The sequence below is a fragment of the Capsicum annuum genome, chromosome 1 (assembly GCF_002878395.1).
Source record: "Capsicum annuum cultivar UCD-10X-F1 chromosome 1, UCD10Xv1.1, whole genome shotgun sequence".
Classification (NCBI taxonomy): domain Eukaryota; kingdom Viridiplantae; phylum Streptophyta; class Magnoliopsida; order Solanales; family Solanaceae; genus Capsicum; species Capsicum annuum.
The window spans coordinates 39,420,949-39,493,037 of record NC_061111.1 but is presented as its reverse complement, the minus strand read 5'-3'; the positions used below and the strand labels follow the sequence as shown (position 1 = coordinate 39,493,037).

The 72,089-nt window shown below is 34.9% G+C and overlaps 2 protein-coding genes and 1 long non-coding RNA gene across 8 annotated transcripts; 1 reads left to right on the top strand and 2 right to left on the bottom strand.

Moving 5' to 3' along the window:
• Positions 1 to 31,653: 31,653 nt before the first annotated feature.
• Positions 31,654 to 35,078, bottom strand: LOC107872192. Of its 6 annotated transcripts, none has more exons than XM_016718976.2 (7): positions 34,744 to 35,078; positions 34,040 to 34,190; positions 33,139 to 33,492; positions 32,781 to 32,876; positions 32,495 to 32,556; positions 32,273 to 32,344; positions 31,951 to 32,139 (listed from the first exon to the last, which is right to left on the bottom strand). In XM_016718976.2, the coding sequence occupies exons 1-6, from the start codon at positions 34,755 to 34,757 to the stop codon at positions 32,308 to 32,310; spliced, it is 714 nt and encodes a 237-aa protein (XP_016574462.1). In that variant the 5' UTR covers positions 34,758 to 35,078; the 3' UTR covers positions 31,951 to 32,139; positions 32,273 to 32,307. The 6 variants fall into 6 exon arrangements, with proteins under 6 accessions (XP_047270488.1, XP_016574455.1, XP_016574450.1 ...); XM_016718984.2 differs by having other exon boundaries at positions 31,951 to 32,120; XM_016718987.2 differs by having other exon boundaries at positions 31,951 to 32,068.
• Positions 35,079 to 46,150: 11,072 nt separating this feature from the next.
• On the top strand, positions 46,151 to 49,847 carry LOC107872183 (ubiquitin C-terminal hydrolase 22). Its single transcript, XM_016718957.2, has 3 exons — positions 46,151 to 47,597; positions 48,098 to 48,216; positions 48,525 to 49,847. The coding sequence occupies exons 1-3, from the start codon at positions 46,816 to 46,818 to the stop codon at positions 49,286 to 49,288; spliced, it is 1,665 nt and encodes a 554-aa protein (XP_016574443.1). The 5' UTR covers positions 46,151 to 46,815; the 3' UTR covers positions 49,289 to 49,847.
• Positions 49,848 to 56,522: 6,675 nt separating this feature from the next.
• Positions 56,523 to 58,438, bottom strand: LOC107854020. The gene is made up of 4 exons (XR_007056909.1): positions 58,160 to 58,438; positions 57,414 to 57,503; positions 56,896 to 57,309; positions 56,523 to 56,805 (listed from the first exon to the last, which is right to left on the bottom strand). It is a non-coding gene; the product is annotated as an uncharacterized LOC107854020 (long non-coding RNA).
• Positions 58,439 to 72,089: the final 13,651 nt, after the last annotated feature.

Here is a 72,089-nt window from a genome sequence, read left to right as displayed (position 1 = left end):
TCTGTGACGGTCTGTCAGAGGGACTAACGATCCACCAAGTCGTCTGTCACTCAAGTGCCAAAAATGGGATGTTATACCTCGGAGTGACGGTCGAAGTGATGGTCCGTCAGAAATTTGACAGTCCACCAGATCGTTCGTCACTTGGGGTCCAGGAATGGGATATTCTGCCTTGGTCTGACGGGCCCCTTGATGGTCCGTCAACTTTTTGATGGTCCACCACTTTGGCCATCACATGATGACCGAAAAATAAAGACACTGCCTTGGTCTAATGGGACACTTGACGTTCCACCAAGGACTTGGCGGTCCATCAGATCAACCGTCAAACCTGCGATTCCGACAACGCTGGGTAAAACGGCCATAACTTCTTCGTCTGATGTCAGATTTTGATGAAATTGGTGTCGATGGAAAGCTTGTTCAATTATCTACATGACTAAAAGTATAAATTAGGGAAATTACTCATGATTCAAAGTGTTTCATACTTGGGCAGATACTTATGAAACTTTTAGACTCAGATTTTCCGCTTTGCTGGATACACTCTAAGGCTCAGACTAGAAGAGAACTTTGCGGGGCATTACAACTTTATTCTAGAGTGAATTCAGTTTATTATGCTCAAACTACTTGGCCTTAATCTGTTCTTCAAATGCCGACTTCACCTCAACACTAGCCAAAACTCCACCCCTGTTTGATACACCAAACTGCATGCCCTAAGATTCTAGAGTCTGAAACTCTCTAACTAAAGATTTGTTAGACACCCTTAAGAATGACAAACAACCTATACTTACAATGTTTGGCTCAATGTGTCTACCACCACATTGGTCTTACCTGAATGGTACTAAATGGTTACATCATAATCCTTTAATAATTCCATCTACCTTCATTACCTTATATTCAAATCCCTTGGAGTAAATACGTGTTGTAAACTACGGTGGTTTGTGAATAGATCATATTTGACACCATATAGATAGTGTCAATAGTTTTTAATATAAATAGTTCCTTTAATGGGGCTTCAACTACCCCGAAGCATAAGCAATGCCATCCTATCCTGCATCAACATAACACCTAAGCCCAAAAGTGAAGCATCAGAAAACACTATAAAGTCCTTACCTCCAACCAGTAGAGAAAGGATAAGCGTTGTAGTTAAAAGCATCTTGAGCTTCTTGAATCTCTTGGCACATTGATCTGACCAAGAAAATGGCACTTCCTTTATAGTCAACTTCATCAAGTGAATTGGAATGTATGAAAAGTTCTTCACAAACCTGTTGTGATAACTAACAAGACCCATAAAAATCCTTACCTCGGTCACTAAACTAAGTTAAGTATAATTTTTAACTGCCTCAACTTTTGGGGATCCACAATCACCTCTTTTTTAGATATCACATGCCCCAAGAAGACCACTGAAAACTACCAAAAATCATACTTTGAAAAAATAGCAACTAGTCATTTTCCCTTACAATCCCCAAAACTATACAAAAGTGACATGTATATTCCTCCTTACTCTTGGAGTAGTCTAGAATATCATCAATAAATGATTGTAAAAAAATCTATGAATGATTTAAAGATACTACTCATCAAGCTTATAAAGGCTGCAGGTGCATTCGTTAGCCCAAAGTTCATCACCAAAAACTCATAATAGCCATACTGAGTTTTAAAAGTTGTCTTTGGTATGTCCTCTGATCTTATTTTCAATTGATGATCACTTGACCACAAATCAATCTTTGAAAACGCTAATGTACCCTATAACTAGTCAAACAAATAATCTATGTGAGGCAAGGGATATTTATTTTTGTTTGTAACCTTAATCAGTTATCTATTATTAATGCACATCCTCAAACTATCATCCTTTTTCTTAACAAAAAGGACAAGAGCACCCCAAGTTGAAACACTCAGACGAATAAAACCCTTGTCAAGTGGTTCCTATAATTGAGTTTTAAGCTCCCTCAACTCTTTAGAGCCATTGAATAAGAAGGAATTGATATAGGGCAAGTGCTCATCTTTAAGTCAATATAAAATCTATATATCTATTTAGAGGCATCCCTCATAGGTATGAAAGAAAAAGTCATAAAATACAATACTACCAAAACTTACTCTACAGAGGGGGACAACATACTCACATCCCAGAGATGAGCTAAAATGCTAGACACCTCTTCCCCACTAACCATCTAGCCTAGACAAATGATATAACTTTGATAGACTTGGCCTTATAGACTCCCTTCGTGTCGGGTGCTGACAGCGCCCAAGCGCACATGCAAGTGTACGTGGTCTTATCAAGTAATATAGTGGCTTCAAGGAAGCCCAAGTATCGATCTCTCAGAGACTTGCGTTCGCCACATATCTAATTCTAGTCTAACTAATTGAGAAAAACTAAACAAGAAGAAAGTTTGTAATTTTGTAAATTAAAATAAAATAAATAATGCATAAAAATAAAAGTCTTAGGACAATCAATGAAGAAAAGCCCAGGGTTAAAATACTTTGAACAATCATACTATGTTATTGAAATTAATTCGTTAACTTACTTATCTTAGTTGTTGATTCGTAGGGTTAATTGCATGATCATGGTTTTCCAACCTATAATCTTTTACCTAATGTGGATATTACAACTACATCGTTGAGCGGGGATGTAATAATCCAATTAAGTGAATTAAAGCTATCATCCTACGTTTGAGTCAAGTAATGCATCTAAGTACATCCCTGTCCTAGACGCTAAGTGTAATTTTTTATTTTATAAAAGAATAAAAACCCAAACTTTGTTTATTCCCATGTTCTATCTCCCTATTCCCTCTCCCAAGATCAAAAGGTCGACAATATATGTATTTTATGGGTGATCAATCCATAAAATAATTAAAGCAAGAATAAACAAACAACCAAATATGATAAGCAAAATTAACAAATTTAATCCAAAACAATAGTAATTATGTTCTTGGGTTTAACCCCGAAAAGGGATTTTTTAGCTAATAATATTCATAATCACGATCCAAATAATTGAATATATGATATAAAAATTAAATACTAAAAATAAAATTAAAACCTAATAAATCGTGTAGCAGCTCCTCCATTTTTTTCCCCAAAATAGTGCTCGTGCGTCCTTTTTTTTCTCCAATCACATCTCCTTTTAATCTTTAGCTCATTTTTTTGTGGTTGAAGACACCGATGCACCACGTCTCTCAAAGCATTGAGAACATTGATGTGACGCATTGACTTCACGTCCTCTCACTGGAATTTGAGTTAAAAAATTTGGTTAAGTGTGGAACGTCCTATCCTTTGCCCATGCTTTTTGTAGTGTATTTTTCATGAATTTTGAGCCTTTTTATCATCAATAGATCACCGTATTTATTTCACCAAGCCTCCTACAATATCATACACCACATATTAAAGATTATAACAACACAATATTCTTAACAACAAATCAAAACAAGAGCTAGGATAAGGTAAATTCGCAATGATCTTCCACTTATTATTCCGACTCTTGACTTGATCAAATTAAGTTTTGCACATTACAAACAAGTTATTTCACTCATAATTATACCATTAAAATATTTGAAATAAATTAAACATATTAGAATCTATCGAGATAAACTAGACACACACCTAGCTCAAGCTAGTAAAATTAGTTTTTCGGGTTGAACTCTTAATTACTCAATTAAGCACAAACTTCTTTGAAAAATACTTTGGACATTTTAAATACATACTTGGACACTTAAATTCTTATTTATACCAATATGAACATATTAAGCACGTGAATTGCTCTCAAAACAAGACAAAATAAGCTAGAGTAATAATACAAAAGTGTATAAAACCACCTCAGATCATCACCCCACACTTAAACTCTTGTTCGTCCTCAAACAACTCTTTACTCTAAGGATAATAATCTGAGGTGACGCCTACACTTCTACTAAATGCAAGACACTCAAGCTAGTACTCCAATGACTACACGGAACGTAAGTTTCTACACAAAGCATGTTATTTACACAATTAGTAGCCAATGAACACTACTTTAAAATATCCTAGCCTCAAGAATTGACTCACCTAAATGACAAACTCATGCATATTGCTCCATCAAGAACATCATACAAATCACCCACATTCATTAAACATGTGCCCTCACAACAAGAGAGTTACCCATAATTACTCACAATAATGCAATTTAGAACATAATGGGTACAAAAATCAAATTACACTCACTCTCACAAAGAATTCACAAGTTACACACAATGATCCATAGGTTTGCCCTTAGTGTAATACTCCACTAATAGTCGAATGTAAAGCTTAGAATCAAATAGATATTTTTCGGGTTGTAATGTAGGCTAAGGGACGGGTAGGAACTATTTTGTCCAAGAATAGTGACTAACCTCTCTAAGCACTTTAATACACTACATTAAACATTTAAAATCAATCTCTAACAACCAAATTACACTTTTTCATTCACCCATATCTTTTGTTTTTGCCCTATTTCTTTTAAGAATTTTCACAAACACTTGGTGGGCATATAGTTTATTACCACAAGAATCAATTTTTTTTCTTTTTTTCTCAACCATGGGAATATTTCTAGCATCAATTAAATCACACCCAACCACCACAAATCAATTATAAAAACCAATAACCATTACCTTAGGGCATCAAATTCACCTTTTTCTTCTTATTTCTCAAACTCCTTACTAATTCAATTTTTTTTAAAGCACTTAGGAGCTTTTTGGATCAAATTATGATCTATCAAAAAAGGAATTAGGCTACTTATGAAGCTACCAAAGAAAAGGCTAAAGACTCAATAGGATTAACTAGGATAATGCACAAAGGTAGGTAAAAGAAGGTAAAAACAAGGCTATCAAAGAAATGCCTAAATCATCTCCTAAGCCCACATTCTTTATTTCGCTTCACACACATATCGAGCAAGTTCTAGACATCATATGCAACAAGAAATATACAAAAATCTCACACCACACATAGAACATGCTAAACTCAATAGGATCATCATAGACCTCCAACCAAACAATAACATGAATTCAAAATTAAGCCAAAAAGTACAAGAGTCATAAACTTGATTCTAAGAATCCCAAAAATAGTGATTCACTCCATTCAACATGTATTTACAAACAAATCCACTTGCATCATGCAATAAAAAATAGCACCAATAAGAATATCTCACTCATTCCTAACCTAAATTTTTTTAAATTGAGTCAAATTTTGGGAATTTTCCCACCCCACACGTAAAAATCTACTTTGTCCCCAAAGTGAATTTAAAAGTAAAAAGATAGAAATACTCCCTGAGGCCTCTAGGCCTAGCTAATAGCATCTTCACATAACAAGGGGATCCATGGGAACCCCACACTCATTCTTTGCCATACTTCAAGCTTAAGTTTATGGTAGTCAGACTTCCCATTAACCTGTGACTCAACCAAAAACTAAAACTATGTGAAATAAAAACTAAAAACTGAAAATAAAACCTACTTACCTTGGGTTGCCCCCCAAGAAGTTCCTAAATTAGTATTGCGGCATGACCTAATCAATATTTTCCTCTACCTTGAGGATATGAATTTCACCCCTAATATCGCATCCATCTTTTTGCCTAGCTTATAGGGTGGTAGTACAAAGATTAAGGAATCGAGTAATAAAATATGCATTGTAAACCACTCGATCTTAAAGTGAGGTGTGTTTTTATATTGCCTAAACGGTGCAAAATCAAGAATATAGGATTCTTGTTCCTCATCTTCACACTCTTCCACTTTGTTCGTTTGAGTTATTGCCTGCATGTTTAGTTGTTGCTACTGAAACTGCTGCTGGTTGGTCTGTGATTAAATTTGTAACTGAGTCAGGCCCGTTTGATTGTGTAGTTTATATAATTTTACATTTGATCATAGCCTACAAACATTACTGAATCGGGATTTACATCACACATATCTTCAGAATGATCACTTTGACCACAAACCAAACACCAATTTGCATTCTGTTCCTCAGATAGAACAGTATCCACATCATATTGTGAAGGTCCCGTCCACACACTCCCATCAAAATCAGGAAAATAAGCCTCATGATGTGGCCCTCCAGAAAAACAACAAGAATTGTCATCATTTGAAAATCATCTATCCCAGGCTGACATCTCGAGAAGAGTGTGAGAAAAATAGAAATAAAAGAAAATAAAAAGAAACTATACAAAAACTATTTACAATTCAATATAGAAAAATTAAAAATAAGAGAGTTTCGTAATAACAATTCCCCGGCAACGGCGCCAAAAACTTGACAGCGCCCAAGAACACACACAAGTGTACGTGGTCTTATCAAGTAATATAGTGGCTTCAAAGAATCCCAAGTATCGATCTCTCAGGGACTTGTGTTCGCCGCCTATCTATTTCTATTCTAACTAATTGAGAAAAAATAAACTAGAAGAGAGTTTGTAATTTTGTAAAATAAAATAAAATAAATAATGTGTAAAAATAAAATTCTTGGGACAATCAATGGAGAGAAGCCCAGGGTTAAAACACTTCAAACAATCATACTATGTTATTGAAATTAATTCGTTAACTTGCTTATCTTGGTTGTTGATTTGTAGGGTTAATTGTATGATCATGGTTTCCCAACATAGAATCTTTTACCTAATATGGATATTACAACTATATTATTGAGCGGGGATGTAATAATCCAATCAAGTGAATTAAAGCTATCATTCTATGTTTAAATCAAGTAAGACACCTAAGTACATCCCTGTCCTAGACGCTAAGTTTAATTCCCTATTTTATAAAAGAATAAAAATCCAAACTTTGTTTATTTCCATGTTCTATCTCCCTATTCCCTATCCCGAGATCAAAAGGTCGACAATATAAGTATTTTATGGGTGATCAATCCATAAAATAATTAAAACAAGAATAAACAAACAACCAAATATGATAAGCAAAATTAACAAATTTAATCCAAAATAATAGTAATCATGTTCTTGGCTTTAACCACGGAAAGGGGATTTTTAGCTACTAATATTCATAATCATGATCCAAATATTTGAATACATAATATGAAAAATTAAAGACTAAAAATAAAATTAAAACCTAATAAATCGTGTAGCAGCTCCTCCATTTTTTTCTCCGAAACAGTGTTCGTGCGTCCTTTTTTTTCTCCAATCGCGTCTCTTTTTAATCTTTAGCTCATTTTTCCGTGGTTAAAGACATCGAAGCATCATGTCACTCAACACATTGAGAACATTTATGCTACGCGTTGACTTCGCGTCGTCTCACTGGAATTTGCGTTCAAAAATTAGTTAAGTGTGGAACGTCCTATCTTTTATCCATGCCTTTTGTAGTGTATTTTCCATAAATTCCAAGCCTTTTTATGATCAATATATCACCGTATTTAGTTCACCAAGCCTCATACAATATCATACTCCACATATTCAAGATTAAAACAACACAATATTGTTAACAACAAATCAAAACAAGAGCTAGGATAAGGTAAATTCGCAATGATCTTCCACTGATTGTTCCGACTCTTGACTTAATCAAATTAAGTTTTACACATTACAAATAAGTTATTCCACTCATAATTACACCATTAAAATATTTGGAATAAATTAAACACATTAGAATCTACCGAGATCAACTGACACACACCTAGCTCAAGCTAGTAAAATTAGTTTTTTGGGTTGAACTCTTAATTACAATTAAGCACAAACTTCTTTGAAAAATACTTTGGACATTATAAATACACACTTGGATACTTAAATGCTTATTTATATCAATATGAACATATTAAGCACACGAATTGCTCTCAAAACAAGATAAAATAAGCTGGAGTAATGATACAAAAGTGTATAAAACCACCTCAGATCAGGTGCCGCAAGCCCAACTGGGACCAGAGATCACCCTCAGTACCCAACCATAACCGCCCTATACCATATGTTGAATAAATTTCAATTTTATAAAATATCACAAAATGGAACAATCGTAAATCAAATAATGTCAATTGGTGTCAGCCCTAATCCCAATACCAATGCCAAGACTGACATCCATACTGGCACTGTCCATACTAATCCAAAGTAGTCTCATAAAATCTCTAATCGGAATCAAAACTACATCTGGTTGGGACATGTCCCTGACCATAGCTAAAACCAAAGTCTAAGAAATAAAGTAAAATATGTAGAGGAGACCATAACATGAAATGGAGATTACCGGAGTATGGAAGCTCACCACTTTAATCCAACACCAAGCTGTCCCTGAATCCAACACTGAACAGGAGGAGGAGTATGGCCGGTTTCTGCATCGCATGGGGATATAGTGCCCAAAGACGGGTTAGCAGGTGAATGCTAGAATGTACTCAGGAGTAAGGATAAAATAATGTCAATATTAAAAACTGAGTGAATAACCATATGCAATCACATACATATATACATATATAATCCATGATGGAAAAGAAAATTGAGTTTAACATGCATTATAAATCTTTAACCTGGGTTTATGTAGCCTAACCGTCCTAAGATCACCCATGGGCTATATGGGTCCGTTTTACCCCAAGCCGCACGAACCAGAGATATTACTGGGGCTGGGGATTCTCATGTACCCTTCGCCCTCTATGATACATATATACAAGTATAAACTTAGGGGATTCTCATGTACCCCATAAATATATGGTCACTATGACTGCAATGCCCTGAATCTGGTACCCGAAATGCTACACTATGCTTATGACCCTGAAGGACCACAAGCTAATCCATGACTGATATTTGTACTTGTATACTGCATGATATACTATATAAATACGGAAACATGAACTGAAAGGCCATAAGGTTCAAATTTGTAACATAATTGATAAATCATAACATATGGATGGGGTATGAAATACCCAAAACACTGAAATAACTATCTGAATACACTAGTCTGAAAAGCCTTTAACTAACTGAACTGTCTGAATAAGGAGTTGATAGGACAGGTCCCCAACTAACTCCAACTAATAAATTAATTAATGAGATAATAAAGAATTAATCAACTCCTCAAAGGATGAGGACTCACTGCTAACTGACTACTGATATCTGGAATCTACTGATGCTCTGGAGCTCATACTTCGAAACCTATGGTATAAAACACCATAGCGCAAATGCATCAGTACTTTAAATATACTGGTATGCATGTGAGGTAGGCTAAATACATGGGGTTCATATGCATGAACAATACTGGCTAACTGACTAATATGAACGTGAGAATACATGCATGAACACATAGTAACTATATCTGAGATTGTGATAACATGAGTTTACTGATAACTAACATGATTGATAACTGAGCTCTGATGACTGATATAATTGATAACATGAGTGACTATATCTAACAGTCCTAAATCTGATGGAACTAGCTAAGTTCTGTTCTGTTTTGAGTTGACTGTATTTGATAGTCCTGAATTATGTAACTGAAACTGTGGGAAGTAGTAATCTAACCCATATGCCCCTAATATGCCATTATGGCAGAGTTGGGGTCTAATCTGTAACCCCAATTGAAAGGGTGTCAATACCGTGCCACTGGTAAGGACAAGCTATGAGTGACCCTTATCTGACAGTGTCCTCAAAAGAGAATGGTTGGGCCCTTATCTGACAGTGCTTATACACCTTATCAACCCTCATCTGATAGTATTGATATCTCAACCTATGTTGGCTACATAGTTCTGGAACACAAGGATGACTTATAAGAATCACACCCTCATCTGACAGTGTGGGTTTCCGTCCTTGGTTTCACTCGATGCTAATTCCTACTCCCAACTGAATAGACATTGAACATGAATTACTAAACTGAATTAACTGAATTCTGTTAACTGATAGAATAACACTGAGATTTCCTGAGTCACATGACTGACTGAGTTCTATAGATCATGGCTTAACTGAGGATATCATGAAACATGTTACTGACTCTAGGCACACAACTATATTTTTTGGGTACAAGTAGCCCCAGGACTAGATGGAAGGAAACTAACAAGGCATGACATTCTTGAATGCATAACCAATCATCAACAATTCATAATACAATAATTGGAGATATTTCATGGGCATTTGGTCATCTTAGCTTGGTACATGAATAAGATAACATGTATACCTAGCATAATTTCATAAGGCTAACTCATGAACAATCCAACAAACAAATTTCAATACATAAGAATAACATGGAAGTCATTTTGGATCATAATTTAGCTATAGCGCATAATTTCTATCTTCCTAGGCATTTCATCAAACACCTTGCATGCACCCATAGGGCATAGGCTTAATCATCAAATTGACACATTATGAATAACTCAATTTATGGATTTCACTCACTTGCTAATGTAGCTTCAATAAAAACACATAAATATTCCAACTTGGGAATCATATAACTAGATAAATATGGTTACAATTAGCCCACAACATAAATATCATGATTTGCAAATTGAAATAGGGTTCTTGAGCTTTATGGATGAAAGGAATCCATAAATTAACACAACGCATACCTTAGTTCTTCGTTTAGCAAAGATTGATGGAGAGACTTTCTTGAAATTAAATCCCCAATTGAACCCTAGCTTGTTCTTGAGAGAAAATTAAGAGAAACTGGTTTATTTTGGTTTCCAAATAGCTGAATCTCGTGTTAAAGGGCTTAAATAGGGGTGGAAAATTGACCCTTTTAACCCTGGATGCGCCTTTTAAATTGATTAAAAAAATTTGACCTAGACCCCTGGCGCGACGCGGCGCTATCGTACCGTGTCCCTGGAATTTGACAACTGGGAAATTGAGGGACAGCGCGACGCAGATCCATCGTGTTGCCACTTCATTTGCGACCTGGAAGTTTGGAACGGCGCGGAGAAATCAAGCTAGGACACTGGAAAAAGGACAATTGTCATTTTATCTTGTGGCGCGGCGCGCCACTGACCAATATGGCTCTATTTTACGATGGAAACTTGAAATAGTCATAACTTCTTATCCGGTTATCAAATTTAGGCGAATCTTATATCGATGGAAAACTTATTAAATTTCCTACATGACAAAAATTAAAAATCTTAAAAATTCCCCATGGAATGAACATCATTCAATTTAGAAGATAATAGTAGACATTTTTGGAATGAAATTAGTTAGAAAATTTTGGGGTATTACAATATCTTCTCCTTGGGAACATTCGTCCTCGAATGAGACTAACTGGGATGGGAGAAATGATAAGATGAAGTACATACTGACCATAAACAACTGAAGCATGACTGACATGTCTGAGATTTATACTGAGTATGCACATTTGATGCATGATTTCATGACTTAACTGACTCATGAACACCTGACTGAGATTTCTGATAACTGAGTTTTTCACTAGGAGAATGCATGTCTGATGCATTAACACATGACTAATCTGATGCATGAACATATGACTGAATATGCAATGGTACTTAGTACCAAGTTTAAAATAGAATCCTAAACATGAGACTAATACCAAGTCGTAACTAAAATTTGGACATGAAAACCAAAAAGCTTAAGGAGAACTATTACCTTGAGCTAGATCTGAGTTAGCGGAGAAGAGGTGAGGATATTTGGTACACATGTCTGCTTCTGCTTCCAAAGTATCTCCCTCAACGGACTAATTTTACCAAAGAACTTTAACTAGAGGGACTTCTTTGTTCCTCAATCTACGAGTCTAATAGTCTAGAATTTTGAGGAATCTCTTCATAAGAGAGGCTGCTCTGAATGTCGACGCCCTTAACAGGGACTACAACTGATGGATCACCTATGCACTTCTTAAGCAAGGAGACATGAAAAACTGGATGAACTGAGGCTAGATCTGAAGGCAAGTCAAGCTCATAAGCTACCTTGCCAAAGCAACTGAGAATTTTAAAGAGACTGACATATTAGGGACTGAGCTTTCTCTTCTTGCCGAACCTCTTCACTCCTTTCATGGAAGAGATTTTTAGATAGACATAGTCACCAATACCAAACTCGAGATCCTTTCTATGCACATATGCATAAGACTTCTATCGGCTCTGAGCAGCTCAGAGTCTTTCTCTGATCAACTGGACTTTCTCTGAGGCATCGAATACTAAGTCAGGCCCTATAACTGAGGCCTCACTAACTTCAAACCAACCTACTGGAGATCTGCATCTCCTACCATAGAAAGCTTCGAATGGAGCCATTTAAATACTGGAATGATAGCTATTATTGTATCCAAACTCAATCAAAGGCAAGTGGTCATCCCAACTACCCTTGAAATCAATTGCACACGCTCGCAATATATCTTCTATAGTCTGAATATACCTTTCTGCTTTACCATCTATCTGAGGATGGCAAGCTGTACCGAGATAAACTTAGGTACCAAGACCCTTTTGGAATGCTTTCTAAAAATGAGACGTGAACTGGGTACCTCTGTTTAATAAAATAGATAATGGAACACCGTGCAATTTGACCAACTCTCTGATGTAGAGTTTGGTGTAATCCTCGGCTGAATAAAAGGTATGGACTGGAAAAAAATGAGCTGATTTGGTCATTCTATCTATAATGACCCAAACTGAATCATGCTAATGAAGAGTACGAGGCAAACTCATCACGAAGTCCATGTTCACTTCTTACCACTTCCAAGTAGGAATATGGAACTCTTGCATGGACCCACTAGGCTTCTGATGCTCTATCTTAACTTGTTGAAATATAGAGCACTTAGCCATAAACTCTGCAACATCTCTCTTCATTCCACTCCACCAATAGATCTCTCTCAAGTCATGGAACATCTTTATAGCCCCTGGATGAATAGAGTAGCACGCACCATGCACCTTTGCAAGAATTCACTACCTTAAGTCATCTACACCTGGAACATAAAGACGACCCTGACAATGCAAAACACCATCTCCCCCTTGGGAGAAAAGCTCTACTTGCTGTTCGTTGACTGACTCTTTCAACTCGACTAGACTGGGATCTCTATCTTGCTTTTCTTTCAACTTAGAAACTAGAGATGATTCTGAACTACTCCAAACCCGTATATCACCCTTTTCTATATCGACTAAGTAAACGCCTAGTCTGGTAAGATGATGGATTTCCTAAGCTAACTTCTTCTTACTATCCTCAACATGATCAATACCACCCATAGACAGTCTACTGAGAGCATCGGCCACTACGTTGGCCTTGCCCAGATGATAAAGGACACTCATGTCATAATCTTTCAAGAGCTCTAACCACCTTCTCTAACAAAAATTGAGATCTTTCTGAGAAAATACATATTGAAGGCTCTTATGATCAGTGAACATATCTACATGAGCACCGTATAGATAATGCCTCTAAATTTTCAAGGCAAAGACTACGGTTGCTAACTCAAGATCATGAGTAGGATAATTCTTCTCATGGGGTTTAAGCTGTCTAAAGGCGTAGGCTATGACCTTACCATGCTATATGAGGACACAACCTAAATCTACTCTGGATGCATCAAAATACACTATGAAACCACCTGAACCATCTGGAAGAGCCAAAACTAAAGCTGAGGTAATTCGAGTCTTCAACTTTTGAAAACTCTTTTCACAAGGATCTAACCACTAAAACTTGACTTTATTCTGAGTCAATCTGGACATAGGTGATGCAATAGAAGAAAATACCTCAAAAACCCATTTGTAATAGCCATCCAAACCCCAAAAACTCCTGATATCTGATGGAGAGATAGGTCTGGGCCAGTTTCTTACTGCTTTGGTCTTTTGAGGATCTACTCTAATGCCATCACCAAAAATAATATGACCAAGGTATGATACTAAACTTAGCCAAAATTCACACTTACTGAATTTGGCAAACAATTGATGATCTCTGAGGGTCTGAAGTATAATCCTAAGATGGTCTGCATGTCACGCTCACTATGGGAATAGACCAGAATATCATCTATGAAGACTATGACAAACATGTCCAAGTACTACTTGAACAAACGGTCCATCATGTCCATGAAAACTACTGGGGCATTGGTAAGACCAAAGGACATGACTATGAATTTAAAGTGACCATACCGAGTATGAAAGGCTGTCTTCAGAATGTTACATTCTCTAACTCTGAGCTGATGGTAGCCTGATCTGAGGTCTATCTTAGAGAAATAGCTGGCACCTTGAAGTTTGTCAAACAAGTCATCGATTTTGAGAAGAGGATACTTGTTTTTGACTGTGACTTTATTAAGCTGACGATAATCAATACACATTCTAATAGAACCATTTTTCTTGTGCATGAATAAGACTGGTGCACCCCACGGGGACACATTGGGTCTGATGAATTCTTATCTAAGAGATCCTTCAACTGCTTTTTCAATTCTCTGAGTTTCGTTGGTGCCATTATGTCTGCATAAATAGATATAGGCTGAGTATCTAGAAGAAGATCAATGCCAAAGTCTATTTCCCTTTCGGGAGAAATTTCTGAAAGATCTTTGGGAAAGATATTTGAATATTCATTCACGACTGGGAATGAATATAGGCTGGGAGTTTCAGAACTAGTGTCCTTAACTTGAACAAGATTATAGACACATCCCTTAGATATCATTTTCTGTGCTCGAAGGTAGGAAATAAGCTAACCTCTGAAAGCGGATACACTACCCTTCAACTCTAGGACGAGTTCATTTAGAAACTAGAACTGGACTATTTTGTGTCTGCAGTCAACTGTGGCATAGCAAGAATGAAGCCAATCCATGCCGAGAATGACATAAAATCAGTCATTTCTAATTCGACTAAGTCTACTGAGGTGACTTTCTGAAATATCATAACCGGGCAGTTCCTGTATACCCACCGGGCTATGATGGGTTTACCCACTGGGGTAGAGACTGAAAAAGGCTCTACTAGAATTTTGGGACTGACTCCAAAATCAACTGTTATATAAGGAGTAACAAAAGACAAAGAATATTCTAGATCTAGCAAAGCGTAAACATGCACATGAAATATCTGTAATGCACCAGTAACCACATCAAGAGAATTTTCCTGATCTTGCTAGAACTGGAGAGCATAGAGTCTATTTGGGCGTTACCCACTAGTAGCACTGGAAATGGCACCATACTGAGTTAGACGACCAGACTGGGCTGAGAAATGGTTCTGCTGACCCTGATAACCTAACTGGGGACAATCTCTAACTCTGTGGCCTGTCTTACCACATTCGAAATAGACATCGCTACCAGCTGTGCAAGCACCCTTGTGGTTCTTACCATAAATCTGACAAAGGGGATTAGTTCAGGCATTGCTAACACTGCCCTGAGACTTAGAGCCTGGCGCCCTATCTTTATTACTATCCCTGAACTTAGGAGGTGGAGCACTAGCTGACGAATGAGCTAGAACTGACGGCTTAGGATGAAATTGAGAATGGTTTTCTCCTTTTGATTTAGGCTAAGGAAAGTTAAAACTACCTATCTTTGCACTCTTATTCTGTTTCTCTCTCATCTTAACCTTTTGATGTTCTATCTACTGAGCATGAGTCATAAGCCTGGCTAAAGTCATGTCACTATTCAACATCGTAGACCTACACTTATTGACTACACTATCGTTCAAACCCCAAAAACAAACTTACTCATATTGGCTTTGCTATTTGTAACCACATGAGGAGCATATCTGGCTAATTGAGTAAACTTAAAAAAATACTCTTTCACCGTCATGTTACCCAGCCTGAGGTTGATGAATTCTAACACCTTAGACTCTTTTAGCTCTTGGGGAAAGAATCTATCCAAGAATGCAGAGGCAAACTTCTCCCACTCAATAGGCCCTACATCAACTGGCCTCTTTGACTTTCATTGTTTTAACTAAGTGTGAGCAATATCCTGCAACTGGTATGCAGCTAGCTCAGCACTCTCAACAGCAGACACCCCCATAATATCAGTAACCTTCTGAACCTGATCGATGAATTTTTTAGGGTCCTCATATGACTTAGATGCAATAAAGGATAGAGGATTCATTTAGGTAAAGTCTGGAATCCTGGATGCAGTTGAATTGGCCACTGGGTTAGTCGAAACGACAGATGGTCATTCATTCTGAGTAGAAACTGACTGAGCAAGATAAATAAATGCAGCTCTAAACTCTGCATGAGAGACATATTCGCCCAAAGGTTCTTTGGACTAAGGGGCCGACTAATTCCCGTTTCTTCTTTAAGAAGGCATGTTCTGTAGAAGAAAGCGAAAATAAATTAGATTGAGAGATTGACTTGATATTATACTCACTGGCACGACATGAATATTGAAAGAAGGGAAACTGTTCCTAAAACATATCATAGCCTCCTGCACATAAATATGGCGTGCAACACACCCATGCATAAGACTCTACTAGATGTGGCTTTCAGACATCCTAGGACTCTATTGAACCTTATGCTCCGATACCAAGTTTGTAATGTCTCAAATCTGGTACCTAGAATACTACACGGTGCTCATGACCCTGAAGGACACAAGCTAAGCCATGACTGATATCTGTACCTTATACTGCATTATATACTATATAAATGTGGAAACATGAATTGAAAGGCCATAAGGTTCAAATCTGTAACATAACTGATAAATCATAACATATGGATGGGGTGTGAAATACCATATCAGGAGAAACACCAAGAAAGTCATCAGGGAAGACCTTAGAAAATTCATTTACTAAAGGGATGGAATCCAAAGAAGGACCCTCCGAGTTAAAGACTTTAACCCGGACCAAATGATAGATATACCCTTTGGAGATTAATCTTTGAGCTCTAAGATAAGATATGAACTTCCCCTTAGGATATAGGGAACCACCCTCCCATTTAATAACTGGCTCATTAGGGAACTTAAAGACAACCTTATGGGTCCGACAGTCTAGAGAACCATAGCTGAGTGCAACCAATCCATCCCCAATATGACATCAAAATCCACCATATCTAATTCAAACAAATCCACCAATGTTTCCTTACTACAAATGATACCACACACTTCCTATAGACTCTTCTAGCAACCACAGAGTCACCTACTAGGATAGAAATAAAAAAAGGTTCGAAATACACTTCAGACCAAAATAAAATGCATTGCCACAAATGAGGTCACATAAGAGAAAGCAGACCCCAGATCAAGTAAATAGTACACATCATAAGAAAAGAGTTTCAACATACCAGTCATGATATCAGGAGATGCCTCAGACTCCTGTCAGGTAGTGAGAGCATAAAAATAGTTTCAAACAGTGCCGGACTAGATGGATAACCCTTTGGTGCCAGAGCTGATGATGAAGCAATTGGAACTTTATTTTCCCTCAAAGAAACCTTACCAATAGGATAGTTTCTAAACATATGTCCTGGCTGACCACAGTTAAAGTACTTGTCCCTCCCTTCATAATAGAAACCCCTATGCAAATGACCATAGAATCTATATGGAGGGTATAATAGAGCTGACTGAGCCCTACTAGCTTGAGATTGGGCATCCTGTGCCCTGAAGTTGTCTCCACCTTAGAAATTCCTATCACCCAACGGCTTTGGGTAAGGAGCACTAGCCGTCGAGTAAGACCGAATTTCCCTACTTTTTCTTGGTCTATTTACCACTATCCCTGCCACTTGATATGAGAGATAATGCTAAAATTTGACTCTTTTAACTAGAACTAATTGTAAAGTGTTAAGGAACTTTTGTCATTTCTGATTACTTTCTCTTTGATAATATAGGAAAGTCAAGATGTAAGAAAACCAAAGACAATAAGAGAAAAGAGGTGAATTTGGAACAAGTGGCCATGAAAGTATAGTTGACGACTTGTCTGACAAGTTTTCAAATTTGTGATAAGTTATCAGACTCATCGTCAGCTGTAAACAGTGTGAGGAAGTTGGAGCAGAAGTGTGATGACATCCCCTGATAAGTCGTCAGATGTCTGATAAACCGTCAAGAATGCCGTCACTCAGAAGTAGAAGATTTTTTGATGACATGTCTTGATAAGATATTAGATCTTTGATAATCCATCAAGAATGTCGTCACTCAGAAGAAGAAGCAAAAAATATGAAGCATGCCTGATGACATATTCTGATAAGCTATCAAAACTCTGATAAGCCATCAGGCATGTTGTCACACATAAGCAGGAGGTAAGAAAGGGGAATCATGTCTGACAACATGGTCTGATAAGCTATCGAATCTGTGATAAGCCATCAGACATGTCATCAGCTAAGGAGAAAAATCTGAATTTTTAATTTTGATTTTTTCTTAAGTTACGGATATAAATAGCAGCTTTTAGGATTTCATTGAGGAAGGCTTAACATCATGAACTTTTTCCAAAAACTACTTTACTTCTCTTTGGTCTATAAACTTGGATTTCAATTTTCAATTCTATGATTTAGTTGTGGGATATTCTTCTTGAATTTGAGAAGAGAATCAATTTTTGACTTCATCTTTTGTAAGTTTAATCACTTTGAACTATGAATTTAGTTATTATTATCGCTTTCTCTTTCATGAGTAACTAAAACCCACAACTAGGGTTGTGGGATCTATGATTACTCCTGTATTGTCTTAATAGTTGGTTAGGGTTCGAGTGATTGTGGAAACATCTTGATAATTCTTTTGTATTAATTATTCTTTTGTTGGTTGAAAATAATAAATCTAGCCTTATGTTTGTTTGCTCGAACTAAGAAATAAACTACAGGTAGTAAATTATCAATGATGATTTAGGAAGGTTAAGTTCTCATCTAATGATTAATGTTGTAACAAGATTGATCAACTCGAGATAAAATCAGTATGAATAGAATGTTTTCCTAAGTTCTAGAGAATTAGGGAGTTCAACATATAGGTAGGTTGAGAAACACTTATATGGACTGTCGAAACTGATAATTTGGTGTTTCCCACAAGTCATGAGAACCCAGTACTACAACTATCATTCAATGAGGGGTTAATAATCATAGTGATCACAACTCTAGTTTCTCTATATCATGGACTTGAAATATTGCAGTTTAAGCTTTGAGTTCTAAAGCGAATTGAAGTGTTAACAACTTTTGTTCAATCATTAAAAAACCCCATTGTATCTTTTTGTATCATTTGTTTGAATTTAACTTGTAGCTATAGTTTTAAATTAGTTTAATCGCCACTCACATTGTTCCTCATAGATTCGACCCCGACTCCAAAGTTGGATAAATATATTGACGATGACCGTCTTGCACTAAATTAACGTGTAAGTTGAGCGTTATTAAAAATGGTGTCGTTGCTAGGGATTTAGTGCAAGACAGTCGTTATCAAGATCATTGTTTGGTAATGCTCAACTTACATATCAATTTAGTGCAACGCAATCATTATAAAAAATGGCGTCGTTGTCGGGGAACAATTTGGCATATTGAGTTGGTTTGAAATTTTAGCCTACTTGCTTGAATTCAAACTTGTAAATATTTGTTTTTAGTTCTCTTTTATTTCTTGTGTTAGGTAGATTTTTATTTTAGTTTAATTATTACTATGGCATCGTGGAATGAACATGAGCTTGGTGATTGGAAATCTTATCTTGATGATCCATGTCCATATTGTGATGTACCTCACTTTTGGCAAGATTGTTGATATGCTCCCCGAAGATAGATGTGTGGACCATCTCTATCCTACCGGGGGTATGATTGTTCATTATGTGGTGGTCAAGATGGACATTGGAGTGATTGCCCAAATGCCTCCTCCCCTTATTGCGCTAACCCAAATTTTAGTTCTTCTTATGAGTTTGATAGGTCTTATGGTCAAGAAAAGGAAGAATGAAACACCAAAAAGAGTGCCATTAAAGCTATGTTTCAACGAATGTTGGATCTCCAGAAAGAAACATATGATATCATATGTGATATGCGTCAAAACATGAAGCCAATTATTCATGAATAGATGGATATAAAGGTCAATCATTCAAAGCATTTTTCTAAATTATGTTTAAATGATATCTTGTCTGTGGAATCATTTAAAATAATAGAAGAGTGTAAAGATGAGGATCAAGAATCTTATATTGATGTTGAGCTTGATGATGAGCAACCAACAAACCAAACCAACCATGAGAGATGATGCCAAGATTGAGGAAATAGTGCTAGAGGCAAAAGAAGAAACTGAGCCAATCTCTTATAAAGACTCTAGCCCAATTCAGGGTAAAGAGGTCGAGAAGGATGCAACTCCAAAATTAGGGAGAATACCTCACTCAAATCACTTTTCAACATTATGCTTGGTAGATGTGATGAAAGTCAAATCACCCAAGCAAATAATGAATTTTGGAAATGAGGAGAAAAATTCCTACATTTTGGAGTTTGTCTTTCCAAAAGGGTATAATACAACCCCAATCTTGAAGTCCAAGAAGCTTAAATATCAATGTCCATTTAGTAGCTTTTTAAGATTCTCACCATTGCCAAATGAGCCCACGCGAAAGTTTGATGCAAAATTGGGCAAGCGGTTCATGTCTTCAAAGTGGCGTGATAGAACTTTACTTATCATGCTCTCACATTTACCCAACGCACCTCAAAGATGTAAAGATCAAAAGATGGGCCAACTATTCAAATCATCTAAGTGGAGGGATACATGATGAATTACTTTCAAGGTATCTTGATGAATTTTGAGTAGTCAAGATAACCTAGTCATGCCGCGATATTAAATCAAGCGCAGCTTGGGATGCAACCCAAGTTATTTTGTTGTTTGTATTTGTATTATATGATTGACATCAGATCTCTGCACCTATGGTGCCACAGGTATATTTCTAACTCTCTTGTTTTAGTTTGACTTATTGGGGACATTGCATGATTTTAAGTTGAGGGTGGGGCGACTTGTGGGTGCCGATGTCCTCTTGGGGTTTTTGTTGTCGTGCCTCTTTTCCTCGGAGTCTTGTTCCTAGTAGAGCCGTTATGTTTATGTGTATTATATTTGTTCTGTGATGTGTTGTGGTTAACTGGGGGGGAAATAAGTATCTAGGACAGTTGACATATTTTTGTTGATTTATCTTGGAATGATAAATACCTCTTCAATTGTCTATCTGGTAACTGTGTGATGTTCATCTATATGTGACTACTGTGAATCTTTTTATGGCATTAGTACTAGGGACATGATAATCACTGCAAACAATTGCATGAACCCAATGGGTAGTAGCATGTGATGTACCTTTGTGCCATGTGTGTGTGAGATACTACCTAGTTCCCGTTGTGTGTTAAATCCAGAACTTGCCTGGTTGGTATTGCTTTGGTTGTAGGTTAGCGTTTAGGAAAGGATCATAGGCCGTTATTGATATTAGTCTACTTTTAACCTAAATGACCTTCCATGTGTGAATAATATCCCTTGATCCTGATTTTGAGCCTGAATGCCTATTTTTTTATTATACCTTTCACCTTCCTATTTGTATCACAATGAACCTGTTTTGGCCCTGGTCCTCCTTGGACATTTTGCACTTCGACTTAGGCAAATAGCCTAAGTTGAGGGTGGCTATCATAAGGGTGCGTGATTTAAAGTGAGTATGAAGAAGGGTAAAAAAAAATGCAAGGCTGGGTGTGGTAGAAAAAGTGAGAAAAGAAAAGTTGTAAAAAATAGAAAATGAATGAATAAAAACCACACCCAGCTTGAATGTGCTTTAATAAAGAAAAGGGAGAAATAAGGTAAAGGTTGATAAATGAGATCCCAAAAATAGTGTAGTGCCAAGGAGGCTTAGTTACTTTAAATATCCTTGTGTATCATACCAGCCTCAAGCCTACATTACAAGCTAAAGAAAAGTCCTATAGTGATCCTAACTTAACAGTCTGAAAGCTTCGTTAATGAAAATAAGGGCAAGCTTATGGTATTTGGCATACATTGACTGGAACTTCTTTCTGAGAGTAAATGTCTCTTGACCGTCCCCGCATTGACATGCTTGAGTTCATATATGAGTGAGGAGGGACTTCTTTATTTTAAGGGCGCATCGGTTGCATTGCTAGTTGTCTACTTGTTTGGGAAGTGTAATTTATATATAGGCATGGTTATTGTTGCTAATTTGATGCCATATCTTGATTCCCTTGTGTCGCGTTGTTGATATTTATTGATATACACAGTTGGGTTTAGAGTGATTGAACTTGGAGAGTGTAATGTGTTTTGAGCTAAAATAGATGATTGACTGCCGAATGTGCTTTGTATCCTCTTAGTTATGTTTAGGTTGCTTGAGGACAAGCAATTGTTTTAAATTGAGGGTGTTGATGTGTGAGCTAATGCTAACACATTTAAGGCTTTTAACTAGAAATAATTGTAAAGTCTTAAGAAACTTTTGTCATTTTTGATTGCTTTCTCTTTGATAATACAGGAAAGTCAAGATGCAAGAAAACCAAAGACAATAAGAGCAAAATAGGTGAATTTGGAACAAGTGGCCGTGAAAGTGTAGTTGACGACTTGTCTGATAAGTCATCAAATTTGTTATAAGTTATCACAGTCATTGTCAGCTGTAGACGGTATGAGGAAGTTGGAGCAGAAGTGTGACGACATCCCCTGATAAGCCATCAGGTGTCTGATTAGACGTCAAGAATGCCCTCACTCAAAAGCAGAAGATTTTCTGATGACATGTCCTGATAAGCTATCAGATCTCTAATAAGCCATCAGGCATGTCGTCACTCAGAAGTAGAAGGCAAAAATTTAAGGCATTCCTGACAACATGATCTGATAAGCTATCAAAACTCTGATAAGCCGTTAGGCATGTCGTCACACATAAGCAGAAGGTAAGAAATGGGAATCATGTCTGACGACATGGTCTGATAATCTATCAGATCTTTGATAAGCCATCAGACATGTCGTCAGCTACGGAGAAAAATCTGAATTTTTAATTTTGATTTTTTTTCTTAAGTTACGGATATAAATAGCAGCTTTTAGGGTTTCATTGAGGAAAGCTTAACATCTTGAACTTATTCCAAAGACTACTTTACTTCTCTTTGGTCTGTAAACTTGGATTTCAATTTTCAATTCTATGATTTAGTTGTGGGATATTCTTCTTGAATTTGGGAAGAGAATCAATTTTTGACTTCATCTTTTGTAAGTTTAATCACTTTGAATTATGAATTCAGTTATTATTATCGCTTTCTCTTTCATGTGGAACTAAAACCCACAACTAGGGTTGTGGGATCTATGATTACTCCTGTATTTTCTTAATAGGTGGTTAAGGTTTGAGTGATTGTGGGAACATCTTAATAATTCTTTTGTATTAATTATTCTTTTGTTGGTTGCAAATAATAAATCTAGCCTTATGTTTGTTTGCTCGAACTGAGAAATAAACTAAAGGTAGCGAATTATCAACGAGTATTTGGGAAGGTTAAGTTCTCGTCTAATGATTAATGCTATAACAAGATTGATCAACTCGAGATAAAATTAGTATGAATAGAATGTTTTCCTAAGTTCTAGAGAATAAGGGAGTTAACATCTAGGTAGGTTGAGAAACACTTAGATGGGCTGTCGAAACTGATAATTTGGTGTTTTCCACAAGTCATGAGAATCCAATACTACAACTATCATTCAATGAGGGGTTAATAATCATAGTGATCACAAATCTAGTTTCTCTATATCATTGACTTGAAATATTGCAGTTTAAGCTTTGAGTTCTAAAGCGAATTAAAGTGTTAATAACTTTTGTTCAATCATTCAAAAAAACTCATTTTATCTGTTCGTATCATTTGTTTGAATTTAACTTGTAGCTATAGTTTCAAATTAGTTTAATCGCCACTCACATTATTCCTCGCGGATTCGACCCCGACTCTAAAGTTGGGTAAATATATTGACGACGACCGCCTTGCACTAAATTGACATGTAAGTTGAGCGTTATCACCACTCTGTGGTTGGCCACCACCCTGCTCAGAGAACCTAAACTTCTTGCCCTGTTTCTCCCTTATTTCAGCCTGCTTCTTCTTTTCCTCCACTACCTGCTGCATGTACACAACCAACCTACAGATATCCATGTCCTTGATCAACAAAGCAGCCTTACTCTCCAATATCAACTCTCTGGATAACCCACTTCCTCATTCTATCCCTTATGCTAGAAACCATCTCCGGAGCATACTGAGATAACTGGTGAAACTTCAAGGCATACTCCTTGACAAACATCTTACCTCAATTAAAATTAACAAACCCTTTTGCCTTAGCTTCCCTCAACTCTTGAGGAAAGAAGTGGTCCAAAAATGCATTGAAAAATCCTCCTATAGTGATGACTCATCAGTTTCACCCCTTGCATGATCCCATTACTCTTACCACTGGTACGTCACATCTTTCAATTGATAAGTAGTAAACTCCACTCCCTCCATATTCGTGGCATGCATAACACGTAAGATCCTTTTCATCTCATCCAGAAAACCTTGAGGGTCCTCCTCCACCTTAACACCAGTAAAGGTCGGAGGGTTTAACCTTATAAACTGACAAACTCTTATGGCCTCAGAAGATGGGGTAGCAAGAACACCACGCTTAGACTAAGTAGCTACCAACTTTACCAGCATATGAATAGATTGACAAAACTCAGCGTTCATCACTTCAACCTGAAAAGTCTGAGAAGGACTAGAGGGAATCGGTGGAACTCCAAAATAATCCAAAACTGGATCCCTAAATCGGGTATGGATCCCATGAGCAGAGCATGTCCCATCAACATTGTTCCTAGTTGGGATGGGGGAGTTTTCTTGAACTTTAGATCGTCGAAGCATGATGTGAAAAGAGAACAAATTGGAAATAAAGAGAAATTCAAGACTTAGACTCCACAGCTTGAAAAAAGAACACAAGAAACAGAAACATTCCTAAATGCCTTGTAGCCTCTTCCTTAGGAGTGTGGCGTGCTACAAATCCTTTAAAAGATACTTTACTTGACACAACTTTTTGGACTCCCAAGTGACCATGAACCTAGGGCTCTGATACCAATTTGACACAACCCAAACCAGGGCCTAGTTGTGTCAGGTGCCTCAAGCCCAACCGAGATCGAAGACCACCCCCAATAACCAACCATAACCGCCACACATACACCATATGTTAAATAAATTCCATTTTTATATAACATAACAAACTGCAACAATCATAAATCAAATACCATCAATCGATGTCATCCCGAATACCAATACCAATACCAAGGCTGACACCAATACCGACACCACCCATACCAACCCAAATTAGTCACACAAAGCCTCTACAGAATCAAAACAGCATCCATTCAAGACATGCCCCCAACCATAGCCAAAACCAAAGTCTAAGAAATAACAAAAATATGTTGAGGAGACCAAAACATGAAATGGAGACTTCCAGAGTATGGAAGCTAACCACTTCAATCTAACACCAAGTTGTCCCCGAATCAAATCACTATACAGGAGGAGTAGTATGGTCGGTTCCTTCATCGCGTGGGGATACAACACCCAAAGATGGGTTAGCGGGTGAACGCTAGCATGCACTCAGGAGTAAGGATAAAATAATGCCAACATTTAAAACCGAGTGAATAACCATATATAATCACATACATATATACATTTATAATCCATGCCGAGAAAGAGAATTGGGTTTAGCATGCATTTAAAATATTTAACCGGGGTTTGAGTAGCTTAACTTTCCTAAGACCATCCACAGGCTATATGGGTCTAGTATTGCCCCTAAAAGGGCCCCAGTGCGCGTAGCCACACGAACCAGAAAAAATAGTGAGAACTTAGCGAAAAAAATATCAAGGAAAAAATATGGTCTTCAGACCTCTCTAACATGCCATTTTTATTCTCACTCAAAGTGAGATTTAGACTAACGAACAACAAGAAAAATACAAATATCCTAGGTTTCTATAGCACATAATCCCGACATTCTCAAAAATCAATACTAGCACAGAGAAGAAGAAAAGAAATACCGAATAAACTAAAGAGAAAAATATGTTCACCTTTTACGGAGCATCCAATGGGGACTTAGAGCTTCTCAGGTTCTCTTTGCACTACCGAAAAACTTCAAACAAAGTTCCAAAGCCAGAATCTTAACCCTAACGATCTAATAAGGATTCAACATATGAATTTTAATTTAGCGAAATCTCTTTCTCAATCGGGATTCTCAACTAATTGATGTCTCTCTTCCAACCCCTATTCAATAAAAACAATAAAGGTATATATGAATTTGAGGTCCAATTCTGGTTTCAAGTGTCGTGGGAGTGGAGGAAATCGGGGGTTAATTTCAGAAATTTCTATGGGAAAATTTGAATTTTAGAATAGGATAAGCTTGGGATGAGCTGGATTCAAATGATTCTAGTACAAATTTTGAAATTCAAATTTTCAAAAAAATGAATTGGAAATGGAACGAACTTGAGGAATTCTTTTTAGAAGTTTCAAAGCGTACTAATGTCATGACCCGAACCGGGCCTAACCGTGTCGGGCAATCTGAGGCCTACCATAGGGCGGATATAACCCCCTTAGCTTACCTCAAGAGTATATAAATGTAAAAAGTGAAAGACAACCAAAATAGTAAGAAAAGGGATAGATAAGTCAAATGAAATTTCTAAGTATCAAAACAAACAAACAACTCAATACTTGTCCACAAAAACCTCTAAATCAAGAATACCAAACTAAGTTGGGACATGCCCCCGACTATGACAAAAACAATCCAAAAAGAAATACTAAGACAATGATGAAACCAATAAAATGACCAGGCATTCCAAAAGATGGAGGCTCACCACTTCATAGCATATCAACACGCATACTAAACCACCTAACGCTGCACAGAAGCAAAAGCAAAGTCCTTCGAACCTACATCATGAAATGGTGAAGCGTCTGAAGACGATTAGTGGGGCGACCACTAGCATGTAACTTGAGGAAAGGGGATAAAATAGTACATTTATCAAAAATCAATCAAAACCACATGCACAATATTTATTATACATATATAGGATGTCGGGATAGGGACAAGGGTCCATTAACATGATATTTTAAACCATTAGTCTAACTATGTAGCTCGGTCCACGAGCTATATAGGTTCGGCTCTTTCTACCAAAAAGGCCCCAGTCCATGCTAGCTACATGTATTGAGAAAAGGCTAAAGACACCAAGGAGATAGCTATCCAAAATATAATGTGTATTCAAACACATGGTCATATAGACCCCCAAAGTCGACAAATATTGTTTCCAGTGTTGGTCCCCCTGGGACTACACCTTCACGGTGAGCTACACAATTTCCTTTAAGGCTAAATTAGAATAGTTTGAACATAAACCCAATAATTAATCAAGGAGTCTTTGTTAAGGCATTTCCAACATGGTATCGTCATACCATTATGCTTCCAAGCTAATTCAATTATGCCAAACCAGTTCATTTAACCATTAGACTCCCAAGTTCCATTTAAAAGTCAAAACCATAGCCACCAAGGGCATTCTAAAACCATTGTTAACCATTTATCCTTTAATGTAATGCAATATTTTCGAAAGAAAAGTTAAACTATATGAATATTCATATTTAAAACCAAAATTGTAAAGTGGGTTGAGGTTAATGCCATTATCAAATGAAAATTTCATCAATTTGGGGAAACCCAAGTCCTTCATTTCAATCATTATAACAATGCATCATTAATAACACATGAATATTGGATCAATTTTATGCAAAAATGCAAAATACAAGTTAAGAAATGAGTAGCATGCCTTATTTGATGGAAATCATTGAAAAAGATAAGAGGATTTAAGTCTACGAGCCTTGAAATTGAGAAATCCTTCTTGATGTACTTGGGAGGAAGAGAATGATGAATTTTTGGGATTCTTCTACTAGTTTTGGACGACTTTAGGATTACCAAAAATATCGGGGGAGTTATGAGGGGTGAAAGGACCATTTTCCCTTGATTTAATGTGGGAAGAACATTTTTTAATGTATGAAAAAGTAGGGTCACGTTGCGGGCCAATCGCATGGCTCCAGCTTTTCCCCATGACCCGAATCGCGCAGCAAGAGCCTTGCCCTATATGGCCCGTCGCGCACCCTGGACAGTGCCTCACTAAAACTCCCATAAATTTTTACTCCAAACTCGGATTGACAAATGGTTAGTTGCTTTGGAAAGAAGACTCAAAGGTATTTAATTTGATAGATAGAAGGTCGTATAACTCGTTATATTCTAGGAGTAATAGTCATTGGAAGCTAACCCAAGTAAAAACGTCAACTAAAATTCAATCGGTAGGAAAGTCCTCAACTTAACTTTGAGCTAGGAGATTTTTATGATTTATAATCACCTCTAAAGATATTCCCAGAACAAATAATTGATCATCCCACTTATATTTAGATGGAAATATTTGGGTTTGGGTCTATACGCATATGAAGGATGGGTTCAAATTCTATCCCAAAACATGGGGTGTTACATTATCTCTCCCTTGGAATCATTCATCCTTGAATGATGGATAGGAGCCTTTTAAAGCTCTAGAAATATGGAATAAGGGATGTAAATTCACATTAGGAATCCCCCCTCAATAAAACATACATAGACATCAAAAGAGCTTCACGACGAATTTAAGTAAATCGTGTAAGCACGAATTATGAGTAACAAGATTTCGCATAAACATGATACAGGACACGAGCTTATGGAATATGATCATTTCAATGTAAGGTATGAATTTTTTTTTTAAAATCATTAGCTTGATTGAGATTTGACACAAGACATGATATAAGATTTTTGGCGGGGCATAAGAATAGAAGCATTCTCCGCCTCTACTGATACGTCTAACAACCCTTAAATATAGAAATACTTTACAACTATGAATTCAGTTACGAGTACCATACTTCACCATTTCAATCTTATCAAAACACATAACTACAAGAGCTTGCATCTAACTACATATTTCTTTATGTTAAAGCCTATCTCGGAGTTACAAGGTTCCAACTTATGCTATGGGACCCTATACTCTACATCCCTCTAGGGTCACCGCCCCATCCCATCTCTATAATCAAACAACATCATGTCTTAATCAAGGAATACTATCCATATAACCTAATGGTTTTTGTATCCATCAATCACAATATTCCAGCCTATCTTTACTACACCCATTTTATGGATCTCCCTATCAAAACCAGCTACCTCAATTACTTTCACAAAGATCTTTACCATATATCACCTTCCTAACTATTTCATATACAAAAGTTCATCAAACTCCTCCCGCTTCATCTATATCCTTAACTCAAGTAGTCACACTAAAATTTTCACAATAAAGAACATCCTCTCTCTTATCTAAACATTACTATTTTTCCATCATCACTATCATCCTAACATAAGAAGGGTAACTGAGGGACTAGAGTAAAAGCAACAGAAAAGGAGAGTGACATCATTTAATCATAACTTATATTCGTTGCACTACCCAAGGCGTGGCCTATTATGTATGATACGATAAAATAGACACAAAGTGGTTCATATATCAAATGCCTAGATCATAAATAGAGTTTCATTCAAACTAAACATAACACAACATGATTTGTATAACATAAAACTGGTATTCATGCATTCAAGGATTAAGACAGGGATTGTTGCTTGAAACTATTGCTTTTCATTTTAAGAACTGAGAATGATCATAGTTTGCTAAAACCTTATCACCCTGGGATAGACCCGACATAAAATGAATCAGAAACATTTAGAAAGTTTAGTTTCTTAGAACTAAGCATGATGTAAGGCATGAGTTTATGGATCATAAGCGTTGGGACATAGAGCTTGAATACTTAAAACCTTGGATTGCTAAAGGCTATTATTGTGGCTAGTTCAGGGGTCAGAGCATGGATATAAGTTAGATAGAGAACTCAGACCTTAGGCATAGACACAATTTGAGTACATAAGTTATTGGTAGAATGTCCTCTTAAATTGAAAGGGGAGGAATTTTCTAGAATAAGAAAGGATTTATCATGACTCTTCCCTGAAACTCACCACCATGAGGAAATTCAAGATCAACCTTAATCGGCCATCTCCTTTTTGGCTCAAAGGTTACTATCCTAAACTCTCAAACATATCTCCTCATTAAATCTGTAAACACAACACTCAGCACCATGGGGATATCACTATACATATGAATGCTAGACTCATCCTAATAAACAATTATAGGAAAAGTACTAACTTCTTGCTATGACATTCTTTTCAGGGGCACTACTCCTAACTTTTTTAGCTTCCAAGCTTGAACCCAACCTTAAAGCTCTCAAGTTGAGTTAAAGAGAATAATAATCCCTTTCAACTGATTACAAATATTCTAAGGATTGGAAATGGGTTAAATGAAGATATGAAGGTTTATAGGACATTAAAGGATCAAAATAACCTTAATGTACTTTTAAAATAAAGTACCATCGATGAAAGAAAAGAGGGTTGCAGCTTGAATCCCAAGGCAAACCCCCAGCTTTGTGGTGCGATGCCCAACGCAAAACAGAAGCTTCGTAGCATGAGGCTCAGCGTGAGGGCGAGAAAGTGAGCCATCATGGACCCTCTCACAGTGCACGACCTTATTTCAGGTCCCAAACCTCCCCCAATGTACCCAAGCTCTTCCCAAAGTACTTTACGCTTAAGTTAGGGGTCACGTAGGCTTATTTTAGATTTTTTTAGACACCGTAACACTCGGGAGTTACAAATTCATTGCTCCAACACTAGTCGTCATATGTATATCACAATTTTCCACTCAAACTTCTCATAAGTTATCAACGTAGGCTCTTTCACACATTATATAAAGCCTACTAATTCACTCCCACACATCTTGTATCACTATCCTTGACTAACATCCTTATCACTACAATCAACATCTAAAGTTCAAACTTAGTTTCTAGCATCAATCATATACCACCGATGAAACATCCCACATATTGTACTAATCTATCGAATTGGGAAATCAATCTAAATTCCTTATTTCACTTAACTACGGCCTACAACCACATATTCTACGCAACATTACTACTACTCCTTTAAAATTTATTACCTATCGTCTCACGAGAAAAGACATAAACACGCCGCTACACTTGTCCCGAATTTTTACAAAAGACACATAAAATTTGTGGGCATCCTTTTCCCCCCCCCCCCCCTCCCCCTCCAAAAACAATTTTGAAATGATAATGATACATGTTTTTGGAATCAATCTCAATTCTAAAAATTAGGTGCCAAACACGCACCAATTATTGATAGACACGTGTCAATTTATTTATAATGATATATTTTTTTATTTTTCTCTTTTTGTTGTTTCTCTCTCTTACCTAATCTTCTCCCTCCACGTTAGCCAATAGCCCACCCCCCAAACCACCCACCCCCTAAACCACACACACATTCGTGTTATTTTTATCTTCAAATTCAACTAATCACCTTCTCCTTCGTTCCTATCCAAAACTTCAATAATCAACATTTAAACTTGAAAATAATAACCACTCCATCCTTTTTGTGCTATATAATTATAGTGGCACTACAAAAAAAAGAGTCAAATTGCTGGGGTTAATTGTACGGTTTGCGGAGGTTTTAAACTCCCGCAAAATGTAATTCCGACGGTTTCCAAAACCCCCACAATTCGAGCCGTTACAGACAAGTTGCGGCGATTGTTTTTCGACCCCACAATTAATTTGCGACAGTTATTTTGCGGCAGTTGACCCCATTACTCTAAATTTAATTATTTTTATTTAAAAGTTGCGGGGGTTTAAAATCTCCATAATTTTGGTTGACCCTCGTTACTCTAAATTTAATTATTTTATAATAAATTTTTATTTAAAAGTTACGGGGATTTAAAACCTCCATAATTTTTTTTCTTCTTTTTAAATTTAATATGCCCGTTAATTTTCAATAACTAATTGTAGATTCTACAAGATAGGTATGCCCGTGCAAACGCCTAATTTGCTTTGAATCTTAATAATCAATTTGTATATAAAGATCAATATAAACTAACTGTTGCATATATAAATACATTCGAATATTTAACAATATCATCACGATGAACATATCATGAGATCCCAAATGTATGTTTTATACAACCATAGAAATATCATACTACTGATGCGTGCAAGACATTACCGATATTGTGCTTGATCCCTAGCTTCCTTGATGTCCTGCTGAACTTTTTCACCCAGTATTTCAAGTATTTTGACAGAACTTTCCACCTTTCCTGCTTGCCTTTGGGACTCCTGCAAACGCCTTTCAGCCTTTTTGAGTCATTTCTCTATTGCCAAGACCTCGCTGTTCTTTTCTACCAAGTCCTTTTTAGCCGCTTTAGAGACAAGCATGGTAATCTCTCTTAACGCCATTAGATAGGACTTTTTCTCCATATCTTCTTCTTCAGAAATTTCATCCAAATACTGCTGCAGCCAAGTTACATCAAGCTTGGCAAAGACACTTGCACAATGCATTCTTAAAAATACAAAACAATCTGTCATATCAATTCAGAACCACAAGAAAAGTTAACTCAATTGTTCATGCTTCAACTAATGTAGTGTGACCACATTACTTGTGTTAGTTAGGAATTTTGTGGATACAAAATATGCATCTGATAAATCACTTACTAAGAACTGGGTTAGTGGCTCTTCTTTCCCAAGATCTAATCCTGCCGAAACTGCTCCAATGCTTTCAATGATCTGTGAAGTTAAGCGGAAAAGATTCAATATCGTTTAGTAGAAATCAGAGAGTTGGAACATTCTTGTATGTCCGCGCCGGAATTATCAGCTTTGATACACGCACTTTAACGAAGAATTTAGTTGCTCCTAACATAATGGGAGTGTCTACACCTTTGAGATAGGCACTCAACAGAAAGTTGGCACCCGCAAAAAATGCAAATCCCATAAGGTACCTACACAATTATTTTAAGAACAATAAACACCAAGAGACAAGCAGAGAACTGAACAAAGATGTCTATGCAAATCTATTGGCAAGGACGTGTGCGAAGCTAGATATACGATATCATAATTTAGATAACAAAGAATTGAACAAAACAAAATGAATAGTTGTTGTTTTGTTATCTAATAGTATGAGAATAAGGCTAATTAAGGAAACACCAAACCAGCAAATACTTACAGCTTTTTTCAGGTTATCAACATTTACTCTCTCACGTCCATTGATAGCAACTAGGCATTTAGCTACACGAGCAACATATAGTTCAGCTCGGTGCCCCTGTATTCGAATAACGGATAATAGAATAAGTGTGTGTACGTTAGAATCAACACAAAGAAAGAATTGAATAAGTATAAATACTAAATGAAATAGCCCTGTCCCAGAACTAGACACCTCTAAAACTTCAGGCACATGCCTTGGTTTCTTTGCAGCCTGTCTACTAATTGTGAAGGCAGTATGTTCTCGTTATAAACATATATATCAGTAGAGTTAACCTCCCAGTGACATAAAGCTGAATTATTGGGTAAGTTATTTGACAGACCATTCCAATCATGGATATCATCTTCCTCCTGAAATCCAAAACAATATAACCTGCAGGTTTATCAGGCGAAGTTGCTGAGTCATATTGTGCTGCATCAGGATCAAAAACCTCCTCTACGTTAGCCCTAAGATCTTCCTCATAATGTATCACTATAGAATTTGGAGATCCATAGCTATTACTGCTTCGACAAGCTGGATTTATCTTTTCACTGTCAAGGCTACTAGAACTTCTTCCAATAAATAGGGTTTCGGATATCAAACTGCTAGAAGCATGTGGTGCTGCAAAAAGTTCAATGGGCTGGCTCCCTGCTTCCATGGCTGGTGAAACAGTCATCTGCTCCCCAATTTCCTCTTCCTATTTTTTTTTTATAAAAAAAAGGTAAGAAATAAGACAAAGTGAACCACCGGAGATGTGCTTGGATGCAAACATAAACTGGATGAGAAACAGGAACAATGTGAAGTATGTGGTAACTATAGGCTAAATATTAGAAACCCCTGAACACCAGAACTAAACACGAGATATTGAGACAAAAACAAATGCAACACTCTACAAAGGGGACAAAATGAAACAACAAAATTGATTGCTTCATCAAAGTCATAGTTGCAAAAGCTCTACCTTGTCCCGTACCACTACAACCTTCTTTACCCAATATCCAAAGAAATGGCATGATAACTAACACCTGGAAACAATGAATTTCTCTAAATTATTGTCCTCCGCTTCCTTACTTCTATAATAAAAATCTTCTCAAAGATTATTCCCTAGAACACGAGAAATCCCAGAAAAGTGAATCTGATGACTAGCCATGCAACTACTTTATGAAGGACTTCCATAAAGAAAGACCTTTTGTTCTTTTACAAAACGTAAAGCAAATTTAAGCACAAGAATGCTAAAGATCGATTACCTCTATAGGAGACATGACATTCCTAAATCGATTCGGTGGTGCCTTTTTCCCAATAAACCGATCGTTGTCGTAAGTAAGTGGCTTTGCAGAATCTGGTGTTCGAGACAAATCTCTAGAAACGACTTCTGATACTCCAGCACTCTTTAAGCCCCTAATAAGGTTGGAAACATGAGATAAAGTAAGAAATCCATTCTCACGTGAGCTCAAGTTATCACCATGACATACTTCTCTTGCATTGCAATTTTCCTGAAGTTCGTTCAAACATTTTCTTTCCTCTTCTAAGCAATTTAAAGAAGAGTTGTCATCACAATCGGATGGAGAAACCTTCTTAGCTCTATTTTTGGTAATTTCACGGACCAATCGGCTAGAGAAACCTTCGGAAAACCGCAGTCACTACTATCAACATAATATCCCCGATTTATAGAATGGAATATAAAATTATACATAAACAAGAAGCATATGCGCTAAAGATATGGTTAATTAGAAGTTAAAAACTTCTGCTAGTGCTAATGGTTAAAATGATGTTAATCTAATTTTGATGTCCTTTATTTCACTAAGCGTCCTAAGAAGTATACATATAAAGAAGCAAAACAGATTAATCATACATTACTATCTTTTATACACAAAAAGTAGTTTTAATCATGTATCACTTGCTAACAAAAGTAACCGAATTAGGATTGATACGGTTGAAGTTCAACATGTACCTTAGTATAACCATTAAGATCTACAAGAACTTGTATCAGATCTTCATTAATCCTCCTTGCTGTGGCATAAAATGTCAAGGATGAAACGTTAATAAAATGCTCCGCTTCAGACTGGATGCGAATCTTAAACTCTGTATCATCAATCCACCTTAGCCATAGCCAGATCCAAGCTCAATGACTCTTTTGGAAAATGAGAGAGGGAAAATGAGAGAGGAAAAGTGAGAGAAAAAATGAGAGAGGGTGATGATAATTGGTAGCTGCCTACCAATTTGGGAAAGTGAGGGAAAATATTTGTCCAACTTTGGAAAAATGTAAGTTATATTTTTCGATTACAGCGGGGTTCTAAAACCCCGGGAAATTTATATATTTTTATGGCAAATAAGCGTTTGTCATTTTTCTCGGTAGATAGCGGGGGTTTAAAACCCCCGTAATTTATAGCGGGGGTTAACTTTGTATATTTTAGCGGCAGATTTTTAACCTCCACATTTTATATAATTTTATGGAGGTTAAAATAACCCCCGCAAATAAACTCCTATAATTTGACCCATTTTTTATAGTGTGGGTTTCGAAAATTAAATTTAGACATAATTTTTTGAATTTATTTGGTTTGTTATTTTTTATCCTCGATTATTATAATTGTTTATGATTTCTTTTACTAAAATTTCATTAAGTTTTTAGTTCACTTTAACATTGATTTCTTCCACCATTATAATCCAGCAATCCGACAAAACTTCATCACTTTTTGGTCAATGAAAAATACCTTTTCACCGACAAAAATTGTGCCTAACATACCATCTCCTTTTTTACAGGCTTTTTTTAATCTCTTTGTCATTTTTAAAAAAAAAAAATATCAACCATGATAAAATTCACCATCATCCCATTAATGGAGAAGAAAGGAAGGGAAAAACAAGACATCATTAATGGAGAAGAAGGAAGAAACAAAATAAAAAATAGTAAAATACAAAAAGAAAAAAGTGAAAAAATTTTATTACACGTGACATTTTTTAATTTGTTGGTTCAACAATTTTTTTCTCACGCGCGTCTTTTGAATGACAAAATATATGCGCTGGAAATTCAGTCAAAATGATCCATTTATAATGGTTCTTATAACTTTTGTGAGGTAATAGGTCGCCCGCAAAGTTAAAGTGTCTTTTTGAAAATCTTAGACAACTTCAATGGTGATTTTATGTCTTTTCTCATCTTCTCACCAACAAAACTAGCTTACAACCATTAAATAAAAATCAAGGTACCTTCAGTGTAGTAAAACCACATAGTAAGGATAGTGAATCTTAATCTTATAACTTAACTCATTATGGTTTATAGAACATTTACCTCCATCACATCACATTCACTTACCTATGCATTCATTCCTACTACCTTCAAAATCTTATAAACATCACTAAGTCCTCCTTTCTAAGATTTTTTCCACGTGAATGTTAAATTTATAAACCACTAGTCAATAGCCATCCATTCACAACCTATGATTACTTCTACTACTAAATAGCTAGTCATTATGAACTCATTTCCTATTTCAACTAAAGACGCAAATATTTTAGCTAACCACTCTTTCTACTGACTACCATAGGTTTGATAATCTTGAGACACCTTAACCAATATCATAAGAATATAACAACCCCTACACTCACATTCCTCTGGAAGGGTTATGAAATTTGATTTTTCCGGTATTTTCAAAATTACTAGTATTTTCAGAGAACATAAGACACAAATCAAGTATGACAAAAAACAACAATAAGTATATACAAAACATACAACAAATAATTAAAATTATGTGTATGATACCATGAGGATGATAATGCAATGTTCACGACCCATCATAATGAGTATTTCCGTAACCAACAACATGAGGTATTTTCACGACCAATCATAATAATATATTTCTACAACCACGTGAGCCAATATTCACTCATTAATTCCACCATCCATGAATTTCCACATGTTTCATATGCCAACAAGTATGAATATATTACAATACACCATTGTTACCACATTAGGCATTTCAATAACACAATATAATTATTCACATGTATTCAAGGCTATCAATATCACATAGGACCCCACACGGTCACACATATCACATAATGTTTCGATTTTAATAATTACGTCACATATAAGTCCCCAAACAGGCACAACACATAGGTAGCCATTTTTCTTGATTAATTCTCACCCTTAACATGTATTTTGTACCATCATTTACTACTTAACCCAGTCTAAAAGAGTTAAGTCATAACCTATAATTTCCACAAACGATCCCGAAATCAATTAAAATCAAGAAATATAGAATCTACGCATCAAAATATAGTCAATGATACATATATTGTCTACTTTTAATTCGGGGTCAAAACGGCCCTCAAAATAAAAAAAGAAAGGTAAAATCGTAACATTACTTCAAAAATGTGATTCCCATATTTTTAGGAATCTACAACTGAAAACCCAAGTCACATTGAGTAAAAAATGAGGTTCAAATTGAAGAAAAATTATTTTTGAGCTTGATCGGGTAAAATCTTTAAAATCCGTGTTAAAATCAAGAATAGAAGTTATTTTGAAGGTTAAATTGATAAAAAAAAAAAAAAAAAAAAACAGCAATTATAATATTAAAATATTGTTCATGTGAAATTGGGGAATAAAATTAAGCCCTAAGATTTTTGGGGTTTTGAGAAATTAATCAAGAAATTAGAGCAGAAAATGATGAAATCTCACCTTAAATCCGTAATAGAATCAAGAAATAGATGTTAATTTAGCTCCCACAAGTTTCATTTTTAAGCTCTCACACTATTTTAAAGTTTAAATCTCAAAAGAAAAGGTGAAAGAATGGGTAAAATGGCCAAAAGGGGGAAAAGGGTTGTTTTATACACTACACCAGATCTAGAAAAACCTAAGTTTTTGAGTCCAACTCGGACTCGGACTCGGCGTTCGAAATTAGTTAGGATTCCGATATGCACAAACAAATTATGCAACCACCCTAAATTTGATGCTCCAGACTCAATAGGGATATTAGAATTTTAAAAAATATTGTTTTCACAAAGTTGACCCACAAAATTTGAAATTATAATTTTTCAAACTGAGGGTCGAAATGAGATTTAAAAGCATTGAAGAATTTAACCACCCTAATCGACGTTCTGAATACATTGGAGAAGTCGAATTCTCCATCCGGGGTTGTTTCGACCAAATGTGGGTCCCATACTCATATTTCTAATTTTTTAACTTTTCGATCAACATGTCAAAATGAGGGTGCATCGGGAGCTGAACCAAAGTTCTACCTAGACTAAAATCAATATTCCAGAGCTGCTAGCGCAGTTTGTTCAGTCATCTATCGCACGACTCAAAAGATATCTACGTAAGTTCAAAATAAAGCTCTTGAAGCCACCAAAAATTATAATACCGCACAAAAGGCAGAAAAATGCATCAAAAACTATATCAATCACCCCCACACTCCAGAACTAACACAATGCAACTATGAGGAGGGGTAAAATGGTTAAATCGCATAAAATTTTACATATTTCATCAAATTTTCAAGTCGTTACATCATAACTCTCCAAGTTTTGAATGATGATAGATTTAGAGTCTCCATAAATATATAATTAGGGAATCTTCATGTTATATGCCATTTCAAGACCAACAACAAAAACTTGATACTCTGTGACTGTTAGAGCATGTTTTACATAAAACGAAGCAAATGACAAAACTAGCCCTTTTTGTAGATATCAACACAACACCTTCCCCAGCACCATCTCAACATAAAGCTCCATCAAAAAACATAATATATTTTGAAAGTTCTTTAATGAACAATACATCTTTATGTGAAAACTCATCCACAACTTCCCATTCTGCTGAAAAGGGGTGATTGGTGAACAAATCGCCAAGTACTTATCCTTTTATAGCTTGTTGAGGTGTATAAGCAATGTCATACTGGTTAAACATTATGGACCATCTCATTAGATATCCAAAGAGAACTAGTCGAATCATTACAAACTTTACAGGATTGACTCGAGAGATTAGCTTAATGATATATGCTTCAAAGTAGTGTCATAGTTTCTTAATCGTATAAAATAGTGTTAAACACATTTTTTCAACATGTGTATAGTCCAACTCAGACCTTACAAAATTTTGACTTAGATAGTAGCTGGTAGTACCATACTAAGTGATTGCTCTTGTAATGTGATGTAGAGTATCAATGACCTCCAAAGCATTGGTGCCCCTAACATATGCGGGTTCAATAGGTACTTTTTGATGCTTTCAAAAACATTTCGATATGATTAATCCTAGTGAAAAGAGACATCCTTTTTCATTAGATAGTTAAAGGGTTAGCATCGTCCAACCAAGTTAGATATGAACCTTCGAGTGAATGCTTAATTTTTTTGTAAACTATGAAGCTCTCTTAAAATTCTTCAACTCAAGAATTTTTTGTATAGCATCAATCTTTTTGGAGTAAAATTCAATTCTAGAGTGGCATACAATGAAGCCGAGAACTTTCCTGAAGTAACTTAAAAGTGCATTTGAGTAGATTCAACTTCAATTCAAATTTCTATAACATTCAAAACAATTCGACGGTCTTCAAGATGGGTCAGATATGATTTGTTTTTCCCACAAAGCCATTAACATAATATTCCACCCTTCTATGAAATATGTCATCAATAATATTTTGCATTGCACATTGATAAGTGGCACCAACATTTCTTAGACTGAAAGGCATCAACTTGTAATAATTTATTCCTTTTAAAGTTCAGAAGGTAGTGCACTCTTCATCTTTTGGAGAAATTCCTATTTGATTATACCCAAAATCCTAATCCATAAATGACATAGTTTTATGCTAGTTGTAGCATCAACTATGAGTTCAATAATTGGTAGTGGGAATCATCTTTTGGACATGCCTTGTTCAAGTCTCAAAAATCAACGCAGACATGTATTTGACCATTCTTCTTCTTGACAAATACAATATTGGAGATCCATGATGGGTACTTTACTTCTTGAATAAATCCAGCTTCAATGAGCTCATTGAATTTTGCTTCGATTTGCATTGCCAATTTAAGGCAAAATATGCGATACAACTGTTGTAGAGGAAGTGCCCCACTTTTGATTCCTAAATGATGAGTAGCTACCCTAGGACTAAGTTCGGGCATTTATTTGTATGACCAAGAAAAGACAACTTTGTATTCAATCAAAAGCTTGAAATATTATTTTTTCCTCTTAAGGTGTGAGAAGTTTGTTATTCAAAGTTGGGTGTGGATCCTCTAGAATGCCAAAATTTATATCCTTGAGCTCATCTATAGTCGACTGTATGCCATATTCTAGTTGGGGGGAGCTTTTTGAACATCATCTTCCACTTTATCATGGCTGGATTGTCCTTCACCATTATGTAATACGATATGTTAACTCTTTCTTGCTCCTATTTTGTCTGTCCATGAGATTGGTTGGTAAAAGTGATGGTTCTTTTATTTACCTTCAATGGACCATCTGTAGTAACAGATAAAATAATATTTATTTTCATGTGTGATGGGAAAGCACTATGAATTTCCTTGTCATCAATATCTTCAAAAAAATGTTACTCTTTACACTCCAACAACATCTTTCCAAATACTATCTTCCTCATGGTTCCCAAGCAATAAAAGACAGAGGTGCTCGAGGTGGTGATATCCCCTTCCACATGGTAAGTAGCTCCATTTCCATTTGTGTATCCTAATCTATCAAATACAAACACAGGAGGTATTAATCTTCATATGCGGCCAAACACTGAAATCTATTTTTTTGGTTTCTTCTCTTTACCTTTCTTTTCCCCATTTGCTAAGATGTGGTGTGATGAATCTATTTCCTTGCCTTTGCGCTGAAATTTAAAATGCTCCGGCGATATGAATCCCAACCTAAACTTAAGGTGGTGTCATAATGACCCCGCTTTCTCAACTTTATTTGGAACTCTATAAACCCATGTATCTTTTCACTAGTGACTTTATCTTTGAGTTCATCTAACCTTACTGTATTAGAGAAGTTACAGCCTAATTTTTCAATTAGTGTGAATGTCTTTTGATCAAAGTGCTCATTTATATGATCAACTAAAGTATTATATTTTAAAGACTCAAGAGTAATAGACAGGACTTGTACAACTGGGACATTCATATTCTCCTTTAAATTCTTGAAATACATTGTGTCTCACTTCTTTCCTCGGAGGTTGAACTTATTGAGTACATGCCTCTAGTAAAGGTTGTCCCTCTCTTGGACGCTCAGGTGAAATATAGCAAAAAAATTGAAATCTCCTTATCCTTCTTTGTTTGCATGTCTCCTTGTGATGATGAAAGCTTTTGAAGATTATTTCAGTTCTTTCCTTAGACATATTAACAACAACTCATTGAACTTAAAATTTTTCTTTTGAATCAACAGCAGTTAGTTGGTTGGTGTTGGTTTATCTATGTCTAATTCACAAGAATCAAAGTAGAATTTCACATCTTCAAAAGTATTTAATTTCATATCTGCAAAGTATGACTTTGTCTCAGTGAAAGGATTTATATATGTGTTAATTTTAACTACTTCACCATCCTTCATATACTTCATGCATTAATGTAAAGTCGATGAAACCACTTTATTTTCATGCATCCAAGGACATCCAAGAATCAAGTTGAATGATGTTTTGGTATCTATAACATGAATTAAAATGTTTGATTTCATGTTGCCTATGGACAACCCTATACGAATCTTTCCCGTAGCTTGTTGATTTAAACCTTAGATAGTTATGTTACTTTTAGACAATTCACTAATAAAGATTTCAAGCCATTTGAGCACCATCTTTGGCATGATATTGATTGTTGAACCATCATCACTCGGCATGGGATTGAAATGTTATTCTCATATAGCTCTTACAACAAACAAAGTCTTGTTATGTAGTTTAGATCCAATAACAAGTCATTATCTATGAAGGAAATTACAACAAACAATATACAACTTTCATATTAGCATGATATTCTCATTCCATTATTGGACGATGCTCGTCTTTGTTTTTATTTTTTCCTCTATGCAGGAAACTACAAGTGTCATAATAATTGACTATCTTCAAGGAATTTTTGCAAAAAGAAATCATGCAATGTGATAGACCTTCGAATCTTCTATAACAAGAAATCATCAATCTTCTTGTTAATATCAAACTTAATATTTTTTATAATTATAGACGATCCACGTTGCCCCTACTTACTTTTGGCTTACAAAGTTGTATCCTTGGAACCACTTGATGTCTTCATTTCTTATGAGAAACCAAGGTCTAACTGTCATCCTCGTTATCATTGAAGTTCTCATCTAACTCTATTGAATCTTCAAAATTTTATCTCGAGGTATCAACTTTAGCCAGCTTGAGACCCCTAAATTGTAATAAGATGATTCTTGACATAGTTTATGATGTTGAGCACTTCTTTTATTAGCTACAGAACTAGCATGATTTGCATCTACCATTTCATCCATATCAATGATGATTTTTTCTTCACTTACTAAAGCCATGATTCTCTTCTTCCAGACAATATTTTCCTGTTGGGTGTCCAAAGACGCGATGAAACTTATAGCACCTTATTGATTTCCTAGGGCCTATTTGATTGAAGAAGATCAGTGACTTTCTTATATAGAAATTTATCAAGGATCATAGATACGTCTAAATCTGAAAATGAGTAAACATTTGGTTCTAAGTCTTTCAAAGTTGAACGGTGTTTCTCCTTCCTTAGATGTTGCCTTGGGGTTTCATCTTTCTTCACTTTTTGCTTGGTTGTGGCCTTTATAGAAGTTGTTTTTACCACCATGAATTCATTATTCTAGATCTTTAAGGACATAGCTTTCTTGAACTCCTTTTTTTCTTTTGTAAGATCAGCAAAAGAAGACATTTTCCATAACTTGCAATGCTCAACTCATGTCATGTGCTCGTGTAGCAAGTTCTTTAAATGTTCGTGGTTTGATTTCTTATAGTATGTATAGAAGAACCCAATATATTCCTTGAGTCCATATTTCATAACAGATATTTCAGAAAGGCAGTTTTTATGGTCCAAACTCAATAATCTCCAATGATTGATGTAATCCATCACACGCTCATTATTCCATTGATTAGTTTTAATCAACTCTATCATGCTCACAGTTCTTCGAGTGTTCTAAAATTAAGTGAAAAATTATTTCTCTAGATGCTCCCTACTATCAATTAACTCATGCTCCAGGTCGATATAGTAGTCGAATGCATTCCTTTTAAGCAAACAAATAAGTTAGTTTACCAAGAAGTCATCATGTGTTCCAGTGTTGCTATAAGTTTTGACAAAGTGGACAATGGGTTGTGTCAGATTTTCTTTTTCATCAAACTACTGTAGTTTTAGTGGTTTATAGTTCGTTAGCATGGGTAGATAATGAATTCTGTCTTGTATAAGGCTTTGAGTAATACAATAAACTCTGTGGTGCTTCACCATATTGAACCCTGATAGTATTAGTTATCATGTCTTCCAAACTGGTGGACAGACAAAGCAGCAACTAAAGCAAATTGTTTATTTTTTTAAAATTTGGACTTGGCAAGTAACTCATCACCATCCTTGTTTTATCGAATAAAACTGGGTGGAAAATCAAGGACGTGGCTCTACTCTCCAGGTGCAAAGAACTCCAACTTATTCATAAATTGAGCGATTTGAAGATCTTTATCCTCAAAACTTTCAATAGCTTACTCCATCATTGCAACCTTCTCTTCCATATCAGTTATGTCGGCCATCAGGGTACTGACCTTTGTTGAAACTGAAGATACATTAAATATTTAGATTCACTAAAATTAGCGTCGGTCTGAGAGAGTCCATCACATAAACACGTATGTCAAGTTTTCCCCAGGGGTTATAGATCCAACCCTCATATAAGATTTATTTTTTGTCCTTTCTAAAGAGGTGAAGTATTCAGATTCATCTCAACCACTAGACTTAAACTTGCTTTGAGTGAGTAGACCAATATGGTTGAGCTCATCAGATGTGGCAGAAGTAGAGTTCTTGCATGAAACACCATTTGTCATTTCGAAGTCCATTGTGGTAGTTGAATTTGATTGCAGAAGGAAGAGATGAAGAGCAGAACTGGTCCCACTAGGCATGGCAAAGTTTTTTCGCAATAAATTCTTATAGTGCTAAAAATTAACTGCAACCGAAGATAAATAAAAGAAAATATTTTTATTAGATGAATTTTGCAGATATAATTTTGTTGTTCTCTTGATTACTCTCTCCTAATTTTTTTCATGACCCGAGTGAATTTTGTAGCGTACTTATCTATCAAATGATTTGAACCTCTTAGAAATGAATTTGGATCTCCAAAAATGTCAGATAGCACTTCGTCGTATTGAGTTGATCTCCGAACAGAACTTCGTTGGTCAATTCATTGAACAATTGTATAGTCAATGTAGATATTTTTCTTCGGTGCTTGTAGAAAATTATGTAACAATCCTATTTATAGTTGTAGAGGTAGGCAGTATAAGTGTAAATAACTTCTTATGCCTCATTTTGATTGGTTCATCAATTCATCAAGCTTATCACAAATGCTATGTAATAAGGTTGCTTGTGATTGACTAAAAACATGTCATTTTGAAGACTTGTCGATGTTTTACTGGCTCTTGAATTTGACTTGCCTTGTCACGTCATTTGAACATGTGGCCTTATCGTATTGGTCTTTAATTTCATTGGGATGCCACATCACTTAAACGTGGCATGAGTTTGGTCTTCAAAATGAAATGAACCTTGAACTTAAATTTAATTTAAAAAATGAACTTATTACATTTAAAACCCTTATTATCTTTAACTCAAACGAACATGGATTCAATCCAAATTTGATATGAATTTGATCCAATCATTTTTATTTGTCTATAATAACCTGATTAGTTACCTAAACTCTCACCTTGTCAGTGAGAGTTCAATTTTTCACATTGTAATTCCCTCCTCCGTTTTCTTAGCTTCCCATGTCCCCCAACTTAAAAAAAAATACTTGCAATAGTTGTCAACACATCATCATTTGCTACCTCTAACACGATAGTGGATAGAATCAAGTCTTGCTTTCATAATTGGCATATAATTGGGCAATACTTACAACTTCTATTTACGAGACAATTTATATATGATCAATTGAACGGACTCACTATACTTATTGAGATCTCCCGAGCTGTCTGCATCTACGTGCCATACCCTTCACTACTTTTGCCTCCATAGTCCATAGTTTTTTCATCATCCATTCAATGGATTGTATTTGGGTTTTTTCTCTTAACGTCGTTTGTGCAATGATTTTGGCATGATAATTAACAACCATGTCAAGGTATATTTAATTCAAATTCAAGAAAAACATAATCAAATCTGAATTATTTATACGAAAAACTAATGTTGAAAACAGTGACGGGTCAAACCAAAGTTCGAACAATGTAGGCTTTGGTTTTAAATAATGTTTCGAAAATATACTACCCAACTGAAAGCACCACAACCTTCGAGGAAAAAATGCCTCTCATCCTTGGTCCCAAGAAATTATCAATTGAAAAACTGAGCCAAATTCAATTAAAAGTTGTAAGTTTGATCCGAAATAATACCAAGGGAATGATTTGTGTAATATTATAAGCTTGCTTTTTGCAAAGGCTATTTGTGGATGACAATGGATCCATTTTTTATTACTTGACATAGGTCCCAAAAAGGATTGAAAAAGAATAAACTTCTTTTTAAGAACTTATCGGTTAATGAGAACATTATTATTAGAAAAAGATGTCCTAAAACATGTTATTGAATTGAGTGAGAGGTCCCTTTCTTTCCTACTAATGAACCCGAAAATTACGTAGATTGCTTTGCTTGGGAGCAAAATTAATTATTAATAATAGAGGTCCTTCGGGACTGGCTCACTGGTTTGGAGGGTGATAGCCCACCACAGCTGTCCGAGATCAAATCCCCCCTCAATGCCTTTGAGCCATGAGCCTATCGCATAGGGCTTGCCTAGTGCGGTTTACATTCCCGTGTGGTTTGCAGACTATTGCATCGGGGGTTTACCCAATGCACACACAGTACTCACCACAGAGTGCTCATCTGAAGGGTAGAGGCTATGGCAGAGGGTGTAACAGCTGCGAATTTTTCTGAAAAATTTCCAAAACAAAAAATAATAATAATAGAAACATTTCACTCATAAGTCATACTTCACTAAAACAGACAGGACCAATTGGGTCAACAGGGTGAGTTGTAATTAATTAGACGATCACTTTGTAGTAATTTAAAATCGTAGTTATTTAAACTTCAATTAATGTGGCATAAAGAATAATAATTTCAAGATAAATTTAAAATTTAACTTCTTTTTATATTAGCTAAATGAGAAATTAGGTTATCCATCATTTATACTAAAATAATAAAAATACTATTTTATATAAAATTAAAATAAAATATTTTTGTGAGATATTCTAACTTGTCTCATCTCTCGTATACCAAACCACCCACGGTGACATAAAACTACGCTTGCTAACTAATATCATCTGTACATTGCATTTTCTGTCTTCAAAATCCTTTGATCTTCTAACTGAAGCCTACTGCCAGATTGAACTAGAAGATACCTTTTGTTTTGTCTTCATTTCATTGCTGTCAGCAAACATCATCATGCATGTTGGAACAAAAAAGAACATTCGTCACAACCCAAACAAATCAAATTAGGGTTGTATCTAAGTACAATATCTAATATTAATAATTGCACGGCCCCGATCTCGCCACGCATTGGGATGCACAGTTACACCCGTGCTCTCTCCCGCAGCAGAATACAGTAATAGTCGGTCTCCCTTGTTCTCCAACACAAAAAAGCGCCTCCTCCTTTTTCCCTTCCTCTCCATCACAAGTCTCTGTTTCAAAAATAAAAAAAAATATCTTATTTTTTTTAATTAATTCTGTTAGTAAGTTTAGATCAACCCATTTATTTAATTATAGTTGTATTTATTGCTATTATTATTATTATTATTATTATTCGTTGATCAGCTTACTGTTTTTTTCTTGATTTTTTTTCAGCTTAAGTTTGATTGTTTCTGCGTAGATCAAATAAAGTTTTATTTTTTGATATTTTTTTTGGTGATTTAGTATGTGCTCAAGTAACTCTTTGTATACAAATCCAAAGCCCTGCAAGCATCTTGCAGATTACAAGGTGAAAAATGGTTTATGTGGATATAGTTTGATCCAAGATTCTTTTAGGACAACTCCGTATGGCAAGACAACATTGGAATTGTCGAAATTAGAGACAAAACCCAGATGTAGTATTTGTAGTGGATGTTGTAAGGGGAGATTATACATGTGTTTGATGTGTTCGTCAGTGGTGTGTTGTTTGTCACCTGAATCAAATCATGCTCTTTTGCATAGCCATAATGAGAATGGGCATGAGATTTTAGTGGATGTAGAAAGGGGTGAGCTTTATTGCTCTGTGTGTTGTGATCAGGTGTATGATCCTGATTTTGATAAGGCTGTGATGTGTAAACACTTAATGGGGTTCTCAAGAATTGAGAATGGGGTTGAGGGGAGTGAGTTGAGGTTGAGTAAGAGGAGGAGGTTGAGTTTTGGGATGGATTTGGATTCGAAAAATATGAAGAGATTGTTTTTTCGGAGGGATCATAAGTCGAAATCGTGTTTTCCCTTAGGATTAAGGGGTTTGAATAATTTGGGGAATACTTGTTTCATGAACTGTGTGTTGCAAGTGTTGCTTCATGCTCCCCCTTTGAGAAATTACTTCCTTGGTGATAGACATAACAGAGAAATTTGCAGAAAGATGTCCTCAGATCGATTGTGTCTGCCTTGTGACATTGATCTTATGTTCTCAGCTGTGTTCTCTGGTGATCGGACCCCTTATAGTCCAGCTCGGTTTCTTTACAGGTTTGTGACAGTTATTAGGATTTATCTCCTGTGATTGAACTCCGAATCGATTTATATGTGTCTCTGTTGTTTAACTTATTGATACTAGATACTTGGTTATAACAGGATCTGCAAAAATGCAAAAATGTTTTATTCCCACAAATGCACAAATTTGCTTTTAGTTAGTATTAGAGCTGTCTCATCAATTATAGCGCAATTCTGAAACGGTTTCACTGAACCCATATGTTTTTACTTGTGTAGATTCTTAAAGAGTTTTTTCGATAACCAAGATTTGGTGAATTTCTTGTAATACCGGACCATATGCAAGTATACAATTTTCTTATCATGGCAAAATAAGTGTATTGAGATTTTCTCTATGCTGCTATATCCAGTAAGATAACATCATCCGTCAGCTTAGATCGGCTGCTTATTCGTGGGAATTGTTAACGTTGGTTGGAGACTGACATGTTGAATACCTATGTAGTGATTCTTTTTGATTGAATTGTTGTTGATGTTTTCAGTTGGTGGCAGCATTCTGAAAACCTTGCTACCTATGAGCAGCAGGATGCTCATGAGTTCTTCATTTCAATGCTGGATAGGATCCATGACAAAGAGGGGAAAGCGAGTTTGGCCACCAAAGGTATATTTTGCTGAGAATGGTTCTTATTCTTCTTGTCTATGCAGGACTTTGTCAGGGGTCTGTTGCTTAGATAATGGTTCATCCATTTCTGTTTGAAATGCAAAACAGTTAGATATATAGTACAAATCTTGTCTGTGTGCATACTCAATTTCCTTTCCTGGGATTTCAAATTTTCGGTCTGTACTTCCATTTGAGATCGATTTCATTGATGAGAGGAGTAGTAGTCATGTATTAAGACATTGAGACCTCCAGAGTTTTGTGGCTTCCTCCTCTTCTTTGTCTCTGCTAAAGAAGCATTTCTTAAACAGATAATGGAGATTGCCAGTGTATTGCTCATAGGGCGTTCTATGGGCTCTTGAGATCTGACGTCACTTGTGCATCATGCGGTTTCACGTCAACAACTCATGATCCTTGTATGGACATTTCTCTTGACTTGAGTGCCTGCAACTCCAACCGAAAGGATTTTGCTTGTAAGTCCAGCAAGCCAAATGAATCTCTTATAGGTTGCTTGGACCTCTTCACAAGACCAGAAAAGTTGGGATCCGATCAGAAACTGTACTGTGAAAATTGTCAGGAGAAGCAAGACGCTTTGAAACAAATGTCCATCAAAAAGCTCCCACTTGTTCTCTGCTTTCATATAAAACGATTCGAACATTCTCCTACCAGAAAAATGTCCAGAAAGATCGACCGCCACATGCAATTCCCTTTCTCATTGGACATGAAACCATACTTAGCATCTTCAATTGTAAGAAAAAGATACGGGAATAGGATCTTTTCGTTTGACAATGATGAATCAGATGTTTCTACAGAATTTGAAATATTTGCAGTGGTCACACATTCAGGAATGCTGGAATCTGGTCACTATGTGACTTATTTGCGTTTGAGAAACCAATGGTACAAATGTGATGATGCATGGATAACTGAAGTCGATGAAGAAGTTGTTAGGGCCTCACAATGCTATCTGATGTACTATGTACAGAAGATGATATACCACAAGAGCTGTGAGGATGTTAGCTGCCAGCCAATGTCATTGCGAGCAGACACATTTGTTCCGATAGCTGGTTGCTGCTAGAACTACTGAGTTTGTGCAACGGACTTGAATAGCTTGTTTGCATCATTGGGGTCACGAACCATGAGGGTAGGTCTAGGGGACTCTCCACCAGCCAAGGCATTCCCGTAAGAGGGATGAGTCTCCAAATTTGGATTGCAAGATCAAAAGCTGAAAACTTGTGGGGGAGTTTCTTGATGAGAATTCTTACAAAGATGGAGCCAGCAGCTTGATGGCATGTTTGGTCCAGAATTATTTTTCCTTTTGAGGCCTTAAAAGGAGTCTTATGAATGTACAGTAACTTAACAATGTCAGGGGCATCTTTCTTTTGGACCCTTTCTCATCTCTTCAAGATTCTGATGTTGTTCATTATTGGCTTCTTAAAAGTGATTCCATTACCTGCTGGTTTGTTTGAGATTGTGTTTAACTTATAACATGTAACCTAATTTATAATTCTTATAATACTAGATATTATTGACCCGCAATCAAGTATTTTTGTATTTTTTTAAGTACAATTAATTTGTATCTTTAGTTTTAACTTTTTCTTTGCTAATTATATTTGTGGTATTTGATTTGAGAGTCATTTCCATCTCTTTTTTATGAATGTTATTAATCTGTCGTACTTCTAATGCATAGATATGATATCAAGGCTTCAATAGATTGGGATCAGCGTAAGCAAGCATGAAAATTGACTCATCTATTATACCAAAACATTTAGAGATATTGTTGGTTAAAATTATGCTGGTATTAATCAAATGTGAGTGTTAGTTTTGCATAAATAAGTTATGCATAGTTCAATTATTGATGCATTAGTTGTCTCAAGACTTTATTTTACATAAAAATAGTGTGTAAGTATATATATATATATATGTTGTGTAGAGCGCGGGCGTTGCCCAGGCCCCACATGCTATTCATTTTACAAAATTTTGGGCAGCGGCAGACAACAAAAACCAGTAGTAAATTTTAATGTTATTGAAAGACTCGGACTCTGATCTATTGCTGTCATCATTCTCCTGCCACGGCCTTCTCTCTGGTTCTTATGCCTAGAAAATCCATTTCCTTCATAAAATTGCATCTTTCCGTCATCACCAGTGTTGTGCTTCACATCCTTGTTAAGTTGTATTCCAGTGTTTTTGGAAATTTCAGGAGCAGTTGAAACTTCACTGTCCATTGTTGTTGTTTCCATCACCATTCTTTAATTTCTCAAGAATCCCATCTATATCACCAAAAAAGCGAGGATTAAGACTCCCATCTGTACCCAATTGTCGCCGTCTTACCATGAAACCCAACAAGACGGAAGCATAAACCAAAAAAATGACAAAAATGCAGTTAGGGTGACTTTTAATGCAAGTGTGTATTTGCATACCCATTTGGGAGTTTGTCAACATACGTGAGTAACATCTTGAGTTTACTTCTGTTTTTAGAGGCTAGTCCAGCGTGAATTTCAACAGCCGCAGTATCAACTACTTGGTTCAGTCTACCAACCCACCATAGCTGCTGCTACAATACCCGCCGCCATGGCAATTGTGCAATGACTGAATAGAACATAATACACAAACACATAGAAAGTTGTTGAAATTCCTACTTCTTGTCCACTTCGCTTCTTTTTTTGACTATCTTCCTGTTCTGTGAAAGAGCAATATGTAAAGAAAAATGAGAAATAGAGCTCTTGTTAATATCTGAGACATGACCAATTACATCCAGCTAAGTTATTATTCAGTATCCACAACTATATTGACCCCAATGATTACAATAAGTCGCGACGGTGTATAATTATTAACACTAAACAGCTTACTACAACACTAATGATTCATTAATCATAATTACTATCATTAGTCATTTCTATGTATAGTCAAGCATTCCCATCATTCAATATTACGATTAGCTATTACAAACGCAAACTTATCATCGTTAAAGCTATATCAGACAAAATTTATGACGTAAGTACAGTACAGTTAGATAAGCTGTAGCAGTAAAATACAACTGAAGATGCAAAACAAAAGCAAAATCCATCAACCAAATTAAAATAGTAAAGTACAAATTGAAAACTAACGACGATGAAACTGAAGATGCAAAACAAAAGAAAAATCCATCAACCAAATTAAAATAGTAAAGTACAAATTGAAAACTAACGACGATGAAACGCAAAAGAGTATTCCTAATCGTTACCATACATCACTGTTAACTATTACTATCACTTCAAAGTAACCTCTCATCATTCAATATCATCATTAGTTATCACTATCATCTGCCACGATTCATCAACCATTACTGTTAGCCATCATCAATCTAACTACTATTTATCACACCACCATTAACCATAATCAAATACATGAAATAAACAAAATCAACATTGAAGCAGTGGAAATTCAGATCTGTAGAACATAAAAAGAAACAACTTGAGTAAGACCAAAAGAAATGAAATACACAGTAGAAATATTTAGAAGTTTTTAGAAGAAGATAGATTGAGTTTTTTCCGGATATAAATGCATCCGGCACATCAAATTCTGCATTGGTTGTACAAGTTGATTTTGTATCTTTTTAACACTTTCACATACTATGTTTTCACACCGACAGACAAGGAGGTTAAAGGTGAAAGCAGGACATGGTTAAATTAATTCAATTGGTCTTCTTCTTAGCATCAGGGATAAATTAAAATAGTAGGTAACAGATATTGTAATACCATATTTTCTTCATATGTGCAAAAGATCAAATAAAATAATAGGAGGCGGAAAAGCTTTATCTTGAACGCCCATACGTTGGGTAGTTTACTACACCAACATGCCAAGAAGGACTTGCACTGTCTTTACATTTTTGCAGTTTTCTCTCCTGACATCACACATAAAATGTATCACCAGTTAGCGAAAATAGTATTAGAGAAAAAAAGATCTTATTCACATTACAGAAGCTTTACAGTTGATAAATCTGTGATAACTCACAAGAATGAACTGTCTACTTACGCATTCTGAATTAAAAAAATAATATTACTAAAATAAGAACGGTAAGATCTCTGTTTTTACAGCATGATGACCAAACACAGGATAATAAGTAATGGCTCTAAATGACTTCACTTACATCACTTTCATCAACTTGTAGAAAAAATTAAGCTTCAAGTAAATGGAGAAAAGTGCTATATAGAAAGAAATGGCAACACTGAACGTACATTTTGAACATTGAAAATCTCAACTGGTTGAAAAGTGATAGGATTCTTTACACAACTGAGTTAGATAAATATCAACATTTGTATGGTAAAAAAATTCAATTGGCTGTGATTGCAAATATCGTATAAGGCATAAATTGGGAGAGTATGACGTGAAAGATTTATGGAAAAGCTTTTTGAATAATCTCATCATAAACTATATTATATGTGGAGTTATCGTCATGACTTTCTGGATTTGGGGGTCGAATTAATATTTTGACATTATTCAAAGCTTTTGCTCTTGATAATGCAACATAAAGTTGACCATGTAAAAACACTGGTTCCTGAAAATAAATTCCAACAAAATCTAACGTTTGGCCTAGTGCTTTATTTATAGTCATAGCAAAGCATAATCTTACTGGAAATTGTGTTCTTTTAAACTGGATAGGTAATTTTTCATTTTGTGATGTCAGTAAAGGTATTCTTGGAATGAATACGTGTGTATTTTTAAAGTCACCAGCTGCAATTCTTACACTTATAACATGTGTTCTAAAATCACAACATGTTAATCGGGTACCATTACATAAAAACCCTCACAAGGATTCAAACTCTGCAGCAACATAATCGGATAATTTTCTTTTAAAACTAATTTATATGGAGGCAAACCAGGGAGATATAACATCTGCAGAAAATCTTCATACTGACTTTGATCACTTGGTTCCACAGTTTCATTATTGCAACATATATTCTAGCATCTGTTGAAAATTTACTAATAAGCATATCATTTATTTCATTAACAAACTCATTTTTGGTTGTAAGAATGGCATGAGAAGTCGTTGAATTTGGATTACAGAAGAACTCATGAATATTTGGAAATGTTGTGTCAAACAATACATTCAATGATTCTTTTTCAGTGGTAAAAGGAACAATAAAGGAGTTGGAAATTTTAATTTTATTTTTTGAATTAACGAATTCTTTTTCGTTTCCAACTCTCATCAGGTATTCACAAAAAGCTGGATCTGTTTTTGCACGCATGTTTTCTGACAAATGTAATTTTTCTAGTTGATTCCAAATATCAGAATATAATAAACTTTGATAAATAAAATTATCTCTTTTTCCATTTCGAACAACCGGCAATGTTTGTCTAAAATCACCACCAAAGATAACAACTTTACCACTAAAAAGTATATTTGTGTTCAACAGATCTTTCAAAAGTAGATCAAAGGTTTCAATCATTTTCTTTTTTGCCATCGACACTTCATCCCACACAATTAATTTAGCATCTCTAATTAAACAGGTTAGTGAGCTTTGTTTGCTAATATAACAAGTAAAGTTTTCATCAATATCAATAGAAATTTTAAAGCGAGAATGAGTTGTACGACCACCAGGAAGGATAGAAGCTGCAACTCCAGAAGTTGCAGTTGCTAAAGCAATCAATCCCTTAAATCATACTGTAGCTAATAAAGCTCGGTATAAAAAAGTTTTACCTATTCCTCCTGGATCATCTATGAAAAAAAACTCCTGCTTTGTCAGAGAATATTCTATCTATAATCAAATTGTATGTTGCTCGTTGTTCAATGTTTAGCTTTTTCTCCAGTGATAATTCTTCTTCACTAACAATAATATTCCTTGCAAAATAAATTTCTTTAGCTTCCTTTACAGTAGTAGAAGGATAGAAGTTTTCTAAAATTAATTTAATCATTAATGTTGTGTCCCATAGAACATAAGATGTCGTTAATATTGTTTAGAACTTTATACTGAATATTTTTTGCTTCACTATTTGGTAAATTTTTGAAGTCCTCAGACATACGCATTTCAAATTTCTCCCATAACTCTTTTGGATTAGCCGGATCACAGTATACCAACAATGTAGCGAACAAACGTCTTAAACTACATGGCATTTGATAGCTAACAGCTTCTTCCATACATTCAGTCAAATTATTGTCACATTGAAGCAAGCCTCTCTTTTCAGCGGCCTCTCTAAATGTACTATAGGGTACTTCATCAACAATTCGTAAATCTTTGTAGGATTTTGGTGCTCTTACATTCATTAACAATAATCTTAAATAATATCTTTCTCCTTCTGTTGAATGACATGTTACAACACGTCCAATGACGTTACCTTTTGTTTGTCGAGTCCACATCTTATATTGCACCCACCATACAAAGTATTGCGAAAATTCTTTATACAGTAGATTCAGTTTTTTAGCATCGTCATTTTTGTTATTCATAACGAAAAATTCTGTCAACATTATTTTTCTAATCATAGGATTATTCACAATTGAATCAAAGCTCGTTGTTGTCTTAAAAGAAATAAATTGGTGTCCCTTAAGATGTACTTGAAGATGATAAACACTTGGATTCATTTTGTTAATTGGAAAAAATAAATAAACACCATGTAGCTTCTGGTGGAGATACCCATCTGGCAGATTGATATTCTTTTATTTCATCTATTTCTATTTCCATATCGTTATTGTGTATGTGAAATGCAATTTTGTCATGTCCCTTGCAGATATACTTATAAATGTATTTAACAGCTCTTATATCGAAACAAATTTCAACATTTATATGACAGTTGAATTTGCTAAGCAAGAATGGATTGTAAGGGACAACCCATGAATTATCAAGATATTTGGTTTTGACCTTTACAACATCTCCTGTTTTTCTCTTTCTATAAATTGGGTACGAATTTGATCGGCAAAATTTTTTGGATACTTGAATTTGTAATGACCTTATTTTCGCATACATAATTTCATTGGATCTAAATTGCCATAAGGTCCATGCATCATATATAGTCGAACAAGTGACCGCAAATATTATTGTGAATTAGAATCAGGTAACTCGGCACAAATGACATTATCATATGATTCTGGAGTTAGTAGTTTGTAGTCATTAGTAAGAATAACAAGAAAATGTGCATGGGGTAAGCCACGTTTCTGAAATTCTATCGTGTACATAAAAGCTGCAACTTTTTCAAAGATGTTTCTTTTCAGTCAGTCTGTCTTAAGTTCTTCAATTTTTGCTCTAAACACTCTACTAATTAAATCAGGTCTATTTTGTGCCTCATCAGTTGATAATAGATGGTCTTTTATCTCTAGCCATGATGGTTTACCAGTCATAGTTATGAATAAATCAGGTTTATCAAAATGTTGTACTAAAGCAGTAGCATCTATGTATCGTTGCCGCATATATCTTGGTCCTCCAGTAAAGCTAATAGGAATGAATGTTTGTTTTCCAATATTGGAAGCATTTGTTTCCCCAAGTCTCAAAACATCGAGGAATCCCTGTAACATTTTTGTTCTAAACAAATTTGGGTTAAATGAAAAGAAATCTAATCTTTGTGTTTCAAGTTTTATGTATTGAGAATTGTTGAAATAATCTTCCAGAATGTAAAATTTCATTTGTTTCATTTTCTCTCATTTGAAGTTTGTAACAGTAATATTCACGGACAGATACAATGTCCTTTTTTTGCTTTCCTTTCTTTAAATTTTGAGCCTCCATGTCAAGATATCCATCAATGGAAGATATACTTTTAATATTTGGTAAATGTTCATGTTCACAATAAGGTCGGCGTTCAGAAATTTCTTTTTGTGGGGGAATTTTTTTATACTGCAGTGCCAGCCACTTTAGCCATATGAAAATAATAATGGATATTGTGGAGGATCATAACATCCATAATAGTAATTCAATATTTGGGATCTATTACTTCGAGTATAAATTCGAACATGAGGTGCACAACTAATTTCGTTGAATTCTTTTTCAACCCATATTGCTGCCACTTTAGATGTACTTGGAAGATTGTATACTCGTTGATCTAAACCAGAGTCACATTTAAGTGTAGTGTAAAAGTTTGATAGGTCTGGAACACCTATTAAGGATTTAAGAAAAATAGAATACGGATTAATTCTCAGTATGTTCATAAGCTTTGTAACTACTAATTCATGAATTTTTATTGAGCAAGCCATTCGATTTGTTATTTCATTATCAGTATCATAAAAGTATAGTTGAAGGTTTCTTGCCATTTGATCAACAGGGAACAAGTCATTTATAAAGTGATACATTTGACCTTGAACTCTGAATGTATAAATACCATCATTTCTTTTTGCCAATTCTTTATCATAATTTATGCCAAGTGATGTAAATGCAAACATATTATTATATGTTCTAATGTATGTTCGAAAATGCACCAATTCTTCAGTATTTTCAAAAAATAAATTGCGTAGTTTAGCTATTACCTGGTTAGAAACTAATTTGATGGAGCCGTTGTTACAACAAAATCCAGGAGGCTCATATTCAAATCTCTTTGCAGCGCAAAATTTACAATGAGGAAACGTCTCTAAACGCACGTATTCAGATAACACTTATCGCATGTTTACATGACATCTATTTTGTTGTCTGTGAGCTGTATATTTTTTAAAATTATGTAATTAGATAATTAGAATGAAATTACAAGTAGAATATGATAGTTTTACAACAAATGATCGGGACAAACCTTTAATAATCTTTGATGCCATATCACATTGGAAGGTAGATGCAGCAAGTGTCGGGCCTAACATCAAGAGACAGTAGTATAGTTTTGCGTAATTGCTATAGTATAAGGGAGTAGAAACATTATGTTCGTCATGGTGCTGAGCTATTTCATACATAGAGAATGGATGAGTCATGTTCTTTTGCTTGTCACAGATAATTGATAAAATAGTAAGATGAGATTCATTGGTGAAGACATTTACGTAATGCATATGTATAGTCAGTTACTTATAATCAGCTGTTCAAATTCTCCAACTATTTTAATAAAGATAAGGTAAAAGGAAAGTATTAGTGGTGAAACCTGTTGTTGCCAAAATAGCAGCAAAGTCTATTGAAACAAGATTTTCAGATACAGATGTAGATGCAACAGATGTTGAACCTAATGTGCAGAGGTAATAAATTAATTTCGTATAATAATTGTACTGGAAGTAGAAAGCAAATTACTTCTGTCATCCACTTTGTATAATATAGGGATAAAATTACCTGTTTCATGAATTACAAACGGGCTGCATATATCTTTTCCTTTTTCTGAGTTATGGTATGATATAGTGCGTTGTAGTTGAGGGCGAACAACTGGTAGAAAAAGAAGACACATTGTTTTTAGGCGCAGACCTAATGTTAGTAGACAGAAACTAGAATACAGAAGAAAGACTGAAGTATTAACAGATCTCACCTTCACTAATATTATAAATTAATAAATTTCACTCTTTTTAAAGATAGAAAAGGTGAATTGTTTGATATGATAATATCACTTGTTTGAGGAAGTGGAGTGGGTTCCCGTATAATATGAGGAATTTGTTTCAGGAGTTCAGATGATCTTGGTTGATTGGATGTACCTCCTACAGTCATACATCAAGGTAAATCTCATGTATCAGAACTGAAAGATATAACGTAAATGCAAAATGATGAGATTCAATAGCCTAATACATGTAGTGGAGCACATATTTACTGTCACTCACTTTCAATCGGGAACAGAGAATTTCCAATTTAGTTGAGGGGAAAAATTGACAAAGATACTTTGGTGAAGTCAGCTATTGGTCGAAAGATAGTATAGATGTTTGTTGGAAGAGGATCGGAAGACGTTAACCAATGACAATTTATATGAGATGCACGTTGTGCCTTTACATGTAATAGATCACGCATTTACTATCAATGAGTTATAATTGGAAGCCGGAATTCTCACATTTACTTTTGCAGAAAAGTTAGCGGGAAAAGATTGGTGAACTCACCCGTCGTTGGGGAAATAGCAGAGAACTCCACTAAAAGAGAATTGTCAGACACGGAGCAGTTTCACGCCAAGCGACCTGTATGTTGAGCTTGTACAGGAAAACCTTCTACATTAGTAATAGTATTTTTTTTTTCCAACTGTTGTTTATTTGTTCGTCGATGTACCAAAAGTGCCTCTTCTTTTTCGGCAGAAAATTGTTTATGTATTTCACGTCGCCGAAGCTTCATCTCAACATTTCTTTTTGCTAAGCGGGACTGATTGTTATTTTTATCATAAGTCATTAGTCCTGCAAGTTTAAAAGAAGACCTTTCATCGCACAAGTTATCTTAAACGTAAATCTTTCAAGCAATGCTTTTTTGTTTGAGACTTAGTTCACATATTGTAATAATTTAATTATTGTGATAAGGAATTTTTAAAATAAAAATTACCAAGTAGAACTTATCAAGCCTATAGTACAACAATCCAAAAATTATATACAAACATATGCAGCACAAGAAAAAATATCGAACACATCCAATCACCAACATTCGCAGTAGAATTCTAAAAATCTGCAGAATTGAATAGAATCTCAGACAAGCAAAAAAAATAAAAATAATAAATTTTGTAAATTGGATAAGTAAATTGAAACAACTATTTTTAGCAAGGAGCCAAGTAAAATGAAAAGAGGGATTATTAAAATGCACTAGCAGTAAAACAAGAAGTTAGTATTCACTAAGGCATTTCGTCAAACAGCTAGCAGACATTCACCAACCAAGAATTTTAGTAAGTCTAACACTAACTTTGATGCAACAAAATGATAAAGCAATGAAGATAGATCAAGCGGAACGCAATGAAGGAGAAAGTGTTCATAGTGAATTGCACACAGAAGAAACGTATCACCTCTCTATGCAATGTCAGCGGCTTCTTTTACTCCTCTTACTTTCTAAAAAGGAAAATTGTACTAATTTGTTTTGTATGTATATTTATTGAAGAATGGGATGAACCAACTTTGTTGAACCCAAACTTGGCTGGACAGTAGCAAGACTAAGGCCAGAATTCACAGTGAATCACATAAAAGAAAAAGACGATATCAAACCAAAAAGGATAAAACTGAAAACCATAATAATGGGCGAAAAAGAACTCAAAGATATTAACAAAGAAAATCTAATCAACGAAAAGGATCGATCAAGCTTAACCTCTAGGATCGATAAAGCCTAACCTCCAATAATATATGCTAAATTGGCACAAGAACATCAGAAAAGTAAATTGAATAGAAGAGAAGTTGATGCGGTGGCCTAAATTGAATAGAAGAGAAATTGGATGCGATGGCCTGAAGAATTTTAATGGATGACACGTTTCAGTAGCATCTGAAATGACCGAACTACCCTTTCATTTCAATGCCAATGACATCAAGCACATATGTTGTCCATGAGGTGTGTGCTATCCACACTTATATAACGTAAATGCAAAATGATGAGATTCAATAGCCTAATACATGTAGTGGAGCACATATTTACTGTCGCTCACTTTCAATCTGGAACTGATAATTTCCAATTTAGTTGAGGGGAACAATTGACAAAGATACTTTGGTGAAGTCAGCAATTGGTCGAAAGATAGTATAGATGTTTGTTGGAAGAGGATCGGTAGACGTTAACCAATGACAATTTATATGAGATGCACGTTGTGCCTTTACATGCAATAGATCACGCATTTACTATCAATGCGTTATACTTGGAAGCCGGAATTCTCACATTTACTTTCACAGAAAAGTTAGCGAGAAAAGATTGGTGAACTCATCCGTCGTTGGGGAAATAGCAGAGAACTCCACTAAAAGATAATTGTCAGACACGGAGCAGTTGCAGGCCAAGTGACCTGTATATTGAGCTTGTACAGGAAAATCTTCTACATTAGTAATAGTATTTTTTTCCAACTGCTGTCTTTTTGTTCGACGATGTACCCAAAGTGACTCTTTTTTGAGGCGGAAAGTTGTTTATGTATTTCACGTCGCCAAAGCTTCATCTCAACATTTCTTTTTGCTAAGCGGGACTGATTGTTATTTTTATCATAAGTCATTAGTCCTACAGGTTTAAAAGAAGACCTTTCATCGCACAAGTTATCTTAAACGTAAATCTTTCAAGCAATGCTTTTTGGTTTGAGACTTAGTTCACACATTGTAATAATTTAATTATTGTGATAAGGAATTTTTAAAATCAAAATTACAAATTAGAACTTATCAAGCCTATAGTACGACAATCCTAAAAGTGTATACAAACATATGCAGCACAAGAAAAAATATCGAACAAATTCAATCACTAACATTCGCAGTAGAATTTTGAAAATCTACAAAATTGAATAGAATTTCAGACAAGCAAAAAAAATGAAAATGATAAATTTTGTAAATTGGATAAGTAAATTGAAACAACTATTTTAGCAAGGAGGTAAAATGAAAAGAGGGATTATTAAAATGCATTAGCAGTAAAACAAGAAGTTAGTATTCACTAAGGCATTTCGTCAAACTGCTAGCGGACATTCACCAACAAAGAATTTTAGTAAGTCTAACACTAACTTTGATGCAGCAAAATGATAAAGCAATGAAGATAGATCAAGAGGAACGCAATGAAGGAGAAAGTGTTCATAGTGAATTGCACACAGAAGAAACGTATCACCTCTCTATGCAATGTCAACGGCTTCTTTTACTTCTCTTCCATTATCAAAAATGGAAAATTGTACTAATCTGTTTTGTATGTCTATTTATTGAAGAATGGGATGAACCAACTTTGTTGAACCCAAACTTGGCTGGACAGTAGCAAGACTAAGGCCAGAATTCACAGTGAATCATATAAAAGAAAAAGACAATATCAAACCAAAAAGGATAAAACTGAAAACCAAAACAACGGGCGAAAAACTACTCACAGAAATTAATGAAGAAAATCTAATCAACAGAAAGGATCGATCAAGCTTAACCTCAAAGATCGGTGAAGCCTAACCTCCAATAATATCTGCTAAATTGGTACAAGAACATCAGAAAAGTAAATTGAATAGAAGAGAAGTTGATGCGGTGGCCTAAATTGAATAGAAGAGAAATTGGATGCGGTGGCCCGAAGAATTTTAATGGATGACACATTTCAGTTGCATCTGAAATGACCGAAATACCCTTTCATTTCAATGCCAATGACATCAAGCACACATGTCGTCCATGAGGTGTGTGCTATCCATATATATATATATATATATATTAGTTTAGGTGTATATCAAGCACCTCGCGCATGTATATCACTTTAATGAGTTCAAACATTACACTGAATAAGATATTTATTTAAATAATAAATATAAATATAATAATTAAATTCAATATCTTTTAAGTATGTAAAGATGGAGAATTTATTTATTAAACCTAACCTTTACACAAGAAATTCTTCAAAGTCAACTGGCATTCATCTACGACCTGTAAACTAAAATAAAACAATACAGTAGTGATCAGAAAGTTTCGATTTTGATGAAAATAATTCTCGTCTTAGCGAAAACTTTGACCCTAAAGATGACTTGAATGAAAACAAAGAAGATACATATATACACACATTGAATTCTATTATGTTGACAAGAACAATGAAGATATTCGAGAGAGTATCAAATTGACATGACATAATTCAATGAATATAAATATTAACATGACATACTTACAACAACGTCAAGATGCATATAAGAAAGAATCAACCTCAACTTCCATGACAAAGCAAAAAGAAAGGAACATACATAAATGTGATATAGACCATACATATATTGACAATTATATTAATTAACTTGAAAAAAAAGTAATAAAGATGCAAATTGAACCCAAATTCCATTTGTCCAAGGACGAATTTATCTTTACCATACGTAACAATTCATAGAATAATTTCATAAGGAAAAAAAGAAAGAAGACCGACTTACAAATTCAAGAGATATATATCTTATTACGTATATTTATCAAAGTATTTTTTTCAATAGAGTCCTATTTTAGGAGTATTTTTCTAGTTGCACCGTAGAAAAAAAATATTAATTAATGTTTAGAAGTCTCATATATTTTAGGAGGTTTAGATAAATATATAAATATATATATATATATATATATATATATATATACGGTAAACCTTTTAAGATTAGGTGTTGTTGACAGATATGGAGAAGTTAGGTTACAAAAAGTCTACTAAACATCATAATGAGAAGCTTGCTTTTACATTTGGGTTGATGTTTTTACTTCTGAATGCTCCTATAAGAATTATGAAGAGCCTTAGGATCTGTGGAGACTGGCGTTCTTTTATGAAGTTTGCTTCAAAAGTAACAGGGAGGAAAATATAATTATTAGAAATGTTAATTGTTATCATTATTTTTCTAATGGATCATGTTCATGTGGAAAATTTTGATAAAGAATGTAACTGCTTTGAATTTAACATCCCTTCAGGAAGATGGAAAAAGTAACTAAAATCTTCTGCTTTTGGACCCCAAAATGTTTAAGAAATCAGGGACATTATATTGTGCAGAAGTTTATTACCTGTTATCTCGAATAGCTATTATATATAGAGTTAATGGCCAAAAATACACCTAAAATATTTTCTTTTTCTAAGTTCCATACTTAAATATCATGTGTGCAAATCACCATCATTATGGATTTTGCTTTTATTTTGCTTCATCAAGTGTGTTCTCCTGACTGATACAACTTATCCGACTATATTTGGGTCATAAATTTAATCTGATATAGCTTTAACGGTGATAAGTTTGTTTAATTATCATTTATAAGATAGAGCGCAAAGTTGCGCTCATAACTATAACATTCTCCCTTAGATTAAAATAAAAAGTATGTGTTTATAAAAATATATCTCCTGCTTATATTTTAAGACATTAAGTAATTGTTGGTTGTAACTTATGATGATAGACTGACTAATCCAACATCTCTTGAAACAGTAGATAGTCAGAAATCTGAAACTCTTTATTGCTTACTTTTTGCAGAAACAATTGCTGCCTCTTGAGAGCATAAAAATGCAACGAAGTGGAAAAACATTCAACATCCAAACCAAAAAATCATTTTCAAATACCGCGGATGAAAATTCTGGAAAGATGATCATTGTATCTTTCATGAAAAAGGAGAACACACACAACATAGGACCCTCACATATTGCAATGGACATCGCAGAAAATAGTAAAGCTGCAACAACTCAAGCAACTACTTCCCATGTTAGACATGTTTCAGAGGTGAAAACTTTACCTCTGAAAAAGTGCCATAAGGTAATTTTCCTTTTTCAAAAATTGTTAACAGAAGTCAAATCAATACAATCTTATTTTTTCGATTTATTTCTCTTGACTTAATTTCATTTATCAGTGAAACATCTTTTGTTCTCTACTTTTGGACCATCATTGGGAGCCCTTTTTTGTTGCATCCTAAAGCATACATCTAACAATGCAATGTACCATGTATATACTCAATATGACTGCTCTCTCCATTCTCCTACATAGGTGCATAACCGTCAATTCATTTTTGTTTTTCCTTCAATAGATATAGTAGCATTAGTCAAATGCTTGAAAAAAGATTCTTTTTTTTCTTCAAAACTATTAAATCCTGTTTGAACTCTGAATAAGTGCAATATCAAAATATACATGAGTTGTTTGAAGGAACTATAAAATAAATTCTTTATAATCTCACAACAGGGATTAGAAGAGAATAAATGTACACATAGCCTATCGTTACTTGAAAAGTTCTTTTCGAATTATTGTTGGTAAATTTTGAAGATTTTATTATCTCCGGGTAATGTTTATTGCTATTTTGAATATTAATAGTTCATGGTATTAATAATTATTGATACCTTAAATAGTATTACTCATTGTTCTAACACAAAAAGTGTAGCAATACATCTTTAGAACTTATTCCGCTTGCCTTTTGTTTTTAAATTAAGTGAAAGGTTCAAATTCAAAGAGATATGGTATCTGAATTTTCATGATATATATTAATATTCTAAGAGAATATTTCTTAAAATGCTTGAATGTGTAAGGTAGTAATAATAACTGCTTTCTGTTGAATTGATCGAGTGATGGCTAATATTTGTTATTATTTTTCCTGAACTTCTTGCAATGTTCGTATGAACTTCTTTAAATATAATGTAGAGTTCATAAAAATTCTAATAATTAACTTGTATTCTTTCATACAACAGGTCTCAGTCATACATTTTCAGAACTCAACTTGAGGATGCATCAACTCTTCTTTTGTATCTATGTAAATAATAATGTTCGCGTGCACACACACACACATATATATGTGTGTAAATGTGTGCTACAAGCTTCTGATCCCCTGAGCTCAATCGTACTAATGAAAACGTCCACTGCTCAAGCTTCCTACTCCAAAATAAATCCTAAAACTTAAAAGTTGCAGTCCACGTTTTTTATTGTTAGGGCCGTACTGACACGGGCCTTGCACCTCTAGTTTTACTTATGTGAGATCATAAATAGTAACCAAACATTGTAATGTACTTCATGTGCTAAATTTATATATAAAAAATAACTAAAAGTATCAAACATGTATTAGTTATGCTAGTTTTATTATATACATAATGGAAAAAGGCATCATTTTCACTCCAAGCTATACCCGAAAAGTCTAAGTCGCACCTAAACTATACAAGTGACCCATTACACATTTAAACTATATAAAAGTAATATTATTACCTCTCCGCGACACTCATGCCCAAGTTTAATGAGTAAAGTGCACTCCACTCGCCCTCTTGTGGTGCCACGTGTCTAATTTAATTTTTCTTTTTTATTAAAGCTTAACCCGATCCTATTACTCTTTTAACCCATTTATTTAACCCATCCTACCCGACCCAACCTCATATTATACCCTAACCCGATTAAACCTCTTCATCCAAATGAAAAGTCATCAGATGAGATCAAAAACGTGGTAGAAGATTCACCTCTCTTCACTCTTTCATTTTTTATCAAATTTAAACCCGATAGAAGAGATAAACAATAATTTTGCTCTGTTTTTCATTGTTGACAAGTAAAAAATATTTTTTATCTCTTTTCAATTGAAGTTGATTGGGTTGATTTCAACGGAGGTGGTACGATCTAGTATAAACACTTAAGGTTACGATCTTTTATGTAGGAACTACTAATTTTCAGTTCAAAGGTTAGCTTTTTTCTTTCCTAAATATAGTAGATCTAGGATTTATTTTCGTTCCTAAATTAGATTTACGATTTTTTGAGTTAGGATTTTTCCGTCTTTAATTTGTCCAAATTAACGTTTTATTTTCATTTAGATGCTCAATATGTGATAATATAACCCTTGACATTTATAATAGTTCGATTTTATTAGGGTTTTGACTAGGATTTTTAATTAGGTTTTTGAATTAGGGGTTTTTGTTGTCTTTAATTTATCTTGAAAATTGATCTGTTATAATTTGTTTATGTGCTTCAATCTGTAACAATATGAGCTGTGAGGTTCAATATGTGATAAATAACCTGTGATACTTATAATTGTTGCATAAATACTATAATTTTTTTATTTTTGTGTACTGTGAGACTTGTATCTTTTTGGTTTTTGTGTATTATGAGACTTGTATCTTTATTGTATTTTTGTGGTCAATGATTTCAGGTTTATAAAATGAGTTTTGACCTGATCACTTTGATATTTTACCATGGTGGAGAACTTAATATGGGTAAGGTGAAGGGGAAAAAAGGAAAAAGATATGAGGGTGGACAAGTTACTGAATTTTTAAATGTTGATGTAGATAGGTTGTCTTTATTTGAATTTAGGAATTATGTAAGGTATTTAAGGTATATTTCCAAACAATTCTTACTATATGTTAGACTATCCAAATGTTCTAAATTAAAAGAAATTAGGTCAGACAAGGACACACTTGACATTTCAAAGAAATTGGGTAATGGGAAAGTTTTGGAAGCTTTTGTGTGTCACATGGTTGGTGAACCTGAGGTGGCCCCACTTTTGGAATTTGTAAGTGATGGAGAATGGCATGTGGAGGGGATAAGTGGTGTGTCTTTTAATAAAGACACTGAAAATGACATTGAAAATGTTGACAGGGCATCTAAAAATAGTGAAGATGCCCCTCATTTTATCCAACCTATTGCTCATACTTCTTCTCATCCTACTGACCAACCTACGACTCATGTATCTTCTCCTACAGCTGCTGCTCCTAGTAGTTATACTGTTGCTCCTAGTAGTTCTATTGTTGCTCCTACTAATTCTACTGCTGCACCTTTTGAATCTGTTGTAGATTCAGATGTAGAATCTATTGATGGAGGTATAGAGATTGGGAGTGATGTGGATGAATATGTGGATGAAGAGTTAAGAGGTTTTAGAGAAGAAAAGAGGAAAAACAAAGAAGAAAGAGAGGAGAGAGACCAATAATTCCTGAACATATTAAGTTAGGAACTGGAAGAAAGGGACCAGATATTGGCTATGATCAATCTGCAGGTGGTGATAGAAATTGTTTGGAGGGAAAGTTAGCTGTTGATGAACCTTTTTACCCATCTGATGAAGCTGCCAGCTTTGAAACTAATTCAGATAATGTAATAGATGAAGAAGATGAAGTTGAATAGGTTAAACACAGAGATAAAGCTAGAAGGAGGAAAAAAATTAAGAAGGTTGCATATAATTCAGACTGTCAGAAAGTTGTGTGGGAGTTAGGACTTGTTTTTGAAAGTGATTATGAATTTAGAGCTACTGTTACTAAATATGCTGTTATTGAACATGTTGCAATTGAGAAATATGTTAATGAACCTACAACGGTAAGGGTTAGGTGTACAACTGGTTGTCCATGGCTTCTTTATGCTAGCATTGATTCTAGGTCTATGAACTTTGTTGTGAAAACCTACAATCTAGTTCATAAGTGTGATCCTATCAATAGGAACATACTTTGTAATACCAAGTTCTTAGCTAGCCACTTCAATGAAAGGATAAAGGAACAACCAAATATTAGAATTTTTGAGTTTCAGCTGCTTATTAAGAAGGAGCTGGATTTACATGTTGGGAGAATAGTATGTAGGATAGAAAAAAATAAGGTGATTGCAGAACTGATGGGTGACTATAATTTGGAATTTGAGAGAATTTCAGATTATAGAGATGAGTTGTTAAAATCAAATCCAGGTAGTACATGTGTAGTGAAGCTTCATGATGAAACATTTGAAGATGGTAGAAAAATGTTTCAAGGTTTCTACATATGTTTTGATGCAATAAAGAAGTCCTTCCTAGCTGGTTGTAGGAAGTGCATTGGTTTGGATGGATGTTTTTTAAAAGGAGTGACAAAAAAGCAGTTATTAGTTGTTGTGTATAAAGATGGTAACAATCAAATGTTGTCACTGGCATGGGCAGTGGTTGAGATTGAAAACAAGACCACTTGGAGTTGGTTTATCAGGATTGTAAAAGAAGATCTTCAGCTGGGAGATGGGACAGATTTGACAGTGATAACAGACATACAAAAGGTAAAGAAATATTGTTTTTACTTCTGTTTCTGGTTATATTGTACCTGTTTTTGTTTATGTTTATGTTGCAACTATTTTTGTTTTTATTTTTGTTGTAGGGATTAGAAATTACTGTAGCTGAATATTACCAAATATTGAACATAGAATGTGTGCAAGGCATGTCCTTGCAAACTGGTCAAAAGATGCTATATGTAGAGGTATTGAGAAGAAAAAATATTTTTGGAGGTGTGCAAGATCTACCTTTGAGGCTGAGCTTAGGGAAAACATTAGTTATATGAAGATATTAGGGGGAGAAGAAATACTAGATAAGTTGATGTATTTTAATCCAGAGAGATGGAGCAAGGTTTACTTTAGCTTTGGAATAAAGTGTGATGTTGTAGACAACAACATGGCAGAATGTTTTAATGCATGGATTTTAGGAGCTAGGCATAAGACTATAATTACAATGTTAGAGGAGATAAGGGTAAAAATGATGAAAAGAGTGGGACAGATGAGGGATTTTTGTGAAACTTGGATTAGTGACATTTCTCTAATGGCTATGAAAGTGCTAAATGATAATACAACAAGGTCTATGAAGTGCAGCATAGAATGGAATTCTGATACAAGGTATGAGGTGCTTGATAAAGGATATAGGCATATTATAGATCTTGCTAGACAATATTACAGTTGTAGAGCATGAATGTTGAAGGGCATACCGTGTCCTCATGCAGTTGCTGCTCTTCACCACAAAAAATTAGAACCAATAAACTACATCTCTCACTGGTACAATAGAGAAACTTACATGAACACATATAGTTTCTTCATTCAACTAGTTTTGAATATGAAGATGTGGCCACAATCACAGAATATCTCTGTTATGCCATCTTCTGTTAAGAAGCTGCCAGGTAGGTCTGGAAAGAGTAGGAAGAAAGAAAAAGGTGAAACCAAAAGGAAAACTGGAAAGTTGTCCAAGAGGGGGATTGAGATTTTATGTGGCACTTGCCATATCAAGGGTCACAACAAAAGAAGATGTCCAACAGGTGCACCTGCTGCTGGCATTAATGCAAATCCTGGCCCAAGTCAATCTGCTGGTGTAGACCCAAGTGCAAGTCCAAGTGCAGTCCCAAGTGCAGCACCTACTGTTGGAAAAGGGAGAGGTTCAACTGGAAGAGGAAGGGGTAGACCACCAAAGAATTCTACAGAAAAGGTATTTTATTTAATTTGACAGTGTTGTGAACTAATTATGCTTGCCTTATACTAAATATCTTCTTTTATTTATTTTTAGTATGCTGACAGACCAAGAATGGTTGGAATGGGATTACTTCACACACAAAGTGGATGCACAATTCTTAATGTAAGTTTACTACTACATTTACTATCTAAATTTTATTTACTACAATTTCATTTACTAAAGTTGACACTTTCTTTATTTGAGCAGTCGGGAATGCCTAGTGAAAGATTCAAAACTGCTAAGTCTTCAGCATTTGTGACTGGAAATCTCGGATATACACCAAAAATTGATGTAAAATGGAAAGGAAAAAAAGCTATGACCTCCAGGCAACTACAAGAAATGAGAGGCAGAAAACAAATGCAAACAAGGTCCAAGGCTGCACACTTAAGTCAAGAAAGCTCCAATATTCAATCTCTATGAGAAGTTGGTGTAGATTACATTTAACACTGTATAATGCTTGGCAGTTGTGACTTCATTTAAGACTGTTTTTGATAATTCACTGATATTGGCAGCTGGGACTGCATTTAACACTATTTTTTGGTAGTTCACTGATATTGGCAGTTGTGACTGTTTTAAGAACAATCTACTAGTGGCAGCTTTAACTGTATTTTGTAACTGTAATTAATTTAACAGTACTGATCATTTTGTAAATGTATTTGGCTGCAAGATGTAATTGACACTCATTTTTGGTTAATGATTGTGCAGTTGTAAGTTCATTGTTGCTGAAATTTGTGTTTTTACTTTTGCACCAGTTGTGGCTGCATTTATTAATGTTAAATTTGTGTTGTGATATTGAAATTTGTGTTTGTGCTTGTACAGCAGCTGTGATTGCATTTAGTGTTGTGATGTATACAAATTGCAACACAAAGAACCACTGAAAACAAAGACAAAACCGTTAAGTTCAACCGTACAGTTTCATTACACAACAATATAATTACATAAACTGACAGTTTTGTCAAAGGTAACACCTAATAATTTATACAAATTTCAGCCCCCTAAAGCATAACAAAAACAAAGCAACTTAGTTTTAGGGTAGCCTTCTTGGAGCTCCTTTCAAGAACATGAATTGAAATAGAAAACTAACACCCAAAATACATACACAAATGAGAGTAGTCCATAGTTGTTTTTCCCTTTTCTTGGACTTAGCCAACTTGATCTTCCATTTCTTCTCATTTGCCTTCATCATATTCAAATCATCCTAAAAATTATTCATTTGCAATTCTATTTTGTTCATGTATATTTTGCTCTCCACAGATTTGGTTGTCCTAGTAGTCTTGTCATCAACTATTTTGTGTTCACAAAATGAACAATTTGCCGAAGATTCAACTCTTTCCTCAAGCTCCCCAATTCTTCCCAACAATTTAGGAATAACAAATTTCGATCGTTCATCAATAGAATCATCCTTCCAAAGCCAAAAATCGCATGATCTAACATTCTAAAATGAAAACAATTAGATTCTTATACACTATTCAAAATCAATGTTTGAAGGAAAAATTCACTTACTCCATAGTAAGGACAAGTCCAATATCGTCTACCCGGATTTCTTGAGTTCCATGAAGTCATCAAAGGCAAAAATGTTCATGTTTGCATCGAACCTCGACCAACTCGTGATCTTCTTCTTGCTTACAAAGTCTACTCAAACTTATCTTAGTCATTAAAGTACCTTGATTAAGAAAGTAAGGTTTAAGAGAGGTTGAACAACACTTGAGGGAAGAAAAAATTATGAAAATGGCAACAAAATTAAGACAAAATAATCATCAATATAGCAAGAAATGGAAGGATTAGAAAGATTTAGTTACCAATTCTTCAAACAAATGCTCTTCAATTTCGATTTTGAGAGACAAAATTGGGAATTAGGGTTTCCTTTTAAGCCCCAAATTGGCTTTAAATAAGAATAGATCCGTTGCAAATTAAAGATGATGTACTTTTAGCCGTTTACGTTTGTCATTGAATAGGCTGGACGCGCTTACACCAAGTGTAACATACGTGCCTAAGAATGGGTGTTGTGGGGAGGTAATAATGTCACTTTCATATAGTTTAGGTGTGTAATGGGTCACTTATATAGTTTAGGTGTGACTTAGACTTTTCGGGTGTAGTTTGGGATGGAAACGATGTCTTTTTCCTATACATAATTTATATTCTAACCAACAATCACAGCATCCTAATTTTTAAAGTGTGCTCGTACACATGGGCGGCTTTTGGGTAAAGCCTCTAAAGCAAAGGTTTTAGGCCCCTAATTTTTGGGGCCTCATTTTACAACAATAGGTTATAATTTTTTGAAAAAAATTATAAAATATTTTATGTATTTTATATCATTAGAAAAAAGTTTTTTTAATTGAGTACAAGGTAAGATTGCGTATAATAAATCCTTGTGGTTTAGCTCTTCAATGAATTCCACATATAACGAAAATTTTAGTACGCTAAACTTCTCTCTTTTTTTCGTTAACTAATTGAATAAAATGAAGGATCTTAAATTAATAAGTAGTCTACAAAATAAATATTCAATATATTTTTAGTATATTGAAAAAAAAAATGCCCTAATTGATTTTTTTTTTTTATAAATACTCAATCTACTTTTAACCTTGATGAAATTGCTCTAAATAGAAGAGCTACAATGTACCTTTTTTAATCAAGTTATTACTTCTAATATCGGGTTCTGTTATTTCAACTTTTTACTATTATTTTCATCTAAAAACTTGCATGATTGTTATTTTATTACGTAATATATATTATCTTATTTAATTTTATTAGGATATAAAATATGTCAACTAGAAAATACAAATTTGATTGTCCAAACCTCAAAAAAATTAAAGGAGAATTAAGAATTGAATCTTTGATACAATCTCAAAATTAGAGTTCTTGAGTAACTAAGAGAGGCATACAACATAGATCCTGAAAAAACAGACTTAAAATAATTTGATATATGGATTTAAACCCCCAACGATGTTGAGCCGGCCCTGCTTGTACACTAAAATCTCCTTTCCTTATTTTTTCTTTTGAACAGGAGAGCCACATATACACACTCATCTTTAAGAAAAGATATATATTAGAGAAAATCATACCTTCAAACGTAAATAATTTCAACCCCTAGGTGTTGTATGCTATGTGGATAGCATAACTTGGAATATCTCATGAGATTAGTTCATCCTCTTTTTTACATGTAATAGTAATTTTATTATTTTAATATAAATGATAAGATAAAATAATTAAAGATTAGCTAATACCTCGAATCAAATCTAGAATAAAAATTAATTTTAAATTTTAAGATTTGTCTCACACG

What these genes read in the sequence shown, in the direction of transcription:
- LOC107872192 (XM_016718964.2), bottom strand. An exon ending in ATGTCATGTCTCCTATAGAG is followed by an intron (nt 33,493 to 34,039) that starts GTAATCGATCTT and finishes AAAAAAAAATAG; the next exon opens with GAAGAGGAAATTGGGGAGCA. An exon ending in AGCCACTAACCCAGTTCTTA is followed by an intron (nt 32,069 to 32,272) that starts GTAAGTGATTTA and finishes TGGCTGCAGCAG; the next exon opens with TATTTGGATGAAATTTCTGA.
- LOC107872183 (XM_016718957.2), top strand. Translation starts at nt 46,816, where the DNA reads ATGTGCTCAAGTAACTCTTTGTATACAAATCCAAAGCCCTGCAAGCAT. An exon ending in CCAGCTCGGTTTCTTTACAG is followed by an intron (nt 47,598 to 48,097) that starts GTTTGTGACAGT and finishes TGATGTTTTCAG; the next exon opens with TTGGTGGCAGCATTCTGAAA. An exon ending in AGCGAGTTTGGCCACCAAAG is followed by an intron (nt 48,217 to 48,524) that starts GTATATTTTGCT and finishes TTTCTTAAACAG; the next exon opens with ATAATGGAGATTGCCAGTGT.